Below are 70,150 nucleotides of genomic sequence, written 5' to 3'. Positions count from 1 at the left end.
AGGAAAGGTAATGGAGCAGGTAGTTAAGGAAGTCATCCGCAAGCACTTGGAAGGCAGTAAAGTGATAGGGAACAGCCAGCATGGTTTTGTAAAAACAATCATGTCAAACCAACCTGATAGCTTTTTTGACACGATAACGAGACTCGTAGATAAGGGAGAAGCAGCGGATGTGGTATACCTAGACTTTAGTAAAGCATTTGATACGGTCTCGCATAATGTTCTTATCGACAAACTAGGCAAGTCCAACTTAAATCGCGCTGCAATAAGGTGGGTGCATAACTGGCTGGCTAATCGTACCCAGAGAGTAGTTGTTAATGGTGCTCAATCCTGCTGGAAAAGCATAACAAGTGGGGTTCCGCAGGGGTCTGTTTTGGGACCAGCTCTGTTCAATATCTTCATTAATGATTTGGATATTGGCATAGAAAGTACGCTTATTAAGTTTGCAGATGATACCAAGCTGGGAGGGATTGCAACTACCTTGGAGGATAGGGTCACAATTCAGAATGATCTAGATAAATTGAAGAAATGGTCTGAAGTAAACAGGATGAAGTTTAATAAAGATAAATGTAAGGTGTTGCACTTAGGAAGGAATAATCTGTTTCACACATACAGAATGGGAAAAGACTGTCTAGGAAGGAGTACAGCAGAAAGGGATCTGGGGGTTCTAGTAGATCACAAGTTAAATATGAGTCAACAGTGTGATGCTGTTGCAAAAAAAGCAAACATGATTCTGGGATGCATTAGCAGGTGTGTTGTGAACAAGACACGAGAAATCGTTCTTCCGCTCTACTCTGCGCTGGTTAGGCCTCTGCTGGAATATTGTGTCCAGTTCTGGGCACCCCAATTCAAGAAAGATGTGGAGAAATTAGAGAAGGTTCAGAGAAGAGCAACTAGAATGATAAAAGGTCTGAAGAACATGACTTATGAAGAAAGGCTGAAAGAACTGGGCTTGTTTAGCTTGGAAAAGAGAAGATTGAGGGGGGACATGATAGCGGTTTTCAGATATCTTAAAGGGTGTCATAAGGAGGAGGGAGAAAACTTGTTCTTCTTGGCCTCTGAGGAGAGAACAAGAAGCAATGGACTTAAGCTGCAGCAAGGGAAGTTTAGGTTGGACATTAGGAAAAAGTTCCTAACTGTCAGGGTGGTCAAGCACTGGAATAAGTTGCCAAGGGAGGTTGTGGAATCTCCCTCGCTGGAGATATTTAAGAACAGATTAGATAGATGTATATCAGGGAGGGTGTAGATAGTGGTCGGTCCTGCTGTCAGGGCAGGGGACTGGACTCGATGGCCTCTCGAGGCCCCTTCCGGTCCCAGTGTTCTATGATTCTATGAAACTAACACAAACGTACATGACAGAGGACAGCTGGACAGACTTTCATACAAACCACAGGCTGTTGAGTCTTTTGGTGTATGTCACAGGGGGGGATGTCTATACAGGTTGAATCATTCTTGGCCGGCACCTTCTTGAACTGTCCGGTGCAGAATGAGAGAATTTGCCAGACCACGGCAGGTCAATAATGTCTAGCACGTTACCAACACTTCCTCTGCTTCCGGGGCTCTTAGAAGACACACAGGCGTAAATTACAGCTAAATGACAGCACAGAGCACCGAGAGCCAGGACTGGTGGCTGGAAGGAAATGGATGGGACCACAGGAAACCCGGCTACAACCACGACAAGGGGTCGTCCAGCTCCATAAAATCACACTGAGTGATGGATTTTGATGACTGAGAGAGTTTGGGATTGTAGATGTTCGACCTGCACTTCACCTGGGCCATGAAATTCCCAGCTCCAGTCGACCCAAAGGCAAAATGAGCACCTGGGCTAAAAATAGCAGCGTAGCCTTGGCAGCACAGGTGTTGTGCCCAAGCCCAAGCTGATCAGAGCGCTTCGATAGGGACACAGTGCCTCTCCCACACTGCCGCTTGTGCTGCCCTGTTCTCACCTCTGCTATTGTCAACCCCTCGTTTGATCATCTGCCCAAGCTAGGAACTTAATCTCCCGGCTGCAGGGCTAGTGGGTAATTCAAAATAGCTTCCACTGCCCAGTGGGGGGTTTGTCACATGTCCTCTCCATTTGAAGAGATGACAGGACCACGACAAAGCTATTTCCAATGCCCGTGTTTGAACTCGGAATAGCTCTCGTTTGCAAGCCAACGATTTCTGAGTTTTGTCTTCTCCAAGTCTCACTGAAGCACAGATACCAGAAAGATGTGTCAGAATCCCAGCCCACCGTGAGATTTCAAGTGCAGCAGAGGTTGAGGGAGAGTGAAGGGAGACGGGTGTAATTTACTGGGTTCCTGTGCTCTTGTTCTGACCACATTGGAAGCTCAGCATGCGTCTTCCTTTGACTCTTGACAACTTCGTTGTTGCAATGGAGAGAAGTTGTGAGGTGAGGTTTCTGCCAGTACAGCTGACAGCACAGCCTGACCGTGCGCGCTCCATCAGTACTTCATGGTTTTCTTTTTCCAGATATGCACCATGGCGAAAGCAGAAGGAAGAAATCAAACAGTCATCGTGGAATTCATCCTCTTGGGATTTGGGAATGGCCCTGAGCTGCAGCCCCTTCTCTTCCTGCTGTTTCTCATGATCTACATTTCAACTGTGGCTGGGAACGGCCTCATCATTGCGCTAGTTGTGTCTGATCGGCATCTTCACACCCCCATGTACTACTTACTAGGGAACTTGTCCTTCCTGGAGATTGTTTACACCTCCACCTTATTGCCCAGGCTGCTGGCCAGTCTCCTGACAAGGGGCACACCCATTCCTGTTAAGGCTTGTATTGTGCAATTGTGTTTCTTTGGTTGCTTGTCCACTGTAGAAATTGTGCTGCTGGCGGTCATGTCTTACGACCGGTATTTAGCAATATGCCATCCCCTGCGTTACCCTGCTCTGATGAATGGCCGGGTGTGTGGCCAGCTAGTGGCAGGGTCCTGGATAATCAGCTTTGGGTTCTCCATAATAGGAAACACTTTCTTGTGGGAAATGCCATTCTGTGGTTCCAAAGAAGTTGAGCATTTCTTTTGTGATTATGCACCCATCATAAAGCTGTCCTGTGAGGACACCGGCTCTGTGGAACTGCTGATATCAGTTATTGCTGCCATAGGGTCACTTGTCCCCTTGCTGCTGACTCTGACGTTCTACAGTTGTACCATCGCCGCCATCCTGAGAATCCCGTCCACCACCGGGAGGCAAAAGGCCTTTTCCACCTGCTCCTCTCACCTCATTGTGCTGACCATTTTCTATGTGTGCCTGATCAGTGTCTATGTGGCTCCAACAGCCAACACGCCCAAGGCCCTACAAAAAACGTTCTCTGTCTTCTACATAGTCCTGACTCCCTTGATCAACCCTGTCATCTACTGCCTCAGGAACAAGGAGGTCCAACAGTCCCTGCGGAAAGGGATTCGTAAAGTGGTTGCTTTCAGAAACCAATTGTCATGAGTGAACGTCTGTAATGGGGTAAAACCAGCTAGGGGGGTTCTCTGTAGGGGTTCTATGTTGCTGTTTCAATATTTTGGAATTTGCTTTTTCCATATTTTTTTTTCAGTTTCTGCCTCAGGGGGAAAAGGACCATTTGCATCCTTGATAAGATTTTTACCCCCTTTTCTTTCTTCTTTCTTTCTTTCTTTCTTTCTTTCTTTCTGTTACGATGATACTTTTCTCCATTTGATCTGCAATGCATTATACACACATTTCTTCATAAAAAACTTGTTACAGTAAGAGATATTCCCCATGAAAATTACAATATTTTTCATGCTACACCTACAGCCAAAGCACTCTGCTTCAGTCACATGTGAAATTGTGTCTAAATTGAACAAGGAGCTTTACATCTTTTCTGTTATTCTGGGCTCTTTCACTCCCGCTGTTGGCACTGATATTCATCCTCTGGTCAGGACCTTCTGTCATACATCAACTTCTCAAAAGGAGGTGAAAAATGTGCCATCCTAAGTGGAGAGCTTGGACTGGGTATTATACTTTGCAGAGCTGCAGCTGGGGAAACAGAACTATGGCAGATTGTGTATGACTGGGAATCTCAGTGTCTGCCATGTTTAATTTCCTTCCTGTTGCCACAGCTTTTGCGTGATTAGGGAACATTAAAATAACTCCATCTAAATCAACTCCAATATCAATATCAATATCAATATCCTCACCCATTCTAAATACAGGGGAATAACAGCTTCTCTGGATCTGCTTGAAATGTTCCTCCTATGGACCCCAGGATGCTATCGGCCTTCTTGGCTACAAGGGCCCACTCTTTATTCATATCCAGCCTTACATCCATTATAATCCCTCTGTCCTGTTCTGCTGTACTGCTGCTGAGCCACTTGGTCCCCAGCCTGTAACATGCTTGGGATTCTTCTGTCCCAGGTGCAGGACTCTGCACTTCTCCTTGTTGAACCTCATCAGATTTCTTTTGGCCCAATCCTTCACTTTATCCAGGTCACTCTGGATCCTGTCTCTACTCTCCAACTTATCTACCTCTCCCCTTGCTTGGTGTCATCCGCAGCCTTTCTGAGGGTGCAATCCGGCCCCTCATCCAGGTTATTTATAAAGGGGAAAACACCGGCCCCAGAACTGAACCTTGGGACACTCCACTTGAAACCAACCACCATCCAGATATAAGACCTTGACCACTCTCCATTGGGCCTGACCATCAGACCTGCTTTCTACCTATCTTATAGTTATCTATCTATCTTATCTATCTATCTTATAGTCCATGGATCCAATTCATAGTTGCTCAACTTATGAGCAAGAATGTTGTGGGACACGGTATCAGAAACTTTGCTGAACTCAAGGTATATCACATCCATTGACTTCCTCATGTCCACAGACCCACAGAAGATAGTCAGATTGGTCAGACAGAACTTGCCCTTGGTGAATCCATGGTGACTACTTTTGATCACTTGTCGCTCATTCAGGTGCCCCAGAATGGATTCCTTGAGGATCCCCTCCGTTATTTTCCCTGGTACTGAGGTCAGGCTGACCTGTCTTTGGTTCCCTGGATTGTTCTTCTTTCCTTTTTTGCTTGGGCCCTTACACTGAAAGCCAGGGTGAGTCACTGAAATGGTCTCAAAAAAGACTAGAAGATCTATCCATGCTCTAGATAAGTGGCTTATGGCAGAAAGGGAAGCAGCTACATGAATTTAGCTTATTGAAGTAGAGGGTAGGCTATAACTTATTAGCAGTCGAGACATTAAGACAATTTAAACACACTGATTAATTAATCATGGAAACAGTTTCCGGTGGCTCATGGTAGATTCTCCATCACTGGCAGTTTTAAAACAAGATTGGATTTCCCTCAAGTTCTCATCTAACTCAAAAGGAATGATTCTGGGGGAAGTTCACTGGCCAATGCTCTACAGGTGATCCAGCCAGATGACTGAAATGGGCCTTTTTGGCGTTGGGATCTGTGAATTTTCTCTAATGAGAGAGGTGTTAGTTCTCTGAGAAGTATCCTCATTTTCAGTTCCACTTGCTGGGTTACATTCAGGAATCAGTTGAGACTCTACAGGTGGGATTACTTTATAAGCTCTTATTGTCCTTAGAATGTTTGAATCTAGGAAAAGTTCACTCAGGACAATACAAACCACTGTCCTTGTCATTTCCTTTGGCTTATCTGAAAATCTCAGGGGTAAAGAATTATGGAAAACTTCTCAAAAAAGACGGTAGATGTGGTATAGATAATAATGAATGTGATGGAATGTTTAATTAGTGCTACTTTTTGGTGGTTTTAATTAGCTGATGAGTCACTGCACGTAAATTTCCATAAATACTCAAAATATACTCATACCTTCCCAGGCTAAAATTACTGAGTGTTAAACGAAGGAATGATGAGGAAGAGGTCGGACTCCATTTGGAGTCACCAGTTCTCCATCTATTGACCTCACACAGGTCCTGGGCCTTGAACCATAGAAAGGGCATTTCTTATCGTGTACATTGGGAACTATGCCAAAGCTACCAAATTGCCATTCATGTTTTATCAGCATTTGGACAGTAGCAAAGGGACCCGGATTCATATCAATAAAAGCCCAGCTTGATATTCCCAGCCCCTTTAGCTACCCTGTTTGCAACAACTGGGGAACTGGGGATTTAAACTCACACAATAGTTCAGTGGACTGTGATGTTTCTCATGCACCAGGGAAAGGATGGTTTGCAATTAGGCCCTCTGGGTATTAATTAACAGTAACATTAATTGTGTCATAGCCCCTGAAATACTGCTGGTAAGTTGCAAGGAGTTTCAGAGCCATGGGCCAATCTGTTCCCTGGTGTAACCCCCCTCTTGTCAGTGTGGTGACACCAGGGCTTTGCCTGAGCCAGCGTGTTCAAAAAAATATTATGTCTGAATTTTGCTGTTTTCAGTTCCACGTTGATGTCCTCTGGTGCCTCTGGTCGTCCCAGGCACAGCGATGCGGATTCAATTCTGTGCTGAAGAAGGATCTTCATGAAGCAAACCACTCACTGCACGCTAATGTTCTGCGGCAACAACCTGATAAACAAGAGGAGAATGGGGATGGCCAATGCCACTGAAGTTTATCCCTTTCGTTCATTAAACCAGCTGAGCTTATTTTCCCTTTGCCTTCCATAAAAACCAAACGCTTTGCCTCTTTTTAACCCATCCACCTTTTCTGTTCCCTGTTCCATTGGGTGTTGGAATAGGCCCTCCCTTCAGAACCCCATCAGCCGCAGGGAAGCAAAGGCCTTTTCTCCCTGCTCCGCTCACCTCATGCTAGTCCCAGATATCCATGGGATCCTGATGGATTCATGTCCAACCCAAACATGGTACCCTAATGAACGTACTCTCCATCCTCTGTGCGCTCCAGACTCCCCTGCTCAATCCCTCACCTTCACCCTCACAATCCAGGCTGTGCTTTGCTTCTCTGAGTAGAGGGCTCTGGTAGCAGCTTCCTTTGGAAGAAGAGTTGATTTGTGATTCGTGAATTTAACACAAATCATGAAATATTTTCAACAAAGTTCAATCCCCATTTTGCAAGGCTGATGGGCTTGGCAGAACCCCGCCCCCTTTCTAATGTGTCACCTGCTGGTTCGAACCCTGGTGTGGTTGGGGGAGTGGGGATCACCCAACATCGTTATCCCCTGCCTGGGGAGGAGAAGTCTTCCCTCTCCCGTATGGGAAGAAGATCACTGGCCTGTGGGACGCTCTTCTCTCTCTCACCTGTTACCGTGGTTCTATTTGGTATAAACGGTGACACTGCTATCGGAACAAGGAGTTGTACGTTCCTCCCCCCACAGGCACCTTCTAGACTGACAGATATTTTGGAGCAAAAGCTTCAGATGCATGAGTGGGGGTTGGGGGGGTTGCAGAGGGGGATTTAAAGAATGGGGTCCAGTAAAAGGGAGGGCCGGAGCTGACAAGGTCTATTCAGTCAGGGTGGAAATGGCCCGTTGTCAGAGTCTCCATTTAATCCTTGGTTGATGGAGTCAAATTTATGAATAAATTGCAGCTCAGAGATTTCTCTCTCCATTTGATTTGTGAAATGACTTTGTTTTAGGACGGCTACTTTTAAATCTGTCACTGAGTGTCCAGGGAGATGGAAGTGTCTCCCACCGGCTTCTGTCCATTACCCTTCCTTGTGTCTGAGCTGTGTCCATCTATTCTTTTACAGAGAGACTGTCCTGTCTGGCCAGTGTAAATGGCAGTGGGGCATTGCTGGCACACGATGGCAGATATTCTATTTGTCGCTGTGGAGGTGAGGGAGTCCCTGGTGATGTGGTTGATGTTAGGTGCTGTGATGGTGTCACTGGGGTAGATCTGTGAGCAGAGCTGGCAGTGAGGTTTGTTGCAGGGATCGGTTCCAGGGTTAGAGTTACTGTGTTGTGATCTGTCGTTGCTGGGGACGTACTGTCTGGCCCAGTGCCTGGTCACTCCTTTGATGAATCACAAGGAGTGGTCGTTGGGCTCAGACAAGCAAACGAGATTGACTTCCTAGCCAGTGCATCACAGCTGGGGCCAAGACTGCCGCACCCCCACCAGCTGGGTGTACCTGAGGTTGGAAGCAGCCACGCACAGCCCCGGCTGCACAGCGGCTCGGTCCCTCGTCCCCACAGCTGGGGCTGGTCCCTCCCCTCTGGGTGTTCAGGCTACAGGGGGGCCAGAGCCAGCACCAGTGAGGTGAGGTGGGGGCGGACCCATCTCTGGGGAGGCAGCAGAGCCAAGGCCACCCCAGGTACTCACCACAGCCCCAGCTCTGGGGAGAGAGGTTGAGCTCAGCTGCATCGTGCTCCAGGGGTAGCAAGCCCCATCTTCAGGAGGGGGAGGGACTGCAATGGAGGGTGGGGGGACCTGTCCCAGCCACCGCAGCACCCCTGAGAGCTGAGACTGGCCAGAATGTCACACTCTTCTCACCAAGGAGTTCAGGGGAATTCAATGGTGGGGATCAGCCCTGCCCTCATGGCCCCCTGGCTCCCCTGGAGCTGGAAGCAGAACCCTAGATCAGCTCTGGGCTGGGCGCATGGCCCCCTGACACGGCCTTTGGCCAGGGTCAACCCACGCGTCGTCACCTCACTTCCCACCAGAGCAGGGACTGCAGCTGGCCAACATGCCCCCAACCACCCCCACTTTCTTGGATCACTCTGTGGCCACGTCCAGCACCACGGCTCAGCCCCAGCCCTCACAACCTCCCCGGCCTCCTAGCCCAGAGCTGGGGCAGAGGCCACCCCCACAACCCAGTGCTGCAGCTGGTTCCCCCACCCCCTCAGAGCTCGGGAGCTCCCCCAGCTGACATTGGGATGGGGCCCAGTTCTGCGGCCTGGCCCTGGACCCCATGTTGCCCCCTCTTCTGCACCAGAGCTGGGGCCTGGGCTAGGAAAGCCACCTCAGATCACCTCGGCCCCGAGCAGAGAACCATGGCCCAGTCCTAACCCCCAGGTGCCACCAACCCCAGTCCTGTGGCTGAGGCCTGACATCCCCAAAGGGGGGCTGAGGTTGTCCACCCACACTCCAGTTCAACCTGGGCCTGGGACCAGCATCATGGGCTGCTCCACCCCCACTCCGCCAAGGATCCAGGCTCCCCACGACCTGTGTAAAGGCCCCTCCTCTCCAAGAGCTAAAGTGGGCTGAAGAAGGCAGCCCCACCCGGAATTTCTCCCCAGGAACTGCAGCAGGGGTTCCCCCCACCCTGGGGAGATGCCAGGGCCAAGCAGCACCGCCCTGACTGCCCACGGACCAGCCTGCACCCCTTCCCCATTCTCAGCAACGCCCAGCCCCTCCTCCCTCCCCCTGGTGGGGACCTGTGGACAGGGACTGCCCCCCCTCCACCTTCTCCCCCCCGCCAGCCAGGGACACCGAGGTCCCCACCTCTGAGGTGGTGTGTGCACTTGGCTTTCCCAGTCCGGAGAGCAGAGCCAGCTGGAAGGCTGACACAGGAACATGGCATTGTCTGCTGTGTGTAAAACAGAACTGAGCGTGGTTCTTTTCACCCCTGTTGTTCACGTAGATCTGCTCAGCTCACACATCAGACAGACAGGCTGGGGCTGCGCTACAGTGGCCTTCTGCTGACAGACCCAGGGAGCGTCCGCGCTACAGCTGCATTCTGTGGCTTTCCTGGCCCAGGCCCCAGCTCCGGTGCAGAAGAGGGGGCAACATGGAGTCCAGGGCCAGGCTGCAGCACTGGGCCCCATCCCAAAGTTAGCTGCGGGAGCACCCCAGCTCTGGGGGGTGGAGAACCAGCTGCAGCCCTGGGTTGTGGGGGGAAGCTGGGAGTGGCCGGACCCTGCCAAAAGCAGCTTCACTGCCCTGGGTGTTAATATCTCCCCATTAGACTCTGACAATGGGCCACTTGCCCCTGTCTGATCTGACCTGTTAGTCTGTATCTTCGAGAACAGCACAAAGTCCTGTGGCACCTTTTGACTAACAGAGATTTTGGAGCAAAAGCTTTCATGGGCAAAGACCCGCTTCATGCATCTGATGCTGTAAACCAGGTTAGTCTATGAGGTGCCACAGGACTTCTTGTGCTTCTCGAATGTCAAACAAGGGTCCCCAGAGCAGCCTCGAGAGTGGGCGGATGCAGAGGCACTGACGTCCCTTGTGTGGCAGGACAAGCTGTACAAATGATGTTCCAGGGGACAGACCAGCCCCACACAGGTGTCTCCTGGGCAGGGACCAGCCACCTGGGGCAAGTCTGCGCACGCTGTTGTGTTATCCCCTCTCATTGTGCCACGCCTGGAGTGCCACAACCTGGCAGCAGCTCTTTCGGGAGCCTGGCCTGGTCGTGCCCTAGCAGCTGGGTGGTGGAGCAAATTGCTTAGTGGGGGACAGTTGACATCATGGACCCATTGAAGGTGTCCAGACCAGAGCTCTACAAGGCTGTCTGAGCCTTGGAAGACGTTTGGGAGCTCTAAGAGAAACAAGGACAAGGAGGAAAGGAGAGGGAGAGAGATTTTTTTCACAACATCCTCCAGCAAAGAGTCCCACAGGTTGCCTTTGTGCCGTGTGAAGAAACGCCTCTCTTGGGTTGTTGTAAATCTGCTCCTTACGAATGTCATTTGGCCATCGGCTAGTTCTTGTGCCATGACAAGAAGTAAATAACTCTTCTGAATTATGTTTCTCCATTGAGTAGAGGATTGTGATTTGCTGATGTAAGGAATGTGAGATCCCACAACTCCCACACTGAGTGTCGGCATAAATTGTGATTTTACAGCAATGTGTTTACAACAGACAAAATCTCATGGCTGACTTGCTACCTGTCAGGCTTTGCCTGAAAGGTCTCACACATGCACCCTTTGCATTCTCATGCAAATGATCTCTGGGAGACACATTCCTCCCAGCCTTCAGCAGCGTTGCGTTCCTGCTGCCACATTCCTTACACACACACACACACACAGCGCAGGGGGGGCTCTGCCCTGGGCGGGGCATGCATTACACACACACACACACGAAGTCGCACACACACACACACTTCTACACACACACACAGACCCCCCCCGTGTTCCCAGCACGGCCATGGGGTTGGGGCCAGCAGGGGGCGGGGCTGAGTGGAGCCACACCCATGGCCCTTCTCCTGCCCCACGTGTCCGGCCCCAGCCTGGAGCCTGATGTGGTGCTTCCCCCCTGGCTGCGCCGGCAAGTCGAGGAGTTACAGGGTGGGGGAGGCAGTTTGGGGTGTGAGTTCCTGTGGGGGGGGCGGTTTGGGGCATGAGTTCAGATGGGGGGGGCCGGTTGGGGCGTGAGCGCTGCCCCCGCCCCTAGGAAATCAGCCCTGCGCACACACATGTGAGCAGCTTTTGGAGCAAAACCCCCGTGGGGCTCGTCTCAGCTGGGAAACGGGTTCTGCCCACTGAGTTCCTCGCTGTCAGTCTCTCAGGTGCCACCGGACCACTCGCTGCCCCGTCTGAGTCCTTCCGCCCAGCTCGCGGGATGGAGCCGCAGGAGTCAGGAGAATCTGAGCCCAGATCCCCGCCTGGCTCCGAGAGCGGCAGCAGCTCCGCACACATCTCAGGTGCCAGCTCAGAGCTGCCCAGGGGATTTGAGCACCTGCTTCCATTTCCTGTTAATAACAGGTGCCCAAACCACCTAGGTCACTTGGACAATATCTGCCTCAGTCACTCTCCCCAGACTCAGGGGTGCACAGTGGGGCTTAAAGCCACCAATTCCCTCCCTCTCCAGCATGTGGTGGCAGGGGGGACGTGGGCCTTCATTGCTCTACCCTGTCCAAGGCTAGGGCCCTAGCAGGGGTGGCTCTGGCTGCCCCCTGGGGTCAGTGGGAATCTGGCCCTGCAGTCTGGGCTGTGGGTCTGGGAGTGAGGACTCCTGGGTTCTGCTCTCATCTCTGGCAGAGGAGTGGGGTGTAATGGTTACAGCGGGTGGGAGAGGGAGTCAGAGCTCCTGGGCTCTCATCACGGCTCTGAGACAAGAGTCTGAGCTTCAGGGAACTGCAGCCATGAGCCCTGGGGGTTGTCCCAACCCCCAACTCTGGGGGTTGTCCCAGCCCCAACCCAAATCAGTCCTCCTTGTAGGCAAAACATGGCAAATAATTTACCGGGAGAGCGAATCTCAGAATGATTTTAATTTAGAAAATACAGGTGAAGATGAGGATGACGATGATACAACTTCCTACGAACCGATTCTGTCAGTGACGTTTGTTTGTTGCAGCCTGAGGCAGTGTTGTTTTTCTCTGGGGAATACGGCAAGAAATTTGGCCTGAGGGACTTGGTCCCAGAAGCCAGTGAATGTAATAAACACACCTGTTTCCTTCAGCACGTCCAGCACCAGCAGCAGCTGGGAGATGGAACTGCCCATCCTGAACAAGGTAGGGAAAAGGAGCCTTCGGCCCCCAGCCATCCTCCCACTGCAACCCTCAGTGTTGTGCCCCACTCTGCAGCGGGAGCCAAATCACCTCACTGGTTCCTTCATGTGAATTTTCTACATATGTGTGTGGAGAACCTGAGTGTCTGTTGTCTGTCTGTCTGTCTTGTGTTCAGAATTTAGCTTATGTAGCTGTCTGGGGTGGGGCCAAGAGCTGCATCTCGGGGAATGGGGATCATTGACACAAAGTGAAGTTCTGGTCCCCTCATTCCACAGTGCCCAGCAGAGTGACAGATGAGCCCCACACCTCCTCCTCCCCACCACGCCTGATTCTTTTTGTGGTGGTGATGTTGGTGTTTTTTCTTCTCACATCTCTCGTCTTTTCTCCACTCTGCTCCCCAGCCTTCCTCCTCCTCCTCGTCCTCCTCCCCCGCTCCTCCTCCTCATTATTCACTAACTCTGAGTGTAACTGTTGTTTCGTAAGCTGTGTGCTGGTTATGAATTTGAGCACAGTCGGCTGGGTGGGCTCCATCTGATCTCTTCTCATCAGACTATCCACTCCTGAATACGACCATGACACATGCTCCACAGGTGAAGCCCACTAATTTAGAGGGGGTCTCTCATAGCTAAATTTCTCTGAGCCCTTTTGTTACACAATGGGGCTTGGTTAATTTATTGCATGGTCTCCTGTTTCTAAAGGGACTGTCTGGGTGACCTGAAGAGCACTGAAATTACCACTGACCTTTCAATGACAAGAATCTCCCTGGACTTTATTCTCAGTGGTGAGTAAATCATAGACTGCTGGGGCTGGAAGAGAACCCAGGAAGTCATTGAGTCCAGCCCCCTGCCTAAAGCAGGATCACCCCCAACTAAATCATCCCAGCCAGGACTTTGTGAAGCGGCGACTCTAAAACTTCTTGATATAGAGGTTCCATCAACTCTCTAGGTAACACATTTCTGTGCTTCCCCACCCTGCTGGGGAAATAGTTATTCTTAATATCCAACCTAGACTTCCCCCCACTGTAACTTAAAACCCTCGTTCCTCATTCTACCATCTGTCACAGCCTCTCTCCACCCTCTTTAGAGCCCCTCTTCAGGAAGTTGAAGGCTGCTATCAAATCCCCACCTCACTCTTCTCTTCTGCAAACTAAATAAGGACAAATAATGAAACAATTCCATTTATTTAGAGCCTGTCCAAATGTCAACTCAGAAATGAAAACAGAAACCAAAATCCATTCTGGAAAAAGAATTAATCTATAGGGATGTTTTCCATCAGTAACCACAGAGAAAATATTTTGTGTTGGACGTTTGAGTTCACATAGGCTACGTCTACACGTGCAGCCAACATCGAAATAGCTTATTTCAATGTTGCGACATCGAAATAGTCTATTTCGATGAATAACGTCTACACGTCCTCCAGGGCCGGCAACGTCGATGTTCAACTTCGACGTTGCTCAGCCCAACATCGAAATAGGCGCAGCAAGGGAACGTCTACACATCAAAGTAGCACACATCGAAATAGGGATGCCAGGCACAGCTGCAGACAGGGTCACAGGGCGGACTCAACAGCCAGCTCCTCCCTTAAAGGGCCCCTCCCAGACACAGTTGCACTAAACAACACAAGATACACAGAGCTGACAACTGGTTGCAGACCCTGTGCCTGCAGCATAGATCCCCAGCTGCCGCAGAAGCAGCCAGAAGCCCTGGGCTAAGGGCTGCTGCCCACGGTGACCATAGAGCCCTGCAGGGGCTGGAGAGAGAGCATCTCTCAACCCCCCAGCTGATGGCCGCCATGGAGGACCCAGCAATTTCGACGTTGCGGGACGCGGATCGTCTACACGGTCCCTACTTCGACGTTCAACGTCGAAGTAGGGCGCTATTCCTATCTCCTCATGAGGTTAGCGACTTCGACGTCTCGCCGCCTAACGTCGAAGTTGGTGCCGCTACTTCGAAGTAGCATGCACGTGTAGACGCAGCTATAGACTCTTGTGAACTGTAATTTGGGTTTTTGCTGCTTCATTTTTTCACATTGATTCAGTGTGAAAACACACACTGGCATTTCCCACGGGATGCAAATTCCATTTCTCGGCCAGCTCTGCACTTAGTGCCATGGTCGTGCTGAGGAAAGTCCTTCGTAATGTCAGTGAAGGTTCCTCAAAGGAGCTCTTTAGAGAGACACAAGAATTCTCACCACTTCTGTATGTTTAGAAAATATCACTCACAGCTGTTTGAAAAGGTTCTGTGATGTGCACTGGGCGTAGCTCAGCCCCACCCTTTCCTTTGCTCCTGTGATTTCATGTTCTCTCTTTGTTCTCTTGGAGAGCGTGTGTCATTTAGGGTCAGAAGAACACAGTCTCCAGTTCTGGGTGTTCCCACTCAGTGTGTCTCTTCTGTCACTCTGGTTCCCACTTACGAGCTCACTATTATTTGATGCAGTCCTGTGAGACCCCCATAGTGAGGAAATTAAGTGCAGGCAAAGTCCATTTGTTGTGTCTCATTTTTAATTCAACTGTCACTTCACGGTCACACCTGCGATTATGAAGTTCCTTTTCAACAAATGAGCCTGAAGTAAAACATGTAGGAAATGACTCCTGCATCGTAGGATCTTTCTTGTAAAATTCCTTGTGTTACCATCATAGGAGAAAGCTGCACAAGTGGTGTAACTCAGAGACTCATAGGATTATAGAACATTAGAACTGGGAGAGACCTCGAGAGGTTGTTCCGTCCAGTCCCCTGCACTGTACAGACCATCCCTGATAGATGTCTGTCTAAGCTGCTCTTAAAGATCCCCAGGGATGTAGATTCCCCAGTCCCTCCAGGTAATTTATTCCAGCGTTTAACCACCCTGACAGGAGGGAAATTTTTCCAAATGTCCAACCTAAACCTCCCTTGCTGCAGATTAAGCCCATTGCTCCTTGTCCTCAGTGCAGCTCCTTTCACACCCCTGGCATTGTTACAATTTACACCACGTAAGGAGCTGGCCCTGGGTTTCGTCTCTTACGTTGACACTAACCAATGTATTGCAGAACTGGCTGTGAGGGAGGCAGGAATGATTTGGGTCGTTCACTACCACTGAAGGAAGAATAACGCTGTGCAGAGCAAAAAGGCCAAAGTCCCCCACTGCTTTAGGATTCCAGGGGGCTTCTCCATTGGAAAACGGTTTCCAGTGTGTTTAGGCTCCATAGTGTCCGTTTGCTGGTGTGAGGTGTCACTGCAGGGGAATCCGGGCACTGGTGTGATTATTTGTATCAATAACATACGACTGAGAGAAGAATGTGCCCTCGTCTGAGAAATCTTATTTGGGAAGTCGGCTGCGGTGACACTTTCACCCCCAGACTCTCAACTGACCTCCACACTGCACCCTCCATCTGGCACCCTCCTTCCCCTGCCCTGATCTGCCCCAACCCTCCCAGACCCTGCACATACTCCATCACACCCCAGCAAGGACCCCCCCACCCAAACACCTGCCCTAACGCCCCCCCAATCCTCTGTCCTTAGCCCCCTCACCTCTCTCCATCCCCTTCCACCTTTACCCTGAGACCCCCCACAGCAAACCTTCTTCTGACATCTGCATCTCCAGTACCTGCCCTCACCCCCGACCCTCCCACCCTGCAAACCCTCTGCCGTGACCCATCCCTGCCCTTATAGGCCCTTCCCTTGAGCACAATAACCAAATGCTTAAAGCTGTGAGCAAGGCTAGATCAGTTGCTGTTATTTACAGAGAAATATCAGCAGGTGTTAGTCAGAAGGGTCCCAACAGGAAGGAAATCAGGACAAATGTTTTAATTTGCAGTCACGTTTCTGATATGTCTCAGACCCAGTCTCTTTGTCCCCCTACAGATGACCTCTTCCAAGGGTGACCCTGGAGGGAACCAGACCATCTCCAATGTGTTTGTCCTGGTGGGGTTCTCATACCTTAAGGAGCTGCAAATCCTTCTGTTTGTGGTGCTTCTGGTCATCTACCTGCTCACTGTGATGGGGAACTTGTTCATCATCCTGCTGATAAAGCTGAGCCCCTCCCTCCACACCCCCATGTATTTCTTCCTGGTGAACCTGTCTTTCGTGGATATCTGCTTCACAAGCAGTGTGGTCCCTCAGCTGCTGGCTCACCTCCTGGTGGAGGAAAAGACCATCTCCATTGCAGCTTGTGCAGCGGGGATGTACGTTTTCACCATCATGGGCCCCACACATTCCTGCCTCCTTACAGCCATGGCCTACGACCGCTACGTGGCCATATGTCACCCCCTGCACTACGCAACCATCATGAGCAGCCGGGTGTGTGCGCTGCTCACAGGGGCTTCATGGGGTGTTGGCATCTTGGTGGGAGTTCCTCTGACCATGTCGATCTTCAGCCTGCCCTTGTGTCGCTCCAACCGCATCCATCACTTCTTCTGCGACTTCCCACCAGTGTTGAAAATAGCATGCGCTGACACGTTGCAGATTAAGGCTGTAGGCCTCATGGTGGCAGTTCTGTTCACTCTGGGGCCTTTGCTGTTGATTCTCCTGTCCTACATCTGCATTATTTCAACCATCCTTATGGTGCCATCGGGGAAGGGCAGGTGGAAACTCTTTTCCACCTGCTCCTCCCACCTCATGGTGGTGACTGTGACCTATGGAACGGCCCTCATCACCTACCTGGTGCCCAAGCCTGCCTCCACTTCAGAGAGTGACCTATTTATTTCCCTATTGAACACAATCGTCTCTCCACTGTTGAACCCCATAATTTACACTCTGAGGAACAAAGAGGTGAAAGGAGCCTTGAGAAAAACTTTACAGAAGAGCAGCTTTTCACACCACTGGAGAAATTAGAGGATGAGAAGTCGAGTTAGTCAAAATTGGGTGGTGGGGTCCTGGTGAAGGGAAATTCATAAACATTTTGTTGAATTTCTCCCAAGGGCTCTGAATTCTTTTGTTGTTTTGAAAGGCTTTATCCTGTCAGTTCAATGGGAGGAAAAACTCTTCTTGCCAATTTATCCCAAAATTTTAAATTTCTGTATTTTTTTGAAATACAAAATGTAGAACGGTTTCCGTGGATTTATAATTCGTTGAAAAAAGGAAAGCCCAAAGGTATAGGTTTAGTCAAATTATGGTCCTGATTTTCAAACATCAAAATACGAAATCTCAAAGGAAAATAAAATTAAAGTGAGTACTAGTGAGGAGGGAGTACGTTTCGAAGATAAAATAAAAAGAGAAGAAGTCAAAAATAACGTAGAAATATTCACTGTCTGCAGGTCACAAGGACCTGATGAAATGCCTCCTAGAATACTTGTAGCACTGAAAGGGGAGGTATCTGAGCCTTTCGCTTTCATCTCTGAAAAGTCCTGGAAGTCGGGGGAGATTCCAGAAGACTGGAAAAGGGCAAAAATGTTCTCATTGACAGAAAAGGGAAATAAAAACAACCCAGGAAGTTACAGCCCAGACAGTTTAACTTCTGTGCCAGGAAAGATAATGGAGCAAATAATTCAGGAATTCATCTGAAAACATCTGAAAGAAAGTAAGGGGCTGGGAAACAGCCAGCATGGATTTGTAAAGAAGAAATCATGTCCCACCAATGGGATACCTTTCTCTGACAGGATACCAAGCCTTGGGGGTGAGGGAGAAAGGGTGGTTGTGGGGTACCTAGACTTGTATGTTTACAAAATATCACTCACAGCTGTTTGAAAAGGTTCTGTGATGTGCACTGGGCGTAGCTCAGCCCCACCCTCTCCTTTGCTCCTGTGATTTCATGTTCTCTCTTTGTTCTCTTGGAGAGTGTGTGTCATTGAGAGTCAGAAGAACACAGTCTCCACTTCTCGGCGTTCCAACTCAGTGTGTCTCTTCTGTCACTCTGGTTCCCGCTTTCTAAATCACTATTATTTGCTGCAGTCCTGTGAGAGCCCCATCGTGAGGTAGTTAAGCGCAGGCAAAATCCATTTATTGTGTCTCATTTTTAATTCAACTCTGTCACATCAGTTACACGCATGATGATTAAGTTTCTTGTCAACAAATAAGCCTGAAGGAAAACATCTGTAGGAAATGTTTCCTGCATCACAGGATCTTTCCTGCAAAATTCTGTATCTTAACATCATTGGACAAAGATCCTTGAATGGCGTAAATTGAAGACTCATAGGCTTATAGAACATTAGAACTGGGAGGGACCTCGAGAGGTTGTTCCGTCCAGTCCCCTGCACTGCACAGACCGTCCCTGATAGATGTCTGTCTAACCTGCTCTTAAACATCCCCAGGGGTGGAGATTCCACAGCCCCTCTAGGTAATTTATTCCAGTGTTTCACCACCCTGACAGCTGGGAAATTTTTCCAAATGTCCAACCTAAACCTCCCTTGCTGCAGATTAAGCCCATTGCTCTTTGTCCTCACTGCAGCTCCCTTTACACCCCTGGTGTTATTACGATTTACACCACGTAAGGAGCTGGCCCTGGGTCTCTTCTGTTACGTCGACACAAACCAATGTATTGCAGAACTGGCTGTGAGGGAGGCAGGAATGATTTGGGTCGTTCACTAACACTGAAGGAAGAATAACGCTGTGCAGCACAAAAAGGCCAAAGTCCCCCACTGCTTTCAGATTCCAGGGGGCTTCTCCATTGGAAAATGGTTTCCAGCGTGTTTAGGCTCCGCAGTGTCCGTTTGCTGGTGTGAGGTGTCACTGCAGGGGAATCCGGGCACTGATGTGATTATTCGTATCATTAACATACGAGTGAGAGGAGAATGTGCCCTCGTTTGAGAAATCGTATTTGGGAACTCGGCTGCGGTGACACTTTCACCCCCAGACTCTGCACCGACCTCCACACCGCACCCTCCGTCTGGCTCCCTCCACCCCCTGTCCTGAGCTGCCCCAACCCTCCCGGACCCAGCACATACTCCATCACACCCCGGCAACGACCGCCCCACCCAAACACCTGCCCTAACGCCCCGCCAACCCTCTGTCCTGAGCCCCCTCCCCTCACTCCATCCCCCTCCACCTTTGCCCTGAGACCCCCCACACAAACCCTGCTGTGACATCTGCACCTCCAGCTCTTGCCCTCAACCCTGACCCACCCACCCCCCAAACCCTCTGCCCTGACCCATCCCTGTCCTCACACGCCCTCCCCTGTCGATAATCATCTTCCTGGTGTACAACCACTCCAGCACTTCCCACCCCCTGCCCTGAGTGCCCCCAACTCCTCTGACCTCTGTACCCCCATCCCCTGCCCTTAACCACCCCACAAAACAAGACCTCCCCCACGGCCCCCTGCCCTCACTGCAGCACCCTCTGCCTCCTGCCCTGGTCCCAAACCCTCCCAGCTTCACCTCCCCCTCCTCCACCACCCACCTCTTCCCCTCTCACCTCCTGTGCCCCAACGTTACCTCCCTGCCAGCCTTCAGACACCCGCCTCCACCCCCACTGACATATCTTACACAGCCCATGGGGAGCCCCCCAAGGACTGGTGGTGGCCATACAAGAGTACCTCAAAGACAAACCTTCACCCCTGGGCTTCACCAGGCTGATCCACAGCAACGGGCTCAACCTACCGCACCGTTCCTTCTCACCACGCCTTTCAGACCAGTGAGACAGCAGAGACGCAGAGCAGGAAATGCACTTTCCCACTGGAAGTGACACCACTTGCACAGCGCCACATTCACTGAGGGAATTAGACCCCCGTCAGGTCCAGCTCCATCCCATTCACACAGAACGGCCCCATCGAGAGATGTTGGAAATGCAACAAACAGACAACATGGACTGGAAACACAGAGACAGAGACAAGCGGCTCTTCCATCAGACAGAAATGAATAGTGAACAGCTTGTTCCAACGACAATGAGGAGCCCAGAGAAACCTGACTTCAAAAAGCCAGAACCAGACAGTCAACCCCTCGAGCACATGAACCAAATGTCCCTGACTCTGCTTAAAGCCCTGAGTAAGGCCGGGTCTGTCAGTGTTATTTACAGAGAAATTTCAGCAGGTGTTAGTCAGAAGGGTCCCAACATTAAGGAAACCAGGACCAGTGTTTTATTTGCAGTCACATTTCTGATGTGCCTCAGACCCGGTCTCTTTGTCCCCTACAGATGACCTCTTCCTAGGGCGACCCTTGAGGGAACCAGACAATCTTCGATGTGTTTGTTCTGGTGGGGTTCTCGTACCTTAACGAGCTGCAACTTCTTCTGTTTGTGGTTGTTCTGGTCATCTACTTGCTCACCCTGATGGGGAACCTGCTCGTTATCCTGCTGATAAAGCTGAGCTCCTCCCTCCACACCCCCATGTATTTCTTCCTGGTGAACCTGTCTGCCTCGGAAATCTGCTTCACCAGCAGTGTGGTCCCTCAGCTGCTGGCTCACCTCCTGGTGGAGGAAAAGACCATCTCCATTGCAGCTTGTGCAGCGGGGGTGTACGTCAGTGCCATCATGGGCTTCACACAATGCTGCCTCCTCACAGCCATGGCCTACGACCGCTACGTGGCCATATGTCACCCCCTGCACTACACAACTATCATGCGTGGCCGGGTGTGTGCTCTGCTCGCTGGGGCTTCATGGGCTGTTGGCATCTCTGTGGAAGTTCCTCTGGCCATGTGGATCTTCAGCCTGACCTTCTGTGGCTCCAACCGCATCCCCCACTTCTTCTGTGACTTCCCACCAGTAGTGAATATAGCATGTGCCGACACGTCGCAGATTAAGTCTGTAGGTTCCATGGTGACAGTTGTGTTCACCCTGTGCCATTTCCTGTTGATACTCCTGTCCTACGCCCGCATTATCTCCACCATCCTCAAGCTGCCATCGGCGGAGGGAAGGCGTAAAGCCTTCTCCACCTGCTCCTCCCACCTCACCGTGGTGACTGTGTTCTATGGAACGTCCCTCATCACCTACCTGGTGCCCAAGGCGGGCTCCACTACAGAGAGTGACCTGTTGATTTCCCTGTTGAACACAATTGTCTCTCCAGTGTTGAACCCCATAATTTACACTCTGAAGAACAAAGAGGTGAAAGGAGCCTTGAGAAAAACTGTACAGAAGAGCAGCTTTTCTCACCACTGGAGAAACTAGAGACTGAGCAGTCAAATTAGTCAAAATTGGGGCGGGAGGGAGGCACTAGTGAAGGGAAATTCATAAACATTTCATTGAATTTCTCACAACGACTCTGAGGTTTGTTGTTCCTTTGAAAGATTTTGTCCTCTCTGGAAAATGGGAAGTGAAACTCTTGTTGCCAAATTACCCCAAAATTTTAAATTGTTCTGTTTTTTTGAAGTTCGAAAGGCGGAACAGTTTCCCCTGATTTATAATTCATTGAAAAAAACCAAACAAACAAAGGACTTGGTTTAGTTTGGCGAAAGTCTGGTCCTGATTTTCAAACTTGAATGTCAAAGGAAAACAGAGCGTCCAAGGAGAGATGTTTCATTCAAGGTTCACCTCTGCCAAATGTGTCCTTCCCAGGTCAGACTATGAGAAGCAGTTTTCCTTCCTACTCCTTGCTCCTGACGCTACCATGTGGGATGCTGACAGGGAGAGGTGTGAGGGTGTCCTGATACTGAGGTCGTGTGCGGCAGAAGGAGACGAAAAGGGGGTGGTTGCACTGCCAGGCCGACCAGCAATAGATGAGAAGCAAGAGAAAGGCCAAGCACAGGGTAGGCCTGTTGTGCAGTGAGGAGCGAGGAACAACATCAAGAAAACTGGAAATGGCAGAGCTGCTTAATGACCTCTTTGTTCTGGTCTTCACCAACAAGTCTGTGGAGAAATTCCTGACATGGTGAAAGCTTGTTGGGAGGGGGCAGGTTTAGAAGAGAAAATAAAAAAAAAAAAAGGTAAAAATGACCGAGAAATGTTCACTGTTTGGAAGTCACCAGGACCTGATGAAATGCCTCCAAGAATACTGGTGGAGCTTAAAGGACAGATATCGGAGCCTTTAGCTATCGTCTTTGAAAAGTCCTGGAAGTCGAGAGAGATTCCAGAAGACTGGAAGAGGCAAAAAAAGTGCCTGTCTCAAAAAAGGGAAATAAGGAAAACCCAGGAAGTGAGAAACCAGTTAGTTTAACTTCTGTGCCAGGAAAGATAACGGAGCAAGTCATTAAGGAATTCATCTGGAAACACCTGGAAGAAAATAAGGGTCTGGGTAACAGCCAGCATGGATTTAGAGAGAAGAAATCATGGCCAACCAATCGGATCACTTTCTGTGATAGGATAATAAGACTTGTGGACAAGGGAGAAGGGGAGGATGTGGTGCACCTGTGGTTCAGGAAGGCATTTGATATGGTCTGGAATGTCTTCTTATCAATATACTCGGCAAATACGACTTAGATGGGGCTGCTGTAAGGTGGGTGCATAACTGGCTGTACAGCCGTTCTCAGAGAGTCGTTATGAATGGTTCCTGTCCACAGAGAGGCTCTGTGCCTGAGCAGTCTGCGCCCGCCGTGGGGAGAAGGGCCACGCCAGCCCAGCCGGGCAGGGGCACCTCTGTGCCGGGACTGGAGCTGTGCCCTGGCTGTGGAAGCCATTTCTGTCACCGGTGTGTAGAGCGGCACCGACCCTGGGGCTGGGGGGCCAAGTGAGGGGTCTGATGAAAGCTGGAGATGCCCTGAAGCCGTGTGTGACTTGTGTGTCGGTGCCGTGGTCGTGTGAGAAGTTACACACATTGGCTCTGTAGCTGTGTTAGAAATGTCTGAGTGCTGCGAGTCACACTAGGAGGTGTGACACAGAGAGAGAGAGAGAGAGAGAGAGAGGGAGAGAGAGAGAGAGAACCAGGTTGCTGGGCTGGACACCAGGCTCAGATGTCAAATACACGTCTCAGGGATGTGGGACTTGTCAGGGTCCGGGGTCTGGCTGACGGGAAGGGAAGGGCCTGGCCAGGCCACGAGCGCTCAGGACAGGGCTGCGATGCGCCGTATTTCTGTGGCTTCTCCGCCCAGCGCCGTGGCTGACGGGCGCCGCAGCCCGAGCTCGGGGCCTGGGGGACGAGGTGCGACGGGGAGGCCCCTTGGTGTGTTGAACTCTTCAGCAGGTCCCTGTGGTGCAGCCCCCGTCTGCTTCTCTGCCCTGGCCGGCAGGTTTCTCCTCCGCTGCCCTTGTCCCGTGTGTGACCTCGCAGGGCCCAGGCCACTGGGCCGGCTGTTCAGCCTCCCATCTGCGCAGCGACCAGCCCCATCCCTGGGCTGGAATTCTCACAGCCGGGGCTCTGGGTCCAGCCCGCGCCTGGCTCTGAGGGGACGGCAGCTTCTCCCGCCACAAAGCCTGTGGGATCCGAGCTCCCCTCTGGCAGAACTGCCTTGGGGCAGGGCAGCCTAGTGAGCAGAGTCCATAACCCGCCTCTTTTCTCAGGGCAGTGCGGCCCAATGGCCAGAGCCGGTCCCGTGCCCCTTTTCTCAGGGCAGTGCGGCCCAATGGCCAGAGTCGGTCCCTTGCCCCTTTTCTCAGGGCAGTGCGGCCCAATGGCCAGAGTCGGTCCCGTGCCCCTTTTCTCAGGGCAGTGCGGCCCAATGGCCAGAGTCAGTCCCTTGCCCCTTTTCTCAGGGCAGTGCGGCCCAATGGCCAGAGTCGGTCCTTTGCCCCTTTTCTCAGGGCAGTGCGGCCCAATGGCTACAGTCCATAACCTGGCCCTGGCTCACAGGGCTGGGCAGGTCCCTGTGCGGGACAGTAGACGGGGGCGGTTCCATCCCCCGCGGGGGGCAGCCCCTCCCTCTCCACGGGAGCCCGGTCCAGGCTGCAGGTGGTGCTGTGGCTCCCGGCCCGGCGTGAGCGGGAAAAGCTGCGACCGAGGCGCTGACTCCCGCCGGCGGCTCCCTCCCTCCCCAGCAGCCGGCGTCTGCCCTGGCCCAGCCCCTGCCGAGCCGCGGGCACCTGGCGCCAGGCTGAGCCGGGGGAGCTGGCGCGTCCCCGTGGCCGGGCTCCTCCTGTCCCAAGAGAGCAAGGGCCTGTCGGACGCGGGGCCCCGGGAACCAGGGCTCAGGGGGAGCCGGGCCCTGGGATGGACTCAGCACCTCTCTAGTGCCCCCAGGGCCAGACCCCTCCCACCTATGGGCGCAGGAGCTGCTGCCCCCGCCCCCGTCCCGCCCCCCAGCTGTTGTGTTCCCTGCAGCGTGCGGCTGCCCCAGGGCCTGGCTGGGGCTGGGTTCCCAGGGGGCTGCAGCCCTGGCCCCACAGAAGAGCCGGCGCCTTGGTGCTGGGGAGGGGCTGGTCCCACATGGAGCGGGGGTGGGGTGGGGGGCAGACAGACGCCCCCTCCCGCGGGCCGGTCCCAGGGGCTCTGGCGCGTTGCGACCGGGCTCCCATTTCCCGGGGGGGAGACAGGCTGGGGGGCATTTCCGCAGGGCCCCGGCCTGGCGCCTGGCGGTGTCACTGCTCCAGGGGCCGGTGCCCAGCGTGTCCCTTACCTCTGGCGCAGCAGCAGTGGGGAGAGGGGTCCCTCACCTCCCTGGCCGGCCACCCGGTGTCCTCGGCTGGGCCCTGAGGGACGGTCCCGGCTGGGCCCCCAGCTCCCTACTTGGGGACTGTGCTGAGCTGTGCTGGAAGGGAGGAGACGGGGCCCATCAGCGTCCTGCTGCCAGCCCCCAGCCCCCCCCCAGGAGCCCCCTCCCCACGTCCCTCTGCTGGAGCCACTGGGGAGAGGGGCCGGACGAGACCCCCAGCTCCTGGGGCAAAGGGCGCTGGGCAGGGCCCTCCATGGGGACTCCCCCCAGCTACTCCAGGGGGCGAGGAGGGACCCAGGGCCGGGCAGGAGCCTGGCTGGAGCCAGGGCTGGAACATGGGCCCTTAAAGTGCCAGGGGCTCCCTGAGCCAGGAGCAGATGAGCTGGGCCCACGTCTGGCTCAGGCCCGGCTCTGACTCTGCCCCAGGGTCACTCCCAGGTGCAGCCCTGCAGCTGCCGCCCTGCGGCCTGTGGGAGCCGCCTGCCCACGCCGGGGTCCGGGAGCCGGCTCAGAGGTCACGCGCGGGCAGTGCGGGTGGGGGGTGAGTTACAGCCGGGCTCCGCTGCTCCCCCAGGGAAACTGCCCCCCCACCCCCACGCTCACCTTCCCAGCACAGCCTGCAGGGGAAGGGCTGGGGGGGATCACAGGATCGCTGGGTTCTTGCACAAAAGAGGTTGCCCAAAATAGCCATGTCAACAGTGTGGTTTTTTGCACTAAAATCTCTTTTGCAAATGAGAGTGTGACATATGCTAATGAGCACTTCATTTGCATTTCCTCTTCCCCAGGAGGGCAGCAGTGCAGACACAGCCCCAGAGAGACTCGGGGACTGCGCCAAGGCAGGAACTGCAGAGAAGCAGCTCGACCCCCCAGCCCCTGCTGGCCTGGGACTGGTCGGTCTGGGCTGTGAATCCCACAACAGGAGACCTGGAAGGGACCTCGAGAGAACGTCGAGTCCAGTCCCCTGCGCTCGCGCCAGGACCCAGCACCGGCTGGAGCCTCCCTGACAGGTGTGTGTCCAACCTGCCCTGAGACGTCTCCAGGGATGGAGATTCCACAGCCCCTGGGCGATTTATTCCAGTGCTCGACCACCCGGCCAGGTGGGGAGTTTTCCTCACGTCCGACCTCAACCTCCCTGGGGGCCGGTTCAGCCCATTGCTCCTTGTCCTGCCCTCAGAGGCCCAGGAGAGCAACGTTTTTCCCTCCTCCTCAAGACACTCCTGAAAACATGCAAAAGGCCGGCCCAGGTCACCTCCGGCTCCCAGCGCTCTGCCAGCCCCAGCTCCGTGGGAGGCCTCCCGCCCCACCCCAGCCCCCACCCACCCTGCTTGGCGGGGGGCCGGGAAAGGGGGCGGAGGCAGGAGGGGGCAGCCAGAGGGAGGGAAAGGGGCGAAGGGGAACCAGACCGAGCAGGCTCCAAACCTCTCGGAGGCTCCCACCTTCTCCCCGGGCCCAGCCCCACCGGCCGCGGGGAAGGAGAAAACGCCCACGAGGCTCCTCCTGCCCCGCCCGTCGGTCCCAGTTCTCCCTCCGGCCCCCGCAGAGACCCTGGGGAGGCGCCAGCTGCTGCCAAGCCGCGGGAATCTCTGAGCTTGTCCCCCTCGCGCCTCTGTCCTGATTGGCTGTTGTCAGGGTCTCTCTGTGAGGTCATCCCTGTCCTCCAATAGGCTGAGGTCCTGCCACAGGCCTTTATGATGTCACTGCCACCCCCACCCCTCCATCCCCAAGGCTGGTGTCCTGGCCCTGGCCAGCCCCTCTGGATGTTGGAGGGGTTCCCCTGGCAGCTGGGTCTGGGGCAGAGCGGGATGGGCAATAACCCCCCCAGGGGCTGCTCCCTCGGCCCCACCCAGCTTGTCAGTCCTTCACGGACAGGCCAGTGTAACCGGGGAGGTGTTAACCAGACACTGGCCTGAGCCCTGGCGTGGACACAAGGGCACTGCTCTTAAGGCCCCTTCTCTTGCTAGAGTGTATTGTACGTCCTCAGCTGGAACCACGGCCTGCTCGAGGCTCTGTCACATGGTTAGGACTGACTCTGAGGTCATCTCTTCAGCAGCACACAACCTACTTTCCAGAGGAGAGAAGGTCCATTATCCCCATTCTACAGATGGAGAAACTGAGGCACAGACAGGGGTGGGGCCTTGCCTAAAGTCACCAAGCTGGAAACTGGTGGGCCCAGACTCCTGATTCTCAGTCCAGGGCTGGACGTCCTCCCCTTGATCAGGAACGGCCATATTACTGCCCCTCTCAGTGGGATTCCCACAATACACCCGCTGCTGGCGCTGTGCAGTGGGGTCGCTCTGCCTGCCGGCCTGGGGACTCGTCTGGTTCCTGTTCCCATGGCAGGACCAGCTGTCAGGGCAGTTCAGTCCCCAGAGTGAAGGGAGCAGCCACAGTCCTGCTCTGTACAGCCAGAATGAAACTCAGATCAATGGTTTTGTTCCTTCTAAACACTTCCTGTCCCACACTGGGTTTGTTCTGGTTGCAAAGCAAGTTTTCCCTGGGGAAATTGAACGTTTTCTGCTCCAGCCAATTGCTCAGAATAAACACTTCCAAGGCTGGAACAGTTTAACTTTCTCCACGTGGAAGACTAAAGGAGAAATTGCTGTCAGCGAAGCAAATCACAATCTTCAACTCAATGGAGCAACAGAATACAGAAGAGTTATTTACTTCTTCCTGTGGCACAAGAACTAGCCGGTGACCAAATGACATCAGCACGGAGCAGAGTTACAACAACCTAAGGGAAATGTTTCTTCACATGGCACAAAGTCAGCCTGTGGAAAGTTCCGAAAGTTACTAACGACGCCTCTTGTGGGCAAATCCCCAGAGCTCCAGAACAACAACTTTCATGATCGTTCCTAATAAAGCTCCAGGGGATTTCAGCATCTCTTCACGCCCAGCCACCAGGCTTAGTGAACACTTAACGGGGAGATTTATGAGGCTCTCACCTCTTTGGAACTTGGTTGTCTTCATCTGCTGGCCAGGACGGCAATGATCAGCTCGGATGCCCCAGGACGCCCTAGATGGTTGGGAGGCAGCCGGCTCTGAGGTCACAGCCATGGCCAGTTGCAGCAGGTACGGACTTTTCCTTCACACAGTGTGCGGTGCGACGGTGGGGACTGGTTATTAGCATTACGATGAGAGCTGCTCAGGGCTGCACTGCTCAGGAAAGAACAGCCTTAGCCGGGGAGGTAGCATCTGGCACTCACGGAGCGAGTGCTCCTCCAAAGGGATCTCCAGATGTTACCTGGAGTTCCCAGAGCACTCTCAGCAGATTAGGGGAAAGACAAACCACGGATTCTTTGCTCCCAGGATGGTCCGAGGTCTTTGTGCCTCTGGCTGTCCCACACCAGGTCTGCAGGACTCAGCTAAGAGATGCCGGGGCAAGGTGGTGGTGAGAATGAAACCGAGAAAGAGCCAAGGGAGGTATCTGGGGCTGCAGATAAAACCAGAGTGAGATTGCCTGGGTGGCTGCTTGCTTGTAGAGAAGTTTACCCGTCTGTAGCTGTCATGCAGCTTTACTCTGGAATTGCAAAGCCCCAGAATTTCAGTGGGAGCCGGACACCGAACACCCTTCGTCTCCTGAGACCTGCCAGCCCCCAGTGTCCAAAAGCCACCTGTCCAACAAGGGCTGAGGAGCATCCCGTACTATCCCTGTGAGTGTCTCTCTGCTGCTCATAGGCTGGCACCTGGATGGAGCTTTAGGGGTCTCCTCCAGCAGCTGACCCAACAGCTGTGGGTGCTCAGCTCAGCCCAGAGGTGCTCAGGCTTTTACATCAAGCTGTCTGGAGCTGAGTCCTTGGGCGTGTCTTCAGCCTCCACTCCTGAGCAGCTGCAGTTAGTTCGGCAGCCTCTGAGGTTGACAGGAAAGTGGTGAGCAATGTCCCGTCCGCTTTCACTGCCTTTGTCCCCAGGAGATCCACCTCCTGGCCTTGTACCTGAGTGCTCCACGGTCGTCAGGGGACTGGCCCTCAGAGCCTTCCTAGCAAGGCAGGGAGCTGCAGCATCGCCCTGTTTCACAAAGGGAAAGTGAGTCGCAGTCCCTGGTTTTTAAAGGGCCCTGGAGAGGTCAGGAGTGAGAGGATCGAGGGGAATTGGTCACCTACCTCCATTATTCTCCTTGGAAGAGCGCACACCAGGAGGGGGGGTGAATTGTTTATGGGCACAAAAGGGCTCCATCTACCCTACAGTTGTGTAGACAAACCTGGGGTTTTGATGGGTGTCGTTGACAAAAGCTGTGAAGCGTCTACGTGCAAAATGTGTTAAAAAGCCTTGTAGATGCTCTGGGGGCGGGGGGGCTGTTTGTTGACAGATCGGATTGAAAGATCGACCTGCTTTTATGTGCAGACACAATCTGTGGGTAGAAGTTTTGGAAGGACACCTCTTCCAGCAGTAACTGCTGTCAACAGAGGATTCTAGTGTCGACATAGCCAAGTTGTCTCTGGTGGGACAAAAACTGTATCTTGGTCTCTGCAGCCCAAGGTCAGTGGCTTTCCCACAAAACCATTCTCCTGAGTTTCTCACAGCAACTTCACCCTCTTGTCTGGAGTTGACATTTTTCTACAGAAACAATTGACTGTGAAAGTACATAATTCTGTCAACAAATTGTGGATGACAAGATCTGTCTTTAGTCATTTTTTTAAAAGAGATCTGAAATGTTAAGAGCAAAATATTTCTTTCATGGAATCCTGGGTCAAAATTTTCAATCTTTACATTTTCAAGTAGTCAAAAAGTGAGATAAAATTAATCTTAAAAATTAAAATTATTTTCTGAACTTCTCATTCATTTTTCTCCCCTTTCTTTCCTCACCCCTCTTATTTTTCGAATGAGCAAACTTAAAACCAGGAGAAAATGCCTGGGAGTGTCTGGAGAGTATCCAAAAAAATAAAAATAAAAAGCCCCTTGAATTCAGGTCTTTTTTCCAAAGACTGAATCAAAAGCAATACGTCGTTAATAATGGGAAGATTTTGCTAAAAGATTTTTCTCAAGAGTTTCAAAATTTTCATGGACATTAAGTGTCTACATCCTCTGGGTGTTTTAAATATCTTCTCTGTCTTAAAAAGGTTTCCAGCGTGTTTAGGCTCCACAGTGTCTGTTTGCTGGTGTGAGGTGTCACTGCAGGGGAATCCGGGCACTGGTGTGATTATTCGTATCATTAACATACGAGTGAGAGGAGAATGTGCCCTCGTTTGAGAAATCGTATTTGGGAAATTGGCTGCGGTGACACTTTCACCCCCAGACTCTGCAATGACCCCCACACCGCACCCTCCGTCTGGCACCCTCCACCCCCTGCCCTGAGCTGCCCCGACCCTCCCGGACCCTGCACATACTACATCACACCCCGGGAAAGACCCCTCCAACCCAAACACCTGCCCTAACGCCCCCCAAACCCTCTGTCCTGAGCCCCCTCACCTCACTCCGTCATCCTCCCCCTTTGCCCTGAGATCCCCCACACCAAACTCTGCTGTGACATCTGCACGTCCAGCTCCTGCCCTCACCCCCGACCCTCCCACCCCCCAAACCCTCTGCCCTGACCCATTCCTGCCCTCATAGGCCCTTCCCTGTCGGTAATCATCTCCCTGGTGTACAACCACCCAGCACTTCCCACCCCCTGCCCTGTGTCCCCCCAACCCCCTGACGTCTGCACCCCCATCCCCTGCCCTTAACCACCACATGCAATAAGGCCTCCCCCACAGCCCCCTGTCCTCACTGCAGCACCCTCTGCCCCCTGCCCTGGTCCCCCAATCCTTCCATCTTCTGCTCCACCTACTCCACCACCCACTCCTACCCCTCCACCGCCCCAAACCCCAAGACTCCCTCGTCCCCAGCCTTCAGGAACCCGCCTCCACCCCACTGACATATCTTACACGGCCCATGGGGAGCCCCCCAAGAGCTGGGGGTGCCCATACAAGTGAACGTAGAAGACATAGCTGTTACTATCACCCTTGGGCTGCACCAGGCTGATCCACAACAACGGGCTCAACCTACCACACCATTCCTTCTCACCACGCCTTTCAGACCAGCGAGACAGCAGAGACGCAGAACAGGAAATGCACTTTCCCACTGCCAACTTTGTCCACATATCTTCTTTGGAAATACCATCACTGGACCTAACCAGGTTGCTCACAGAATCACGGGCACTTTCTCATGCTCCTCTACGAACATCATATATGCCATCATGTGCCAACAATGCCCAGATGCCCAGATGCTTTGCATATTGGACAGACTTCTAACTCCCTTAGACAAAGGGTCAATGGGCACAAAACAGACATCAAAACACTCCAGATCCACAAACCAGTTAGTCAACATTTTAATGGAATGGGGCATTCTGGCAATGACCTAAAGGTATGTGTGTTACTGAAAAGGAATTATCGCACCGTTTTGGAAAGAGAAGCAGCCGAGCTGGCTTTTATATTCAAATTCGGCACATTAACACATGGTTTAAATCGTGAAGGGAACTTTTTGAGTCACTATAGGGGCTTGTCTGCATACTTGGCTCAGTCTAATTTGTGACCTTCCCCCCCCACCCGTCCACTCTCTGATTTGCTCACCTTGATTATCTTTTTCTGAGTTGTCCTCCTTGCTTACTGTTTTTGGTTCTCTGTGCCTTAAATATTGAGTCTGGTCTGGTCTGGTCTGACTATGGTCTGAAGAAGTGGGTCTGTCCCACGAAAGCTTACCTAATAAACCATTTTGCTAGTCTTTAAAGTGCTACTTGGCTGCTTTTTGTTTTGATAGTGTATAGACTAGCACAGCTTCCTCTTTGTTGTTTTATAAGGTGTGTGCTGTTTACAAATTTGAGCAGAGTCAGGTGGGTGGGCTGCATCTGATCTCTTCTCATCAGACTATCCACTCCTGAATACGACCACGGTACATGCTCCACAGGTGAAGCCCACTAATTTAGAGGGGGTCTCTCATAGCTGAATTTATCTGAGCCCTTTTGGTACAAAATGTGTACTTCGTTAATTTATTGCATGGTCTCCTGTTTCCAAAGGGACTGTCTGGGTGACCTGAAGAGCACTGAAATTACCACTGAGCTTTCAATGACAAGAATCTCCCCGGACCTTATTTTCAGGGGTGAGTAAATCGTAGAATGCCAGGGCTGGAAGAGAACCCAGCAAGTCATTGACCTCAGCCCCCTGCCTAAAGCAGGATCACCCCCAACTAAATCATCCCAGCCAGGACTTTGTGAAGCGGTGACTTAAAAACTTCTTGATATAGAGGTTCCATCAACTCTCTAGGTAACACATTTCTGTGCTTCCCACCCTGCTGGGGAAATAGTTTTTCCTAATATCCAACCTCGACTTCCCCCACTGCAACTTAAAACCCTCGTTCCTCATTCTACCATCTGTCACAGCCTCTCTCCACCCTCTTTAGAGCCCCTCTTCAGGAAGTTGAAGGCTGCTATCAAATCCCCACCTCACTCTTCTCTTCTGCAAACTAAATAAGGCCAAATAATGAAACAATTCCATTTATTTAGAGCCTGTCCAAATGTCAGCTCAGAAATAAAAACAGAAACCAAAATCCATTCTGGAAAAAGAATTAATCTATATGGATGTTTTCCATCAGTAAACACAGAGAAAACATTTTGTGTTGGATGTTTGAGTTCATACAGGCTCTTGTGAACTTTAATTTGGGTTTTTGCTGCTTCTACTTTTCACATTGATTCAGTGTGAAAACACACACTGGCATTTCCCACGGGATGCAAATTCCATTTCTCAGCCAGCTCTGCATTTAGTGCCATGGTCGTGCTGAGGAAAGTCCTTCGTAATGTCAGTGAAGGTTTTTCAAAGGAGCTCTTATGAGATACACAAGAATTCTCACTGCTTCTGTATGTTTAGAAAATATCACTCACAGCCGTTTGAAAAGGTTTTGTGATGTGCACTGGGCGTAGCTCAGCCCCACCCTTTCCTTTGGTCCTGTGATTTCATGTTCTCTCCTTGTTCTCTTGGAGAGCGTGTGTCATTGAGAGTCAGAAGAACACAGTCTCCAGTTCTGGGCGTTCCCACTCAGTGTGTCTCTTCTGTCACTCTGGTTCCCGCTTACGAGCTCACTGTTATTTGCTGCAGTCCTGTGAGAGCCCCATAGCAAGGAAGTTAAGCACAGGCGAAATCCATTTGTTGTGTCTCATTTTTAATTGAACTCTGTCACTTCACGGTCACACACGTGATTATGAAGTTCCTTTTCAACAAATAAACCTGAAATAAAACATGTAGGAAATGTCTCCTACATCATGGGATTTTTCTTGTAAAATTCCTTGTGTTGCCGTCATAGGAGAAAGCTTCACAAGTGGTGTAACTCGGAGACTCATAGGATTATAGAACATTAGAACTGGGAGGGACCTCGAGAGGTTGTTCCATCCAGTCCCCTGCACTGCAGAGACCGTCCCTCATAGATGTCTGTCTAACCTGCTCTTAAACATCCCCAGGGATGGAGATTCCACAGCCCCTCCAGGTAATTTATTCCAGCGTTTAACCACCCTGACAGCTGGGAAATTTTTCCTAATGTCCAACCTAAACCTCCCTTGCTGCAGTTTAAGCTCTTTGCTCCTTGTCCTCAGTACAGCTCCTTTTACACCCATGTAAGGAGCTGGCCCTGGGTCTCGTCTCTTATGTGGACACAAACCAATGTATTGCAGAACTGGCTGTGAGGGAGGCAGGAATGATTTGGGTCGTTCACTAACACTGAAGGAAGAATAACGCTGTGCAGAGCAGAAAAGCCACAGTCCCCCACTGCTTTCAGATTCCAGGGGGCTTCTCCATCGGAAAACGGTTTCCAGCGTGTTTCGGCTCCGCAGTGTCCGTTTGCTGGTGTGAGGTGTCACTGCAGGGGAATCCGGGCACTGGTGTGATTATTCGTATCATTAACATACGAGTGAGAGGAGAATGTGCCCTCGTCTGAGAAATCGTATTCGGGAACTCGGCTGCGGTGACACTTTCACCCCCAGACTCTGCACTGACCCCCACACCTCACCCTCCATCTGGCTCCCTCCAACCCCTGCCTTGAGCTGCCCCGACCCTCCTGGACCCTGCACATACTCCATCACACCCCGGCAAGGACCCCCCAACCCAAACACCTGCCCTAACGACCCCCCAACCCTCTGTCCTGAGCCCCCTCCCCTCACTCCATCCCCCTCCACCTTTGTCCTTAGACCCCCACACCAAACCCTGCTGTGACATCTGCACCTCCAGCTCCTGCCCTCACCCCCGACCCTCCCACCTCCCAAAACCTCGGCCCTGACCTCTCCCTGCCCTCATAGGCCCTTCCCTGTCGATAATCATCTCCCTGGTGTGCACCCACCCAGCACTTCCCACCCCCTGCCCTGGTCCCCCCAGGTCCCTGTCTTCTGCACACCCAACCCCTGCCCTTAGCCACCATATGCAATGAGGCCTCCCCCACAGCCCCCTGTCCTCACTGCAGCACCCTCTGCACCCTGCCCTGGTCCCCCAACCCTTCCATCTTCTGCTCCACCTCCTCCACAACCCACCTCTTCCCCTCCACCATCCCAAGCCCAAACACTCCCTCACCCCCAGCCTTCAGCCACCCTCCTCCACCCCACTGACATATCTTACACAGCTGCGCCAGGCTGATACACAACAATGGGCTAAACCTACCGCACCATTCCTTCTCACCACGCCTTTCAGACCAGCGAGACTGCAGAGACACAGAGCAGGAAATGCACTTTCTCACTGGAAGTGACGCACCTTACACAGCGCCACATTCACTGAGGGACTTTTTCACAAAATGCCAATAGAAAAAAGACCCCCGTCAGCTCCAGCTCCATCCCATTCACACAGAACGGCCCAATCCAGAGCTGCTGAAAATTCAAGACACAGACAACATGGACTGGAAAAACAGAGACAAGAGACAAGCGGCTCTTCCATCAGATGAAAATGAAGAACTCCGGGAAACTCACCTTCTTATGGACAGAAGTCAACATCTCAACCCAATGACAGTGAGGAGCCAAGAGAAACCTGACTTGCAAGAGACAGAAGAAGACAATCAACCCCTTGAGCACACGAACCAAATGTCCCTGACTCTGCTTAAAGCCTGGAGCAAGCCCAGATCAGTGGGCTGTAATTTACAGAGAAATTTCAGCAGGTGTTAATCAGAAGGGTCCCGACAGGAAGGAAACCAGGACAAATGTTTTAATTTGCAGTCACATTTCTGATGTGTCTCAGACCTGGTCTCTTTGTCCCCCTACAGATGACCTCTTCCAAGAGCGACCCTGGAGGGAACCAGACCATCTTCGATGTGTTTGTCCTGGTGGGGTTCTCACATCTTAACGAGCTGCAAATCCTTCTGTTTGTGGTGCTTCTAGTCATCTACCTGCTCACCCTTATGGGGAACCTACTCGTTATCCTGCTGATAAAGCTGAGCTCCTCCCTCCACACCCCCATGTATTTCTTCCTGGTGAACCTGTCTGCCTCGGAAATCTGTTTCACCAGCAGTGTGGTCCCTCAGCTGCTGGCTCACATCCTGGTGGAGGAAAAGACCATCTCCATTGAAGCTTGTGCAGCGGGGATGTACGTTTTCGCCATCATGGGCCTCACGGAAGGCTGCCTCCTCGCAGCCATGGCCTACGACCGCTACGTGGCCATATGTCACCCCCTGCACTACACAACCATCATGAGCGGCCGGGTGTGTGCTCTGCTCGCGGGGGCTTCATGGGCTGTTGGCATCTCGGTGGGAGTTTCTCTGACCATGTGGATCTTCAGCCTGCCCTTGTGTGGCTCCAACCGCATCCACCACTTCTTCTGTGATGCTCCACCATTTTTGGAAATGGCATGCGCTGACACATCAATAATTAAGGCTGTATGCCGTATGGTGGCAGTTCTGTTCACCCTGGGCCCTTTCCTGTTGATACTCCTGTCCTACATCCGCATTATCTCCACCATCCTCAAGCTGGCATCGGTGGAGGGAAGGTGTAAAGCTTTCTCCACCTGCTCCTCCCACTTCACGGTGGTGACTGTGTTCTATGGAACGGCCCTCATCACCTACCTGGTACCCAACACTGGCTCCACTACAGAGAGTGACCTATTGATTTCCCTATTATACACAATCGTCTCACCAGCATTGAACCCCATAATTTACACTCTGAGGAACAAAGAGCTGAAAGGAGCCTTGAGAAAAACTGTACAGAAGAGCAGCTTTTCTCAACACTGGAGAAATTAGAGCCTGAAAAGTCGAATTAATCAAATAGGGTGGTGGGGGTCCTGGTGAACAGAAATTCAAAAAGATTTTATTGAATTTCTCACAACGCTCAACTTCTTTGTTCTTTTGAAAGACTATATCCAGTCTGGAAAATGGAAGAGAAACTTTTGTTGCCAATTTACCTCAAAATTTAAAATGTCTCTATTTTTTGAAATTCGAAAGGCAGAATGGTTTCCTCGGATTTATAATTCATTGGGAACATCCCGCCCCCCCCCCCCCCGCCAAAAGGAAAAGGTTTAGTCAAAGTATGGTCCTGACTTTCAGCTTTCAAAACTGGAAATGTCAAAGGAAAACAGAGCTTCCAAGGAGAGACGTTTCATTCCAGTTCCACCTCCGCCGGCCATGTCCTTCCCAGGTCCGACCATGTGAAGCACTTTTCCTTACTACCCCTTGCTCCTGACGATACCGTGTGGGATGCTGACAGGGAGAGGGTTGGGGGCCGTCCTGATACTGCAGAAGGAAGTGAGAAGGGGTTGGTTGTACATCCAGATCCACCAGCAGTGTATTAGAAGCAAGAGCAAGGCCAAGGACAGGGTAGGCTCCTTGTGCAGTGAGGAGGGAGGAACAATATCAACAAAAGTTGGATATGGCAGAGCTGCTTAATGACCTCTTTGTTTTGGTATTCACCAAGGAGTCTGCTGGAGAAATGGCAAACATGGGGAGTCCCAGTGGGGAGGGGAGAGATATGGAAGATAAAATAAAGAAAGAACAAGTTAAAAATGACCTAGAAATGTTCGATGTCTGCAAGACACAAGGGCCTGGTGAAATGCCTCCTAGAATACTGGAGGAGCTGAAAGAGGAAATATCTGAGCCTCTTGCTATCGTCTTTGAAAAGTCCTGGAATTCGTGTTAGTCTGGGTCTGCAAAAGCAACGAGGGGTCCTGAGGCACCTTATAGACTAACAGAAATGGATGCGCATGAGCTTTTGTGGGCAAAGACCCACTTCATGGAGCACCAGCAGCTGAGGAAGTGGCTCTGTACCCATGAAAGCTCATGCTCACACATTTCTGGTAGTCTGTGAGGTGCCCCAGGACCCCTCATTGCTTTAACTCTAAAAAGGAAAATAAGAACAACCCAGGAAATTTCAGACCAGTCAGTTTAACTTCTGTGCCAGGAAAGGACAGAGCAAGTAATTAAGGAATTTACCTGCAAACATGTGCAAGACAATCAGGGGCTGGGGAACAGCCAGCGTAGATCTGTACACTACAAGTCATGTCCAACCAATCGGATGGCTTTCTGTGACAGTGTAACAACGCTTGTGGGCAAGGGAGAAGGGGAGGATGTGGTGTACCTGTGTTTTAGGAAGGCATTTGATATGGTCTCGCATGATCTTCTTATCAATATACTCGGCAAATACAACTGAGATGGGGCTGCTGTAAGGTGGGTGCATAACCGGCTGTACAGCCGTTCTCAGAGAGTCGTTATTAATGGGTCACAGCCCTGCTGGAAGGGCAGAACAAGGGGGGCTCTGCAGGGGTCTGTTTTGGGACAGGCTCTGCTCAGTATGTTTGGCGATGTGGATCTGGGCGTGGAGAGTGCGCTGCTTACGTCTGTCGGTGATACCAAGCTGGGAGGGAGAACAGGGTCGTAATTCAGAATGATCTGGGCACTCTGGAGAAACGGCCTGAGGTCAATGGGGTGAAGCTGAATAAGGCCAAGTGCAAAGTGCTCCCCTGAGGAAGGCCCAATCCGGGTCACACCCAGCCGGGGAAGTGGCTGTCCAGGGAGGAGTCCTGCAGAAAGGGATCTGGGCTCAGAGCGGAGCACAAGCTCCAGAGGAGTCAACAGGGTGAGACTGTTGCCAGAAGCGCCAACCTGCTTGTGGGCGGCACTGCCGGGTGTTGGGAGCCAACCGGGAGCAGCAATTCCTTCCCCCAGCTCTGCGCTGAGCAGCCTCCGTGGGGCTTGTGCCCCGGGCTGGCCCCACAGTTGCAGAAGGCTGTGGAGAAGGGGGAGCAGGTGCGGAGAAGAGCCCAAGGCTGGTGGAAGGTGCAGAGAACATGAGCTGAGAACCAATCACTGAAGTGGAGCAGAACTTTTTCAAGTTCTTCACAGTCGGCCTTTGCCTTGACTATGATCAAGATCTAGAAAATGAGGTAAGCAGTGAGGTGGCAAAGTTTGCAGATGACACCGAGTTGTTCAGGACAGTCAAAACCAAAAGGGATTGTGAAGAACTACAAAAAGATCTCAGCAAACTGAGTGATTGGGCAGCAAAATGGCAAATGAAATTTAATGTGGGTAAGTGTAAGGTAATGCATGTTGGAAAAAATAACCCAAATTACACGTACTACATGATGGGGTCAAATTTAGCTACGACAGATCAGGAAAGGGACCTTGGAGTTATAGTGGAGAGTTCTCTGAAGACATCCACGCAGTGTGCAGCGGCAGTAAGTAAAGCAAATAGGATGTTAGGAATTATTAAAAAAGGGATCGATAATAAGACAAAAGATATCATACTTCCCCTATGTAAAACTATGGTACGCCCACATCTCGAGTACTGCGTGCAGATGTGGTCTCCTCACCTCAAAAAAGATGTATTGGCATTAGAAAAGGTTCAGAAAAGGGCGACTAAGATGATTAGGGGCTTGGAACGGGTCCCATATGGGGAGATGCTAGAGAGACTGGGACTTTTCAGTTTGGAAAAGAGGCGATTGAGGGGCGATATGATAGAGGTATATAAAATCATGAATGGTGTGGAGAAAGTGAATATAAAGAAATTATTTACCTTTTCCCATAATACAAGAACTAGGGGACACCAAATGAAATTGATGGGTAGTAGGTTCAAAACTAATAAAAGGAATTTTTTCTTCACACAGCGCACAGTCAACCTGTGGAACTCCTTGCCCGAGGAGGCTGTGAAGGCCAGGACTCTATTAGGGTTTAAAAAAGAGCTTGATAAATTTTTGCAGGTTAGGTCCATAAATGGCTATTAGCCAGGGATAAAGTATGGTGCCCTAGCCTTCAGTACAAGGACAGGAGATGGATGGCAGGAGATAAATCACTTGATCATTGTCTTCTGTTCTCCTTCTCTGGGGCACCTGGCATTGGCCACCGTCGGCAGATGGGATGCTGGGCTGGATGGACCTTTGATCTGACCCAGTATGGCCATTCTTATGTTCTTATGTTCTTATGACTACCTTGAACGGTTTCGTGTCCTCTGCACACTGAGCCACCTCACTGCCCACCCCCTTCTCCAGACCATTTATGAGTAAATTGAACAGGATTGGTCCTAGGACTGACCCTTGGGGTCACCCCTAGTTACCCCTCTCCATTCGCAAAATTTACCATTTATACCTACCCTTTGTTTCCTGGATTTTAACCAGTTCTCAGTCCATGAAAGGACCTTCCCTCTTATCCCATGACGACTTCATTTACACAAGAGCCTTTGATGAGGTACCTTGTCAAAGGCCTTCTGGAAATCTAAGTGTACTAAATCCACTGGGTCTCCCCTGTCTGCATGTTTGTTAACCCCTTCAAAGAACTCTAACACATGAGTAAGACGTGATTTCCTTCTGCAGAAACCAGGTTGACTTTTGCCCATCAAATTCTGTTCTTCTCCATGCCTGACAATTTTATTCTTTTTATTTTTTCACTTAAGTTGCCCGGAACTGACGTTAGACTCACCGGTCTGGAATTGCCAGGGTCACCTCTTGAGCCCTTTTCAAACATTGGTGTCGCATTAGCAATCTTCCCGTCGTTAGATAGGGCAGCTGATCCAAAGGACAGGTTCCAATGCCCTTGGATGAACACCATCCGGTCCCGGGGATTTGTTAACATTAAGTAGATGTTAACATTCCAGTAGATTCAACGGTTACTCACGTCAGTTCCCAGTTCAGTGGGATGTTTCCAGCCATGCAGATGAGCTTTGTTCCCAGCTCTTTGCTGGCCCCTTGCTCTGAATTCGGAGGGAGTTGGGCTCTGTGGTTTGAGAAGGTCGCCCACCCCCGCCGTAGGGCCGAGCAGGTTCCTTTGGGCACAGGCTGGTGTGGGTAAAACCCACCGGAGGCAGGCGGGTGAGATGTTGTGGCTGGAGTCGCAGTGTGGGCAGAGCTGCCAACATTGGGGTGTCGGGCAGGGACCGGTTCTTGGGTTGGGGTTTCTGTGGTGTGGGGTGCAGCTGCTGGCGAGTGTAGGAGTCGGGTTGGGGCTGTGTGTGGGCAAGGCCTGGCCTGTCTCCCAGCACCTGTGAGAGGGAGGGACCGTTCCTAGGAGGGGGGGTGGGTCCGTGAGGCGCTGGTGGGACGTGAGCCGGGGCTGCACATGACGATGGGCTGTTCTATTAGTTCTGTTCCTGGGCCTGTCCTGGAGCAGGCGACTTCTGGGCACAGCTCTGGTTGTGTCCGTCTGTGGCCTCTGTGTGCCAGGCGGGTGTTGCGGTGTCAGCAAAGCCCAACACAGCCCTGGGGGTGTTTGTCTCTGGCAGATCGGAGCCAATGTGGGTGTGTCTCAGGACTGGGCATTGGACACCGACCGTGTGACCTGGGCTGGGTGGAAGCTGGAGGCCGGTAGGAAAGTAACAGCCACGCGGGTTTTGCCCACAAAAGCTGATGCCCAGATAAATCCATTAGTCGAAGGCGCTGCTGGACTCCTCATTGTTTCTGTAGATACAGACTAACGCGGCTCCTGCTCCCCCAACACCTGTTTGTTAATCTGGGTCTCCCAGACGCACCAGTCCTGGTGCTCGGCCCAGTGCTCAGAGCAATGAGGTGGAAATGGCTTTGTGTTTCCTCTGAGCCCAAGCTGTGGTGGGTCCCACCGAGACATGAGACCAGGCAGCGGGTGCTGGAACCCACCTTCTCCCTGGGGCTGGGGAGTCACACAAAGGGTCCCTGCCCTTGGGGAATTCTGTCCCAGGAAGGGGAAGCCATGTGTGGCCATCCTCAGCCATGTGGGATTTCTTTGTACAGGGTGTGACGGGGTGTATCAATCCGGCACTGGGAACCAGGGCGTTGGCTGGTCCAGCTGGCTGAAAGGGCCCCACCCCCAGTCCTGCTGGGCCTGCTCCCGGAGGAAGCGGAGCATTAAAGCCTCTGGAACTGCTCCAGTGGGGCCGGCTGCAGAAGGAGCCGAGCTGGCGGGAGACCTGGCCCTGATGGGTGAAAGGGCTCCCCGCCCCCGTCCCCAGCTCCGACCCACGGCTCTGACGGCCACCGCTCTGACTGCTCGGCATGACTGCTCCAGCCAGGAGCCCCAGAGGGCTTTGCCTGGGGAGGGGCTGTTGTCTTGGCAATAGAAACGCTCCTGGGCGTGTGGGCTGCATCTCAGGGAGGGCTCTGCTGGCACCGTAGCTGTCGTAGGCCATGGCTGTGAGGAGGCAGCCGTGGGCGCCCTGCCAGTCCCTGCTTCTCTCCGGCCCCTCGGGGTGGGGGGGAGCCAGGCTGCCCCGGCAGTGGCACAGAGGAGGGGTTGCACTCACAGACCTTCTGTGCCTCTGCTGGGGGCAGACGCCTTGTGCACATGGCGACCGCTCTCTCTTGCCGCCCAGCTGAGCAGTGAGAGGCTCCGCCAGCAGCGGCACAGAAGGGAGAGTGGCAATTCCCGCCCAGGCCTCCCTCCCTCCCTCCCGCGCTGCTGCTGGCGGTGGGGTTGCCATCCAGGTTGGGCACCGGACCCAATCCCACTGCCCCAGCCCCCGTCAGGCAGTGCCCCCGGCAGGGTGCACAAGGAAGGGAGGCAATGGCTCGCCAGGCCACCCTGCCCTCTGCGCTGCTGCTGGGGCGGCGCTGCCTTTCCCGCCGCCCACATGGGCAGACAGAGCTGCCCCCAGCAGGGGCGCAGCAGGCAGGGCGGCAACGCCATCGAATGGCGCCCTGCGTTCTGCGCTGCTGCTGGTGGCCCTGCTGCCCTCCCAGCCAGGTCAGAGGCAGCCGCTCTGCGGCCTCCCAGCGTGGAATTCAGCACGGCCAGCAGTGAGGATGTGAAGGACCAGGTGACTGTGGGCCGGCGGCGATGGCAGAGAAGGAAGAAGGGCGGCACCATGCAGGGCCGCCCTCCCTTCTGCGCTAGGGACGTCAGACAGGAAGTCATTGAATAACGGTGTCACCGCCCCAAACCGCAGCAACTCCACAATTATTCCACAGCTCCTGGGGGCGGGAGAGCTGGGTGGGAACCCACTTTCCATGTGCACCGGCTCCCGCCTGCTCCCCGACCCTCCCCATCGCTGCATCTCTGCCCCAGGCAGCAGTGCGGGGGCAGGAGACCAGGCAGCTCTGTGGGATCTGGGGCTCATGGGGCGGCTGTTTGAAAACTGGCTCCCCACAGGCAGCAGCTCCCACCTCCCCTCCCCTTCCTGCCCCTGATACTGCGGCCGCTGGGGGAGGGGTGTGCAGCCGACAGGATTAACCAAGCGGCCCAGGCGTATTGTTTAATCTTGTCCTCGACGACACACGTTGACACCCCCAGTTTGTGCTGCTGCTGGCGCCGGCACTGCCCTCTGTAGTAGCCCCTGGCCAGAGGCACCCGCTCTCTGGTCCCCCCGTTTGGGAGTCGGGCTGCCCCCAGCCGTGGTGCAGAAGGAAGTGCTGCAATCTCACCCCAACCCCCACTTCACATCCTGCTGCACCGCTGTTAGCAGCAGCACTGACTGCCCAGCGGGGCGGCCAGATAGTCGTGGCTGCTGGTAAGTTGCCCAGCTCGGAAGGCAGGGCCACCGCCAGCAGTGGAACAGACGTAGGAGTGACAATACCACACGATGCCACCCCTCCTTCTGTGCTGCTGCTGGCAGGGACGCTGTTGTCTGAGCTGGGCCCCTGGCCAGTAGCCACTGCTCTGCCACCACCCAGCTCAGAACGCAGCTCGCACTCAGCAGCAGTGCAGAAGGGAAGGTGGCAGTAACATATCCTGCCCCCTTCCCTCTGTGCTGCGGCTGGGGGAGGTGCTGACTTCTGAGCTGGGTGACCTGCCAGCAGCTACTGCTCTGATGCGGCGCAGATCGAAAGGCAGCCGCACGCCAGCAGCGGTGCAGGAGGAGGGGTGGTGATACCGCACCAGGCCTCCCTTCCCCCTGTGCTGCTGCTGGCAGTGGCGCTGCCGTCCGAACCAGGTGCTCAGACAGCGGCGGCTGCTCTCCAGCCACTCAGCTGGGAAAGCCGGGAGAAATCCGACATTTTTAATATTTCCAAACATCCGCCCAGGGGAAGATTTGAGGCCCATGGAGGAGGTCATGGCTGGGAACATGCGGACGGCCAGTGACCCTGCTCGTGAGCCCCCTACCCTGCCCTCTGACCCCCTTGTGGGTTGGGAGCCCCAGCTGGAGAAAGGCTGCACAAGGGGATTCCCCAGTGACCCTGAGATCCAACAGGGCCAAGAGTTTCTGGCAGACCTTTTCCCACCACTTCCATGGAACACGCCGTAACTAGGGCCCCATCGCGTTCCCCTGCCCCCTCGCCCATTTCACAGCCAGGCAGTTCCCACGCTGCTCCGGTTCCCCCTCTCGGGTGTTCTCGTGGGGAATCTCATGGCGCTCTGACTGTGCAGGTCCTGGACCGAAATAGGGTGTGTGTGGTGGGGGTGGGGGATGTACCAAGAATGACACTTTCACTCCCGAGCAGCCTGCGGGGCAGGGCCAGAGCAGTTCCACCCTCATTTCTCCTGCCTCTCAGGGTGGCGCTGGTCTCCACGCCAGGCGTGGCCGTGTCGGGGAAGGACAACTCCTGCCCCATCCCAGCCTGGCCAGGCTAGCAGCTGGGCTCCCCAGGCTCCGCGCCGTGTGGGGAGATCAGATTCCACCCCCGTCACACATCTCCTGGCTGTGAAATGGGTGGGGCCCTAGTCAGGTTCTCAGGGAACTTCCTCCCCCAACAAGCAGGGGTGGGGAACCTGTGTTGGGTCAGGGCCACTGACCACAGAGACAAATCATTCGGGGGCTGCACACAAGTGAGAGACAGCCCCCACCCCTCCCAGCGAGGGCTCCCCAGTGCAGGGGGGAGCACTGAGCTTCAGGGGCCGGATCCCCACAAGCCAGGGGCTGCATCCGGCCCCCGCCCCTGAGGTTCCCCACTGCTGCCACAGCGCTGTGCACTGGATGGGAGTCTCCCTGGGAGGGGTCTGGCCAGGCCATGAGCGCCCAGGGCAGGGCTGTGATGCGCCGTATTTCTGTGGCTTCTCCGCCCAGCGCCGTGGCTGACGGGCGCCGCAGCCCGAGCTCGGGGTCTGGGGGACGCGGTGCGACGGGGAGGCCCCTTGGTGTGTTGAACTCTTCAGCAGGTCCCCGTGGTGCAGCCCCCGTCTGCTTCTCTGCCCTGGCTGGCAGGTTTCTCCTCCGCTGCCCTTGTCCCGTGTGTGACCTCGCAGGGCCCTGGCCGCTGGGCCGGCTGTTCAGCCTCCAATCTGCGCAGCGACCAGCCCCGTCCCTGGGCTGGAATTCTCACAGTCGGGCCCCTGGGTCCAGCCCGCGCCTGGCTCTGAGGGGACGGCAGCTTCTCCCGCCACAAAGCCTGTGGGATCCGAGCTCCCCTCTGGCAGAACTGCCTTGGGGCAGCGCAGCCTAGTGAGCGGAGTCCATAACCCGTCTCTTTTCTCAGGGCAATGCGGCCCAATGGCCAGAGTCGGTCCCTTGCCCCTTTTCTCAGGGCAGTGCGGCCCAATGGCCAGAGTCGCTCCCTTGCCTCTTTTCTCAGGGCAGTGTGGCCCAATGGCCAGAGTCGGTCCCTTGCCCCTTTTCTCAGGGCAGTGCGGCCCAATGGCCAGAGTCGGTCCCGTGCCCCTTTTCTCAGGGCAGTGCGGCCCAATGGCCAGAGCCGGTCCCTTGCCCCTTTTCTCAGGGCAGTGCGGCCCAATGGCCAGAGTCGGTCCCTTGCCCCTTTTCTCAGGGCGGTGCGGCCCAATGGCCAGAGTCGCTCCCTTGCCCCTTTTCTCAGGGCAGTGCGGCCCAATGGCTACAGACCATAACCTGGCCGTGGCGCACAACGCTGGGCAGGTCCCTGTGCGGGACAGGAGACGGGGGCGGTTCCATCCCCCGCGGGGGGCAGCCCCTCCCTCTCCACGGGAGCCCGGTCCAGGCTGCAGGTGGTGCTGTGGCTCCCGGCCCGGCGTGAGCGGGAAAAGCTGCGACCGAGGCGCTGACTCCCGCCGGCGGCTCCCTCCCTCCCCAGCAGCCGGCGCCTGCCCTGGCCCAGCCCCTGCCGAGCCGCGGGCACCTGGCGCCAGGCTGAGCCGGGGGAGCTGGCGCGTCCCCGTGGCCGGGCTGCTCCTGTCCCAAGAGAGCAAGGGCCTGTCGGACGCGGGGCCCCGGGAACCAGGGCTCAGGGGGAGCCGGGCCCTGGGATGGACACAGCACCTCTCTAGTGCCCCCAGGGCCAGACCCCTCCCACCTATGGGCACAGGAGCTGCTGCCCCCGCCCCCGTCCCGCCCCCCAGCTGTTCTGTTCCCTGCAGTGTGCGGCTGCCCCAGGGCCTGGCTGGGGCTGGGTTCCCAGGGGGCTGCAGCCCTGGCCCCACAGAAGAGCCGGCGCCTTGGTGCTGGGGAGGGGCTGGGCCCACGTGGAGCGGGGGTGGGGGTGGGGGGCAGACAGACGCCCCCTCCCGCGGGCCGGTCCCAGGGGCTCTGGCGCGTTGCGACCGGGCTCCCATTTCCCGGTGGGGGGACAGGCTGGGGGGCATTTCCGCAGGGCCCCGGCCTGGCGCCTGGCGGTGTCACTGCTCCAGGGGCCGGTGCCCAGCGGGTCCCTTACCTCTGGCGCAGCAGCAGTGGGGAGAGGGGTCCGGCACCTCCCTGGCCGGCCGCCCGGTGTCCTCAGCTGGGCCCTGAGGGACGGTCCCGGCTGGGCCCCCAGCTCCCTACGTGGGGGACTGTGCTGAGCTGTGCTGGAAGGGAGGAGACGGGGCCCATCAGCGTCCTGCCCCCAGCCCCCAGCCCCCCCGCAGGAGCTCCCTCCCCACGTCCCTCTGCTGAGCCACTGGGGAGAGGGGCCGGACGAGACCCCCAGCTCCTGGGCAAAGGGCGCTGGGCAGGGCCCTCCGTGCGGACTCCCCCCAGCGGCTTCAGGGGGCGAGGAGGGACCCAGGGCCGGGCAGGAACCTGGCCGGAGCCGGGGCTGGAACATGGGCCCTTAAAGTGCCAGGGGCTCCCTGAGCCAGGAGCAGATGAGCTGGGCCCACGTCTGGCTCAGGCCCGGCTCTGACTCTGCCCCAGGGTCACTCCCAGGTGCAGCCCTGCAGCTGCCGCCCTGCGGCCTGTGGGAGCCGCCTGCCCACGCCGGGGTCCGGGAGCCGGCTCAGAGGTCACTCGCGGGCAGTGCGGGTGGGGGGTGAGTTACAGCCGGGCTCTGCCGCTCCCCCAGGGAAACTGCCCCCCCACCCCCATGCTCCCCTCCCAGCTGTCCTGCTGCCCTCTGGGGCTCTGCCGCAGGTCCCCCGCAGGGCCGGCCCGAGGCCAGACCAGGCCCTGCAGAGCCTGCAGGGGAAGGGGGGGGATGGGGGGTCCCAGGTTTACATGATTTTTGCACAAAATGGCAGCATGTCCAGTGCGGTTTTTTTGGCAAAAAAGCCTCTTTTGCAAAAAGTGTTTGAAGGGGACATGCAAATGAGCGTGTGACATATGCTAATGAGCACTTCATTTGCATTTCCTCTTCCCCAGGAGGGCAGCAGTGCAGACACAGCCCCAGAGAGACTCGGGGACTGCGCCAAGGCAGGAACTGCAGAGAAGCAGCTCGACCCCCCGGCCCCTGCTGGCCTGGGACTGGTCGGTCTGGGCTGTGAATCCCACAACAGGAGACCTGGAAGGGACCTCGAGAGAACGTCGAGTCCAGTCCCCTGCGCTCGCGCCAGGACCCAGCACCGGCTGGAGCCTCCCTGACAGGTGTGTGTCCAACCTGCCCTGAGACGTCTCCAGGGGTGGAGATTCCACAGCCCCTGGGCGATTTATTCCAGTGTTCGACCACCCGGCCAGGTGGGGAGTTTTCCTCACGTCCGACCTCAACCTCCCTGGGGGCAGGTTCAGCCCATTGCTCCTTGTCCTGCCCTCAGAGGCCCAGGAGAGCAACGTTTTTCCCTCCTCCTCAAGACACTCCTGAAAACACGCAAAAGGCCGGCCCAGGTCACCTCCGGCTCCCAGCGCTCCGCCAGCCCCAGCTCCGTGGGAGGCCTCCCGCCCCACCCCAGCCCCCACCCACCCTGCTTGGCGGGGGGCCGGGAAAGGGGGCGGAGGCAGGAGGGGGCAGCCAGAGGGAGGGAAAGGGGCGAAGGGGAACCAGACCGAGCAGGCTCCAAACCTCTCGGAGGCTCCCACCTTCTCCCCGGGCCCAGCCCCACCGGCCGCAGGGAAGGAGAAAACGCCCACGAGGCTCCTCCTGCCCTGCCCGTCGGTCCCAGTTCTCCCTCCGGCCCCCGCAGAGACCCTGGGGAGGCGCCGGCTGCTGCCAAGCCGCGGGAATCTCTGAGCTTGTCCCCGCCTCGCGCCTCTGTCCTGATTGGCTCTTGTCAGGGTCTCTCTGTGAGGTCATCCCTGTCCTCCAATAGGCTGAGGTCCTACCACAGGCCTTTGTGATGTCACTGCCACCCCCACCCTTCCCGCCCAAGGCTGGTGTCCTGGCCCTGGCCAGCCCCTCTGGAGGTTGGAGGGGTTCCCCTGGAGCCCCACTGAATGGCAGCTGGGTCTGGGGCAGAGCGGGCTGGGCAGTAACGTCCCAGGGGCTGCTCTCTTGGCCCCACCCAACTCATCAGTCCTGAGCAGACAGGCCAGTGTAACCAAGGAGGTGTTAACCAGACACTGGTCTATGCCCTGGCGTGGACACATGGGCGCTGCTATTAAGGCTCCTTCTCTTGCTAGAGTGTATTGTACGTCCTCAGCTGGAACCACGGCCTGCTCGAGGCTCTGTCACATGGTTAGGACTGACTCTGAGGTCATCTCTGCAGCAGCACACAACCTACTTTCCAGAGGAGAGAAGGTCCATTATCCCCATTCTACAGATGGAGAAACTGAGGCACAGACAGGGGCGGGGCCTTGCCTAAAGTCACCAAGCTGGAAACTGGTGGGCCCAGACCTGCTGAGTCTCAGTCCAGGGCTGGACGTCCTCCCCTTGATCAGGAACAGCCATATTACTGCCCCTCTCAGTGGGATTCCCACAATACACCCGCTGCTGGTGCTGTGCAGTGGGGTCGCTCTGCCTGTGGGCCTGGGGACTCGCCTGGTTCCCATTCCAATGGCAGGACCTGCTGTCAGAGCAGTTCAATCCCCAGAGTGAAGGAAGCAGCCACAATCCTGCTCTGTACAACCAGAATGAAATTCAAATCAATGGTTTTGTTCCTTCTAAACACTTCCTGTCCCACACTGGGTTTGTTCTGGTTGCAAAGCAAGTTTTCCCTGGGGAAATTGAATGTTTTCTGCTCCAGCCAATTTCTCAGAATAAACACTTCCAAGGCTGGAACATTTTAACTTTCTCCACATGGAAGACAAAAGGAAAAATTGCTGTCAGCGAAGCAAATCACAATCCTCTACTCAATGAAGAAACAGAATAGAGAAGAGGATCAGAGGGGTAGCTGTGTTAGTCTGTATCTGTTGCAGCAATGAAGGGTCCTGTGGCACCTTATAGACTAACAGAAAAGTTTAGAGCATGAGCTTTCGTGAGTTAACTCACTTCTTCAGAAAAAGAATCTGAAGAAGTGAGTTAACTCACGAAAGCTCATGCTCCAAACTTTTCTGTTAGTCTATAAGGTGCCACAGGACCCTTCGTTGCAGAATAGAGAAGAGTTATTTACTTCTTCCCGTGGCACAAGAACTAGCCGGTGACCAAATGACATCAGCACGAAGCAGATTTACAACAACCCAAAGAAGTGTTTTTTCACGTGGCACAAAGTCAGCCTGCAGAAAGTTCCTAAAGTTACTAACGACGCCTCTTGTGGGCAAATCCCCAGAGCTCCAGAGCAACAACTTTCGTGATCGTTCCTAGTAAAGCTCCAGGGGATTTCAGCATCTCGTCACGCCCAGCACCAGGCTTAGTGAACACTTAACGGGGAGATTTAAGAGGCTTTCACCTCTTTGGAACTGGGTTGTCTTCCTCTGCTGGCCAGGACGGCAATGATCAGCCTGGATGCCCCAGGACACCCTCGATGTTTGGGAGGCAGCCGGCTCTGAGGTCACAGCCACGGCCAGTCGCAGCAGGTACGGACTTTTCCTTCACACAGTGTGCGGTGCGACGGTGGGGACTGGTTATTAGCATTAAGATGAGAGCTGCTCAGGGCTGCACTGCTCAGGAAAGAACAGCCTTAGCCGGGGAGATAGCATCTGGCACTCACAGAGCGAGTGCTCCTCCAAAGGGATCTCCAGATGTTACCTGGAGTTCCCAGAGCAGTCTCAGCAGATAGGGGAAGGACAAACCACAGCTGCTTTGCTCCCAGGATGGTCCGAGATCTTTGTGCCTCTGGCTGTCCCACACCAGGTCTGCAGGACTCAGCTAAGAGATGTCAGGGCAAGGTGGTGGTGTGAATGAAACCGAGAAAGAGCCAAGGGAGGTATCTGGGGCTGCAGATAAAACCAGAGTGAGATTGCCAGGGCGGCTGCTTGCTTGTAGAGAAGTTTACCCGTCTGTAGCTGTCTCGTAGCTTTACTGTGGAATTGCAAAGCCCCAGAATTTCAGTGGGAGCCGGACACCCAACGCCCTTTGTCTGCTGGGACCTGCCAGCCTCCAGTGTCCAAAAGCCACCTGTCCGACAAGGACAGAGGAGCATCCCGTACTATCCCTGTGAGTGTCTCTCTCCTGCTCATAGGCTGGCACCTGGATGGAGCTTTAGGGGTCTCCTCCAGCAGCTGACCCAACAGCTGTGGGTGCTCAGCTCAGCCCAGAGGTGCTCAGGCTTTTACATCCAGCTGTCTGGAGCTGATTCCTTGGGCGTGTCTTCAGCCTCCACTCCTGAGCAGCTGCAGTGAGTTTGGCAGCCTCTGAGGTTGACAGGAAAGTGGTGAGCAATGTCCTGTCCGCTTTCACTGCCTTTGTGCCAAGGAGATCCACCTCCTCGCCCTTGTACCTGAGTGCTCCACGGTCGTCAGGGGACTGGCCCTCAGAGCCTTCCTAGCAAGGCAGGGAGCTGCAGCATCGCCCTGTTTCACAAAGGGAAAGTGAGTCGCAGTCCGTGGTTCTTAAAGGGCCCTGGAGAGGTCAGGAGTGAGAGAATCAAAGGGAATTGGTCATCTACCTCATTATTCTCCTTGGAAGAGCGCACACCAGGAGGGGGCGTGAATTGTTTATGGGCACAAAAGGGCTCCAGATACACTACAGTTGCGTAGACAAAACTGGGGTTTTGTTGGGTGTCGTTGACAAACCCTGTGAAGCGTCTATGTACAAAATGTGTTAAAAAGCCTTGTAGATGCTCTGGGGGCGGGGGAGGGGGGCGGTTTGTTGACAGATCGGATTGAAAGATCGAGCTGCTTTTATGTGCAGACACAATCTGTGGGTAGAAGTTTTGTCAGGACACCTCTTCCAGCAGTAACTGCTGTCAACAGGTGATTCTAGTGTCGACGTAGCCAAGTTGTCTCTGGTGGGACAAAAACTGTATCTTGGTCTCTGCAGCCCAAGGTCAGTGGCTTTCCCACAAAACCATTCTCCTGAGTTTCTCACAGAAACTTCACCCTCTTGTCTGGAGTTGACATTTTTCTACAGAAACAATTGACTGTGCAAGTACATAATTCTGTCAACAAATTGTGGATGACAAGATCTGTCTTTAGTCATTTTTTTAAAAAAGTGATCTGAAATGTTAAGAGCAAAATATTTCTTTCATGGAATCCTGGGTCAAAATTTTCAATCTTTACATTTTCAAGTAGCCAAAAAATGAAATAAAATTAATCTTAAAAATTAAAATTATTTTCTCAACTTCTCATTCATTTTTCTCCCCTTTCTTTCCTCACCCCTCTTATTTTTCGAATGAGCAAACTTAAAACCAGGAGAAAATGCCTGGGAGTGTCTGGAGAGTATCCAAAAAAATAAAAATAAAAAACCCCTTGAATTCAGGTCTTTTTTCCAAAGACTGAATCAAAAGCAATACGTCGTTAATAATGGGAAGATTTTGCTAAAAGATTTTGCTCAAGAGTTTCAAAATTTTCACGGACATTAAGTGTCTACATCCTCTGGGTGTTTTAAATATTTTCTCCATCTTAAAAAGGTTTCCAGCGTGTTTCGGCTCCCCAATGTCCGTTTGCTGGTGTGAGGTGTCACTGCAGGGGAATCCGGGCACTGGTGTGATTATTCGTATCATTAACAAACGAGTGAGGGGAGAATGTGCCCTCGTTTGAGAAATTGTATTTGGGAACTTGGCTGCGGTGACACTTTCACCCCCAGACTCTGCACCGACCCCCACACCGCACCCTCCGTCTGGCACCCTCCACCCCCTGCCCTGAGCTGCCCCGACCCTCTTGGACCCTGCACATACTCCATCACACCCCAGCAAGGACCCCTCCAACCCAAACACCTGCCCTAACGCCCCCACAAACCCTCTGTCCTGAGCCCCCTCCCCTTACTCCATCCTCCTCCCCCTTTGCCCTGAGATCCCCCACAGCAAACCCTGCTGTGACATCTGCACCTCCAGCTCCTGCCCTCACCCCCGACCCTCCCACCCCCGAAACCCTCTGCCCTGACCCCTCCCTGCCCTCACAGGCTCTTCCCTGTCGATAATCATCCCCCTGGTGTACAACCACCCAGCACTTCCCACCCCCTGCCGCGTGTCCCCCCAACCCCCTGACTTCTGCACCCCCATCCCCTGCCCTTAACCACCACATGCAATAAGGCCTCCCCCACAGCCCCCTGCCCTCACTGCAGCACCCTCTGCCCCCTGCCCTGGTCGCCCAATCCTTCCATCTTCTGCTCCTCCTCCTCCACCACCCATCTCTACCGCTCCACTGTCCCAAGCCCCAAGAGTCCCTCGTCCCCAGCCTTCAGCAACCCGCCTCCACCCCCCTGACATATCTTACACAGCCCATGGGGAGCCCCCCAAGAGCTGGGGGTGCCCATACAAGTGTACGTAGAAGACATAGCTGTTACTATCACCCCTGGGCTGCGCCAGGCTCATCTACAACAATGGACTCAACCTACCGCACCGTTCCTTCTCACCACGCCTTTCAGAGCAGCGAGACAGCAGAGACGCAGAGCAGGAAATGCACTTTCCCACTGGAAGTGACACAACTTACACAGCGCCACATTCACTGAGGGAATTAGACCCCCGTCACGTCCAGCTCCATCCCATTCACACAGAACGGCCCAATAAAGAGCTGTTGGAAATGCAACAAACACAACATGGACTGGAAACACAGAGACAGAGACAAGCGGCTCTTCCATCAGATGAAAATGAAGAACTCTGGGAAACTCACCTTCATATGGACAGGAGAAGACAGTGAAAATCTTAACCTAGTGACAGGGAGGAGCCCAGAGAAACCTGACTTCAAGGAGACAGAACCAGACAGTCAACCCCTTGAGTGCACAAACCAAATGTCCCTGACTCTACTGATAGCCCTGAGCAAGGCCGGGTCAGTTGCTGTTATTTACAGAGAAATTTCCGCAGGTGTTAGTCAGAAGGGTCCCAACAGGAAGGAAAACAGGACAAATGTTTTAATTTGCAGTCACATTTCTGATCTGCCTCAGCCCCGGTCTCTTTATCCCCCTGCAGATGACGTCTTCTGAGGGTGACCTTGGAGGGAACCAGACCATCGTCGATGTGTTCATCCTGGTGGGGTTCTCGTACCTTAACGAGCTGCAAATCCTTCTCTTTGTGGTGCTTCTGGTCATCTACCTGCTCACCCTGATGGGGAACCTACTCATTATCCTGCTGATAAAGCTGAGCCCCTCCCTCCACACCCCCATGTATTTCTTCCTGGTGAACCTGTCTGCATCGGAAATCTGCTTCACCAGCAGTGTGGTCCCTCAGCTGCTGGCTCACCTCCTGGTGGAGGAAAAGACCATCTCCATTGCAGCTTGTGCAGCGGGGACGTACGTCAATGCCCTCATGGGCCTCACAGAATGCTGGCTCCTCGCAGCCATGGCCTACGACCGCTACGTGGCCATATGTCACCCCCTGCACTACACAACCATCATGAGCGGCCGGGCATGTGCTCTGCTCGCGGGGGCTTCATGGGCTGCTGGCATCTCGGTGGGAGTTCCTCTGAACATGTGGCTTTTCAGCCTGCCCTTCTGTGGCTCCAACTGCATCCTCCACTTCTTCTGTGATGCTCCACCATTGTTGAAAATGGCATGTGCCGACACATCAATGATTAAGGCTGTAGGCCGTATGGTGGCAGTTCTGTTCAACCTGGGCCCTTTCCTGTTGATACTCCTGTCCTACATCCGCATTATCTCCACCATCCTCAAGCTGCCATCGGCGGAGGGAAGGCGTAAAGCCTTCTCCACCTGCTTCTCCCACCTCACCGTGGTGACTGTGTTCTATGGAACGGCCCTCATCACCTACCTGGTACCCAACACTGGCTCCACTACAGAGAGTGACCTATTGATTTCCCTATTGAACATAATTGTCTCACCAGTGTTGAACCCCATAATTTACACTTTGAGGAACAAAGAGGTGAAAGGAGCCTTGAGAAAAACTTTACAGAAGAGCAGCTTTTCTCACCACTGGAGAAACTAGAGACTGAGAATTCGAGTGAATCAAAATTGGGTGGTGTGGGTCCTGGTGAAGGGAAATTTATAAATATTTTACTGAATTTCTCACAACGGCTCTCAATATTTTTTTCGTTTCCTCTCAGGAAAATGGAAGAGAAACTTTTGTTGACAAATTACCCCAAAATTTTAAATTTCTATTCTCTTTTTGCATCTGAGAGGTATCCGTCTTAGTCTGTACCTTCAAAACCAAGACGTCCTGTGGCACCTTATCGACTATCTTCTCTTTTTATATGTTTTTTACATTTGAAAGGCAGAATGATTTCCCCGCATTTATAATTCATTGGGGAAAAAAACCCAAAGGAACAGATTTAATCAAAGTATCTTCCTGATTTTTGACCTTCAGAATTGGAGATGTGAAAGGAAAACAAAGCTTCCAAGGAGAGGCGTTTCATTCCAGGTCCACCTCCGCCGGCCGTGTCCTTCCCAGGTCAGACTGTGCAAAGCTCTTTTCCTTACTACCCCTTTCTTCTGACAATGCCCTGTGGGATGCTGACAGGGAGAGGTGTGAGGGAGTCCTGAAACTGAGGTTGTGTGAGGCAGAAGGAGGCGAAGAGATGTTGGTTGTACCGTCAGGCCAGCCAGCAATACATGAGAAGCAAGAGAAAGGCCAAGCGCAGGGTAGGCCTGTTGCTCAGTGAGGAGCGAGGAACAACATCAGGAACACTGGAAATGACAAAGCTGGTTCAGGACCTCTTTGTTCTGGTCTTCACCAAGACGTCTGATGGAGAAATGCCGGACGTGGTGAGTCCTAGTGGGGAGGGGGTGAGATCAGAAGATAAAATGAAAAAGGAACACGTGAAAAATTACTTAGGGAAGTTAGATGTCTGTGAGTCACGAGGACCTGTTGAAATCCCTCTTAGAATAGTCGCGGAGCTGATAGAGGAAGTATCTGAGCCTTTAGCTGTCATCTTTGGAAAGTCAGGAGAGATTCCAGGAGACTGGAAAAGAGGAAATAAAGTGCCCATCTCTACAAAGGGAAATAAGAACAACCCAGGAAGTTACAGACCAGTCAGTTTAACTTCTGTGCCAGGAAAGATAATGGAGCAAGTAATTAAGGAATCGATCTGCAAATATCTTAAAGAAGAAAAGGAGCTGGGTAACAGCCAGCATGGATGTGTAAAGTACAAATCATGTCCAGCCAATCGGATAGCTTTCTGCCATGAGATAACAAGGCTTGTGGAGAAGGGGAGGATGTGGTGTACCTGTGTTTTAGTAAGGCATTTAGTAAGGCAAATAAAACTGAGATGTGGCTGCTGTAAGGTGGGTGCATAACTGGCTGTACAGCCGTTCTCAGAGAGTCGCTATTAATGGGTCACAGCCCTGCTGGAAGGGCAGAACAAGGGGGGATCTGCAGGGGTCTGTTTTGGGACAGGCTCTGCTCAGTATCTTCGGCGATGTGGATCTGGGCGTGGAGAGTGCGCTGCTTACGTCTGTAGGTGATACCAAGCTGGGAGGGAGAACAGGGTCGTAACTCAGAATGATCTGGGCACACTGGAGAAATGGCCTGAGGTTAATGGGGTGAAGCTGAATAAGGCCAAGTGCAAAGTGCTCCGCGGAGGAAGGCCCAATCCGTGTCACACCCAGCCGGGGAAGTGGCTGTCGAGGGAGGAGTCCTGCAGAAAGGGATCTGGGCTCAGAGCGGAGCACAAGCTCCAAAGGAGTCAACAGGGTGAGACTGTTGCCAGAAGCGCCAACCTGCTTGTGGGCGGCACTGCCGGGTGTTGGGAGCCAGCCAGGAGCAGCAATTCCTTCCCCCCGCTCTGCAGGAGATGGGGGAGGGCAGAGAGGGGCTGGGGGAGGGGCAGAGCCAGAGGTGGTGCTCGGCAGCACTCGGGATGGGCACTGCCCCTTGGGCTCCTGCCAAGGTTTCAATTGCTAAATGGGAGGTCCCCATGTGCCCCTCTGGGGGCCACCTGCACCCCTCCCCCGCCCCCTCAGGCATCAGGGCTGGGACATGGGGCAGGATGGGGATGGGTGCTGGGGAGGCAGAGCTGAGAGAGGAACTCGGGTCAGGGGCAGAGAGGAGCTCGATTTAGGGGGCAGATGGCGCCGTGGGGCTGAGGGTGATGTGGGGCAGGAGGTGCCATGGGGCAGAAGGCACCGTGGGGCAGGGCTGGGGGAACTCGGCCGGCTCTGGAGCAGGTTCCCATCCCCACAGAGTCTCTGCACCCCAGGGCCGACATCGCAGCCAGGGCGTTCTGCCGCCGGGGCCCTGAGGTCGGTGGCGCCGGAGAAGTTCCCACCCGCCGTGGGGAGAAGGGCCACGCCAGCCCAGCCGGGCAGGGGCACCTCTGTGCCGGGACTGGAGCTGTGCCCTGGCTGTGGAAGCCATTTCTGTCACCGGTGTGGAGAGCGGCACCGACCCTGGGGCTGGGGGGCCAAGTGAGGGGTCTGATGAAAACTGGAGATGCCCTGAAGCTGTGTGTGACTTGTGTGTCGGTGCCGTGGTCATGTGAGAAGTTACACAGATTGGCTCTGTAGCTGTGTTAGAAATGTCTGAGTGTTGAGAGTCACACTAGGAGGTGTGACACACACGCGCGCGCACACACACACACACACACACACAGAGGACCAGGCTGCTGGGCTAGACACCAGGCTCAGGCGTCGAATACACATCTCAGGGAAGTGGGACTTGTCGTCCACAGCAGCCCAAGGGGTCAGGTGGCCTGGGCTGAGCAATGGGGTTGAAATCGGATGCCCAGATGTCCATCCCAGCTGCCATGTGACTGGACTGGGCCGTGCTGGGGAAACCAGCCACCGAGGGCAGTTTCCCACAGCGGCTCACCGGGGTCGGGTGACTCTGTGCCTCCAGTGCCTGTGGGAAGGAGAAAGGACGTTTCCCTCCCCGTGGAAAGCTGTCAGATGCCCTGGCGGTGACCACCTCGCTCCCAGTTTGGGTTCCGGTTCCAGTATTCCAGCGCCCAGTTCTCCAGCCTGCAGGAACTAAGCCAGTGTCCCCAGGGCTCCCGCCCCGTGGGGGGTGTTCAGAGACTTTCAGGACATCAGCACAGGACGTGGCTGGCTGCATCAGTGGCCGTGGGGGACGTCTGGAATGCGCCACCTGCACTCACTCTCTGCCCGGGTCTGTCTGTCGGTGTTAACACACCTGTACACGTGGATGCTGAAGGCCAGGCCCAGCGTGCTGGTTGGTGAGAGCCAGGCCTGGATTGACCTGGGGCTGCGGCTGGACCCTTTGGGGCCGGAAGAAGCTGGGTGCAGCTGGTGACCCAGGTTTCAATGACCTCTCCCCCGAGCAGGGGCTGTCGGTCGGGTGGGTGGAGCAGCTGGAGAATCTGGGGGTTTGCCTGTGGGGCTTGTGGCTGCCGGAGGGGCTGGCAGAGGTACTTTTGTGGAACAAGCCGGCTGCTCCGCTGTCCCTCCACACCTCCCTCCTGTGTAACTAATTCACTTCCCGCAGGTCTCGGCCTCCACCAAGACCTGTCCGACCCGACACCCGCTGAGTGGGTCTGTCCAGCTGAGAGCCCAGGCAGCTGACAAGGGATCTGAGGGGCGTTTAGCAAAGGGCAAAAGGTGCAGAAACACGTGGCTGGAGGAGTGGGATTCCCCCATTCCCACTTTCCACCCGCTGCTGGCGCTGTGCAGTGGGGTCGCTCCGCCTGCGGGTCTGGGGACTCGCCTGGTTCCCGTTCCCATGGCAGGACCTGCTGTCAGGGCAGTTCAGTCCCTAGAGCGAAGGGAGCAGCCACAGTTCTGCTCTGTAAAACCAGATCAATGGTTTCGTTCCTTCTAAACACTTCCTGTCCCACACTGGGTTTGTTCTAACAGTACCAGAGAGAAAGCCGTGCTCGTCTATTTAATGGCAATATTTAATGGTAACTTTAATGGTAGGCTTTGGGTATACAAACTTCTCAAATGCCTCTGCAAAATATCCTGATACTGCCTGAGTCCATCACTTCTGCCTGTCTTCCTGCTCTTTCCAAATGGGCGATAAGCTCATTCTCACAGGCTGTGTCTATGAGACAACCTCACCTGAAAACAGGCTGTATCAGCATGTGGCTCTGTCTCACTGGTGCCACATGCTAAAATAAAGCCCTATGTCAAGGCATCCCTGTACTCCTCCTGCAATAACGTGTTCAGGGATGTCGGAATAGCACGTCCGCTCCCTCCAAAAGCGTTTCAAGCCAATGAATGCGCTTCTTAGACCTGGGCAGCTTTTTTGGTATATGTGTCAGGCCTGCCCCCCACTCTGACACTCTGATGGCAGAAATTGGGGTCCCACAAAACCTTACAAAATAACTTTCCTGCAATGCTCTTCTTAAAAAAAAAACAAAAAAAACCCACTCCCCAATGTCACAGATGTCCTGTCCCTGGGCTGTAGCTGCCACCACCTAAGTGGAAAGAAAAATCCCTTAACCCAGGAAGACGCACTTGGGATGGCTTCACGTGGGGGTTCCTCTCATTCTCAACCTTCCTTTCAGAGAGAGTTTACAAAGAAACAAGAAGGCTAATGACATACTGGGCTCTTTATTAGGGACAATGCCAGCAGATCTACGGAAGAGATTATTCCCCTTTATTTGACACTGGTGACGCCACATCTAATATATTGTGTCTAATTCTGGGTCCCCTCCCATTACAAAAAGTATGTGGGCACACTCCAGACAGTCTGGCAGAGGGCAACCAAAATGATCAGGGGGCTGGAGCACATGATTTACGGGGCAATGCTGTGGGATTTGGATTTATTTAGTCTTCAGAAGAGACGACTGAGGGGACAATTGATAGCACCCTTCAAATACTTGAAGTTGGAGTATAAAGAGGATGGCAAGAGGGTGTTTTCAGCGGAGACAGATGACAGAACATGAAGCAATGGTCTCAAATTGTAATGTTGGAGGTGTAGGTTGGCTATTAGGAAAAAAAAAACGCTATTTCCCTCGGAGGCTGGTGAAGCACTGGAATGTGTTACCTAGAGAGGTGGTGGAATCTCCTTCCCTAGAGGTCTTTAAGTTCTGGCTGAAAAAGCCCTGGGTGGGATGATTTAGTCACAGAATCATAGACTCCTAGGGCTGTAGGGGACATCAGGAGGTCATCTAGTCCAGTCCTGTTCTGACCAACGCAGATTAAATTATCCCAGCCAGGACTTTGTCAAGCTGGGACTTAAAAACCTCTAGGGATGGAGATTTCACCACCTTTCTAGGCAATACATCACAGTGGTTCCCCACCCTCCTGGTGAAACAGTTTTCCTAATGTCTAACATGCACCTCCCACTCTTGTCCCTTGTTCTGCCATCTCACTACTGAGAACAGCCTCTCTCCATCTTCTTTCGAGCCCCCTTCAGGAAGCTGAAGGCTGCTGCCAAATCCCCCCTCACTCTTCTCTTCTGCAACTTAAATAAACCCAGATCCCTCAGCCTCTTCTCATACGTCACGTGTTCCAGTCCCCTCATCATTTCGGTTGCTCTCTGTGGGACCTGCTCCAATGTATCCACATCCTTTCTATACTGTGGGGCCAGAACTGGATGCAATACTCCAGATGTGGACTCACCCTACCCTCTTCCCTGAGCTTAGTCTCACCTGCAAATGTGCTGAGGGTGCAATCCGTTCCCTCTTACAGACCATTAGTAAGGATGGTGAAAACTATCAGCCCCAGAACTGACCCGTGGCACAATCCACTAGAAACCGACCACCAAACAGACATTGAGCCATTTATCGCTACCTTTTGGGCCTGACCACCCAGCCAGCTTTCTCTCTACCTTACAGTCCCTGTATCCAATCCATACGTCCTTAACTTATGCACAAGAATTTTGTTCGTCAGGGTTGGTCCTGCTTGGAGCAGGGGCCTGGTCTTCATGAATTCCTGATTTCTCATCCAGCTCTAGTAGTCTATGACTCTATTGTTCTTCTGAATATTCTACAACAACTGAAAAAGCAGGTCTTTGCCCACAAAAACTTATGCTCCAAAATATCTGTTCATGTACAAGGTGCCACACGACTTCTTATTGTTCTCGAAGCTACAGACCAACACGGCTCCCTCTCTGATATTTTTCTCCTGTTCTTTTAAACCCAACTCACGGCCCTTTCAGAGTGGAAGAGTTGGTCCATGGCAGTCAAAGTCATAGCCTGGGCTTTCTGTCTCTTTACATGAGAAAATGTCCCTTCTGTGCTTCTGAATGGTCTACACCAGGGCTGAACAGAGCAGAGCACAGCTTTTGAGAAATGTTAGGCTGAGGCAAGAGGCAGGCATCACTCGTGCAATGGATAAGTGAGTGACAGGGACCAGGGTGAACGTGGGCAGTAGGTAACATAGGCCAGGGAAGGCACTGCCTGCCCAAAAAGACCATGGGAAGCCCACCCACTGAGTGACCAGAGGCAAGGCTGGGACAACACAGAAAACTCAGCACACACATACTCAGGACGCTGCCTGTGGTGTGTTAATATTTTATTTTATTTTATTTTTTGCAGAGCATTCAGGACACCAGTGTTGAAGGACAGGCAGGGGCACAACCCCTTTTGGGGCTGGGTTCTCTCTCAAATGTGACAGCAGTGCGCACAGTGACAGAGAGACGGCCGTGCTAGTCTATATACGATCTGCACAAAAAAGCCGTCCAGGAGCACTTTAAGGACGAACAAAATAATGTCTGAGGTGATGAGCTTCGTGGGACAGACCCACTTCTTCAGATCTGAAGCTCATCACCTCAGACATGATTTTGTTAGTCCTTAAAGTGCTACTGAACTGCTCTTTCTTTGTCAGTGTGCATTGATTTGTCTCCTGGCTCTGGCTGAGGAGTGGGGAGGTGTCTCCAAGCAGCTTTTTCACCTCCATGTCTGACCGACGTGCCTCCAGCTTCCATCCAGGGTACAGCCCACGATCCATTGTACACAGCCAAGCACTAAGGTACAGCCGCATTTGCTCCAATCCTTCAGACTGAGGCAAACTCCCACAAGCCCTTTCCCAAGCTTTCCAAAACTACAACCCCCAGCTAAGGAAGTGCACAAACAGATCGACAGAGCCAGACGGGTATCCAGAAGCCACAAGATACATGACAGGCCCAACAAGGAACATAACAGAGTATCACTGGCCATCACACACAACCCCCAGCTAAAACCTCTCCAGTGCATCACCGGTGATCTACCACTCATCCTGGACAATGGTCCTTCTCTCTCACAGAGCTTGGGAGGCAGGCCAGTCCTCGCCTACTGACAGCCTGCCAACCTGGAACAAATCCTCACCGGCAACTATAGACCACACCACAGAAACTCTAAATCTGGAACCAGTCCCTGCAACAAACCTCGCTGCCACCTCTGCCGACATATCTCCACCCCCGACACCATCACAGGACCCAATCACATCAACCACACCATCAGGTGCTCATTCATCTGCACATCTACTCATGTAATATAGGCCATTATGTGCCAGCAATGCCCCTCTGCCATATCCATTAGCCAAACTGACCAGGCTCGACATAAAAGAATAAATGGACACAGATCAGACATCAGGACGAGTAATGCACACAAGCCTGCCGGAGCACAATTCAGTCTCCCTGAACACTCGGTAACAGATTTAAAAGTCGCAGTCCTACAACAAAAAAATCTTCAAAACAGACTCGAAAGAGCAACTGCCGAGCTCCAATTCATCTGCAAATTTGACACCGTGAACAAAGAATTGAAGAGAGGTGGGGAGTGGCTGGTCAACCACAGAAACAGCTTCTCCTCTCTTGATGTTCACACCTCCACATTAGCTTCTGGACGGGGTCCCTATGACTGAATTCACCTCATCAACTCTGGACTCCCCCTTTTCCGGGAACCTGTATAATTAGACCTCTGGAATCTCCACGACACACATCTGACAAAGTGGGTCTTTGCCCCCTGTCTAAATGCTGGCAAAGAGTGAAGAGTCATTTGGTAGCTTTGACACATGTGCCTGGGCCAGGCAGAGGGATCCTGTCCCCCTCCCACACCCACAGGCCAGGCTGCAGCTGGAGCCCCAGAGCTCCCCACAGCAGGGGCTCAGGCCATTGTACCATGGCCCCATCACTGGTAGTGGACCAGCCTCAGTGTGCCCACCTGTCCCCAGAGCCCAGTCCCACCGTCCCTGAGTGCATCGCTCCTGGGGCAAAGCCCCCCTCAGTATCTAGGGCTGTGGTGGGGAGCTGGCCCGGAACCAGCCTCTACCCCTAACAGCCGGTTCTGGGATTGGGACTGGGACCAGATGGGGACTTGATCCGGCCCCTGAGGTCTTCAGGACACAGTGATGTTTGGCCCAGTGTTACAGATCAGCCCTGGACCCCACAGACCCACACTCAGACGCTGGGGCAGCTCCCACAGCTTTAGGGAACACGATGGGCCTTAGAGAAGCTCCTACCCCCCGGGTGAGCCTTCCCGGCAACTCCCCACAGAGCCTGTAAATAACAGCAGCTGTGAGTCTACGGGGGCAAGTGATGAAATCCCAGAACTCTGGGCGCCATGTTAGGAAATCGGTGTTTTTCCACCCGCTGGTCTGAGACCCAAGACTGGAAACAAAGCGTTCCTGCCCTGCGCTGAAGCTATAAATGGGAGGGACTCAGCTCCTCACTTCCTCTTTGCACTCCACACAAGAGCACTCCTGGAAAGAGCTGAGAAAAAAGGCTACACGGGGGGGAAGGGCTGGACCCGACTAAAGTGATCTCAGGCTGTCTATGGGCACCTGAAAAACCCAAACCGCAAATCAGCTGCAGCTCGTGCCTGGCCATTCTGCCAGTTTCCTGGTATCAGGAGTCAGGGTGAGAACCTGCTAATCCATAACCCGTCTAACTGGGGCCTTATGCTCACTGTGCCTCTTGGTGGGTTTGCCCGTTAACCTGCTTCGATCTGTTTGCTAGCCCAGAAAATCAACAGTTAGTAGCAAGTGAATGTGGGTGTAGTTTAACCTAAGCCGTGTGTCTCTACATGGAATATCGAGGGCAGAATCCCAGCCTGGTCGCACACCTGTGGCTAATCCTCTGCACGCAGAGGGAGAGGCAAAGCCGGTTACAAGCTCCTCTGGGTCGGTGCTTTGAGCAGGGCCGGGCAGGGCAGTCGCAGTTCCTAGGCAGGGAGCTGGAGCTTTTCCTTCCTTGGTTACCACCAGAGCTGCTCAGAGACTCTGTGTGTAACTGCAGCTGGGCGTGTCCCTGCCTGAGCGAACACAAAAGAGGACTGGAATGTTGGTCCTGTGGCAGCTCAGGGGTCTTCTTAGCCTCCGTTTGGCACCAGAGAATTCAGACTGAACTGGGAGATTTATCTCCCAATTGGTTTCTCCTTGTGAGTATTTCAATTTTCCTCTTTTTGTAAAATAGACCTGCCAGTGGTCCTTGTTTTCTGTTATTCTAGGAGCTCTGCTCAGCTCACAAATCCCATCGACAGCAAGGTGTCTTGTGGCACCTGATAGACTAACAGATGTTTTGGAGCATGAGCTTTCCTGGGCAAAGACCTGTTCTGTGGCTCATCCTTATCCTCCAAAATATCTGTTAGTCTATAAGGTGCCCCAAGAGTTCTTGTTGTTCTCAAACCTACAGACTAACACGACTCCCTCTGAAATACTTATCCCACGAACAGAGATTTCATTTGGGATCAAAAGGACTCTCTGAATTAATTTCCATTCAGATGAGACTTTCCCTTTCTTCTATTGCTTTTTCTTAGGGATCAGGAATTCTTTGGACTCTGTTATTTCCAGTTTGGAAGCAGTTCTTTTCCATGCAAGGGAATGACAACAAAATAGCCCAAGATGAGTAATAAAGCCCAGCCAGGCAGTAGGAACGCAGAGCTCCATTTCCTGTGGGCAGTGAGGACTACCAATGGGAGGAATAACTGGAAAATATATGACACAGATTTTTATCTTCGCTCAGAATATCTGAAGGAAGGGTGAGGACGAGGGTGCAGCTGGCACTAGATGATCGATGGGAAAGGTAACACAGCACAGTGACAATGAAGTAATCAGATTTAGAAAAGATGAAGACCTGCTCCAGCATGTGCCAAGTCTGAAAGAACATCACTGCTTGTCCAGCCCCAGGGGAAAGAGAAAAAGTTCAGTAGTTCATGGCAAAACATGCAGAATAAGGAGGAACACACGGATATCCAGTTTAGAACATGGAGGATCATATCCAAGGTCCATATACTGCAGTGTCCTTTCTTCTGACAGTGGACAGTGCTCGGTGCCCCAGAAGGAATGATAGAACAGGTGATCATCAAGGGTTCAGCTACACTACGAACTAACTTCAAAGCTAACTTTGAAGTTGTGCACTTCTCTAAATTGTCCACAGAGAGTCTACACACATTTTCCACGACTTCACAGTTAACTTCGATGTAGGGAGCCCAACTTTGAAGTCTGAAGTAGGGTGTGTGTAGATGCTCTACTTCAAAGTAGCTTACAAAGTTACAAAGTAAGCAAATTTGATGTTATTTTTGTCGAGTAGACACAACCCAAGTGATCCATTTCCTCTCACCCATTCCCAGCTCTGGGAAAGACTGATTTCCATCCGAGCTATTCTCCATGAATCAATCCAGTTTATTTGTTATCGGTGTGTGCACTCCATTATTCACCACATGTGTTTCTTTGCTTGTAGAATTGTTCCAACAAATACAATGGTCTTTCTTCTGTGTGTGTGTGTGTGTGTGTGTGTGTGTGTTTTCTAGATTTCTATTTGCACTTCTCTCAGTGATCCTTTTCCGCTCGTGGGGAAGCCAGAGCTGGATCACGTGCATTATAAGTCAGTGGTTATAGCACCAGGCGATAAGGACTTATCAACAAGTGATACAGGGAAAAACAAGCAGGTGATTGCAGATTTACGGACTCTGATACCTTTGTATTAACATCACGGCTCAGCTACTTCTCTTTAAACATGTATCCATTTTCTTGTTCATAGCATTTGGAGACATAACAGCCTCTCTCTCACACAAACGCACACGCTCACTCTCTGTCTCTCTATGTTATCTCCTTTTGTTGCTCCCTCCTGTTTTCTCTGGGTCTATTTTCATTTTATTTCTCTCTTGAGGAATTTTCGATTTTACGGGGCTCTTAGAAGACACAGGGGTAAATTACAGTTAAATAACAACACTGAGCACTGAGACCCAGGACTGGTGGCTGGAAGGAAATGGATGGGACCACAGGAAACCTGGCTACAACCACGACAAGGGGTCATCCAGCTTCATAAAATCACACCGGGTTATGGATTTTGCCGACTGAAAGAGTTTGGGATTCTAGAGGTTTGACCTGCACTTCACCTGGGCCATGAAATTCCCAGCTGCAGTCGACCCAAAGGCAAAATGAGCACCTGGGCTAAAAATAGCAGTGTAGCCTTCGCAGACCAGGCGACGTGCCCAAGCCCAAGCCAATCTGAGAGCTCAGATAGGGACACAGTGCCTGTCCCACACTGCTGCTTGTGCTGCCCTGTTCTCACCACTGCTATTTTCAACCCCTCGTTTGCTGATCTGCCCAAGCTGGGAACTTAACCTCCTGGCTGCAGGGCTAGTGGGTAACTCAAAATAGCTTCCACTGCCCAGTGGGGGATTTTTCATATGTCTTCTCCATTTGGAGAGATGACAGGACCACGACGAAGCTATTTCCAATGCCCGTGTTTGAACTCGGAATAGCTCTCGTTTGCAAGCCAACGATTTCTGAGTTTTGTCTTCTCCAAGTCTCACTGCGGCACAGATACCAGAAAGATGTGTGGGAATCCCAGCCCCACCGTGGGATTTCAAGTGCAGCAGGGGTTGAGGGAAAGAGAAGGGACATGAGTGTAATTCACTGGGTTCCTGTGCTCTTGTTCTGACCATATTGGAAGCTCAGCCTGTGTCTTCCTTTGACTCTTGACAACTTCATTGTTGCAGTGGAGAGAAGTTGTGAGGTGAGGTTTCTGCCAGTACAGCTGACAGCACAGCCTGACCTTGCGCGCTCCATCAGTACTTCATGGTTTTCTTTTTGCAGATACGCACCATGGAGAAAGCAGAAGGAAGAAATCAAACAGTCATCGTGGAATTCATCCTCTTGGGATTTGGGAATGGCCCTGAGCTGCAGCCCCTTCTCTTTCTGCTGTTTCTGGTGACCTACATTGCAACTGTGGCTGGGAATGGCCTCATCATTGCACTGGTCGTGTGTGATCAGCAGCTTCACACCCCCATGTACTACTTACTAGGGAACTTGTCCTTCCTGGAGATCATTTACACCTCCACCTTCTTGCCCAGGCTGCTGGCCAGTCTCCTGACTAGGGACGCACCCATTCCTGTTAAGGCTTGTATTGTGCAATTGTGTTCCTTTGGTTGCTTGTCCACTGTAGAACCTGTGCTACTGGCGGTCATGTCTTACGACCGGTATTTAGCGATATGCCATCCCCTGCGTTACCCTGCTCTGATGAACGGCCGGGTGTGTGGCCAGCTAGTGGCAGGGTCCTGGATCATCAGCTTTGGGTTCACCATTATAGCAAACACTTTCTTGTGGGAAATGCCATTCTGTGGTTCCAAAGAAATTGACCATTTCTTTTGTGATTATGCACCCATCATAAAGCTGTCCTGTGAGGACACCCGCACTGTGGAACTGCTGACAACTGTTGTTGCTGCCATTGGGTCACTTGCACACTTGCTGCTGACTCTGACGTTCTACAGTTGTACCATCGCCGCCATCCTGAGAATCCCGTCCACCACCGGGAGGCAAAAGGCCTTTTCCACCTGTTCCTGTCACCTCTTTGTGCTGACCGTTTTCTATGTGTGCGTGATCAGTGTCTATGTGGTTCCAACAGCCAACGTGCCCAAGGCCCTACACAAAACATTCTCTGTCTTCTACATCGTCCTGACTCCCCTGATCAACCCTATCATCTACTGCCTCAGGAACAAGGAGGTCCAACAGTCCCTGCGGAAAGGGATTCGTAAAGTGGTTACTTTCAGAAACCAATTGTCATGAGTGAATGTCTGTAATGGGGTAAAACCAGGGAGGGGGGTTCTCTGTAGGGGTTCTCTGTTGCTGTTTCAATATTTTGGAATTTTCTTTTTCCAGATTTTTTTCAGTGTCTGCCTCTGGGGGAAAAGGACCATTTGCATCCTTAATAACAGCTTTACCCCCTTTTCTTTCTTTCTCTCTTTCTTGGGATTCTTCTGTCCCAGGCACAGGATTCTGCACTTCTCCTTGTTGAACCTCATCAGATTTCTATTGGCCCAATCCTTCCATTTATCCAGCTCACTCTGGATCCTATGTCTGCTCTCAAACTTATTTACCTCTCTCCTTGCTTGGTGTCATCCACAGACTTTCTGAGGGTGCAATCCCATCCCTCATCCAAGTCATTAATAAAGGTGTTGAACAACAGTGGCCCCAGAACCGAACCTTGGGACACTCTGCTTGAAACCAACCACCATCCAGATATTATGCCATTGAGCACTGTCTGTTGGGCCTGACCATCAGGCCAGCTTTCTATCTCTCTTATAGTCCATGGATCCAATTCATACCTGATCAACTTATGAGCAAGAATGTTGTGGGAGATTGTAACAGAAGCTTTGCTGAACTCAAGGTACATCACATCCACTGACTTCCTCATGTCCACAGAGCCATAGAAGATCGTCAGATTGGTCAGACAGAACTTGTCACTGGTGAATCCATGTTGACTACTTTCAATCACTTGTCCCTCATTCACGTGCTCCAAAATGGATTCCTTGAGGATCCCCTCTGCTATTTTCCCAGGTACTGAGGTAAGGCTGACCTGTCTAAAGGTCCCTGGATTTTCCTTCTTTCCATTTTTGCTTGAGACCTTACACTGAAAGCCTTGGTGAATAACTGAAATGGTCTCAGAAAACGCTAAAGGATCTATCCATGCTCTAGATAAGTGGCTTTTGGCAGAAATGGAAGGAGCCACTTATATTTAGCTTATAGAAGTAAACTGTAGGCAATAACTTATGAGCAGTCTAGACATTAAGACAATTGAAATACACAGATTAATTAATCATGGAAACAATTTCCAGTGGTTCATGGTGGATTCTCCATCATTGGCAAGTTTCAAAACAAGATTGGATTTGCTTCAAATTCTGCTCTAACTCAAAAGGAATTGTTTTGGGGGACATTCACTGGCCAATGCTCTACAGGTGATCCAGCTAGATGATTGAACTGGGCCTTTTTGGCATTGGGATCTGTGAATTTTCTCTAACGAAAGATGTGTTAGTTCTCTGAACAGTATCCTCATTTTCAGTTCCACTTGCTGGGTTACATTCAGGAATCAATTGAGACTCTGCAGGTGGGATTACTTTATAATCCCTTAATGTCCTTAGAATGTTTGAATCTTGGACAAGTTCACTCGGGACAATACAAACCATTGTCCTTGTCATTTCCTTTGGTTTATCTGAAAATCTCAGGGGTAAAGAATTATGGAAAACTTCTCAAAGAAGATGGTAGATGTGATATAGATATTAATGAATGTGCTGGAATGTTTAATTAGTGCTACTTTTTGGTGTTTTTAATTCGCTGATGAGTCATTCTGCACCTAAATTTCCATAAATGCTCAAAATACATTCATACCTTCCCAGGCTAAAATTACTGAGTGTTAAATGAAGGAATGGTGAGGAACAGGTCAGACTACATTGGGAGTCACTAGTTCTCCACCTATTGACCTCACACATGTCCTGGGCCTTGAACCATAGACAGGGCATTTCTTATCATGTACATTGGGAAATATGCCAAAGCTACCAAATTGCCATGACACGTTTTATCAATATGTGGACAGCCGCAAAGGGACCCGGATTCATACGTGTAAAAGTCCAGCTTAATATTCCCAGCCCCTTTAGCTAACCTGTTTGCAACAACTGGGGAACAGGGGATTTAAACTCACACAAGAATAGTTCAGTGGACTCCAAAGTTTCTTATTCCCCAGGGGAAGGATGGTTTGCAATTAGGCCCTCTGGGTATTAATTAACAGCAACATTAATTGTGTCATGGCCCCTGAAATACTGCTAGAAAATTGCAAGAAATTTTCAGAGCCATGGGCCAAGCTGTTCCCTGGTGTAACCTCCTCTTGTCAGTGTGGTGACACCAGGGCTTTGCCTGAGCCAGCGTGTGCAAAAAAATATGACGTCTGACTTTTGCTGTTTTCAGTTGCATGTTGATGTCCTCTGGCGCCTCTGGTCGTCCCAGGCACAGTGATGCAGATTCAATTCTGCGCTGAAGAAGGATTTCCATGAAGCAAACCACTCACTGCACGCTAATGTTCTGTGGCAACAGCCTGATAAACAAGAGGAGAACAGGGCTGGCCAATGCCACTGAAGTTTATCCCTTTCGTTCGTTAAACCAGCCGAGCTTATTTGCCCTTTGCCTTCTATAAAAACCAAACACAGAGGGGTATTTAAAGAGTGGGGTCCCAGTAAAAGGGAGGGCCAGAGCTGACAAGGTCTATTCAGTCAGAGTGGAAATGGCCCATTGTCAGTCGTGTGTATCAAAAGAGGAAAAACCAGGTCAGATCAGATAGGGGTAAGTGGCCCATTGTCAGAGTCTAAATGGGAGATATTAACACCCAGGGCAGAGACGCTGCTTTTGAAAGGGGCCGGCCACTCCCAGTCTCTGTTTCATCCTTGGTTGATGGAGTCAAATTTACGAATAAATTACAGCTCAGAAATTTCTCTCTCCATTTGATTTGTGAAATGACTTTGTTTTCGGACTGCTACTTTTAAATCTGCCACTGAGTGTCCAGGGAGATGGAAGTGTCTCCCACCGGCTTCTGTCCATTACCCTTCCTGATGTCTGAGCTGTGTCCATCTATTCTTTTACGGAGAGACTGTCCAGTCTGGCCAGTGTAAATGGCAGTGGGGCATTGCTGGCACACGATGGCAGATATTCTATTCGTCGCTGTGCAGGTGAGGGAGTCCCTGGTGGTGTGGTTGATGTTAGGTGCTGTGATGGTGTCACTGGGGTAGATCTGTGAGCAGAGCTGGCAGTGAGGTTTGTTGCAGGGATCGGTTCCAGGGTTAGAGTTACTGTGTTGTGATCTGTCGTTGCTGGGGACGTACTGTCTGGCCCAGTGCCTGGTCACTCCCTTGATGAATCACAAGGAGTGGGCATGACGCTCAGAAAAGCAAACGAGATTGGCTTCCTCGCCAGTGCATCACAGCTGGGGCCAAGACTGCCGCACCCCCACCGGCCGGGTGGACCTGAGGTTGGAAGCAGCCACAGCACAGCCCCAGCTGCACAGCTGCTCGGTCCCCTCTCCCCACAGCTGGGGCTGGTCCCTCCCCTCTGGGCGTTCAGGCTACAGGGGGGCCAGAGCCAGCGCCAGTGAGGTGAGGTGGGGGCGGACCCATCTCTGGGGAGGCAGCCGAGCCAAGGCCACCCCAGGTCCTCACCACAGCCCCTGCTCTGGGGAGAGAGGTTGAGCTCAGCTGCATGGTGCTCCGGGGGTAGCAAGCCCCATCTTCAGGAGGGGGAGGGACTGCAATGGAGGGTGGGGGGACCTGTCACAGCCACCGCAGCACCCCTGAGAGCTGAGACTGGCCAGAATGGCACATTCTCCTCACCAAGGAGTTCAGGCGAATTCACTGGTGGGGATCAGCCCTGCCCTCATGGCTCCCTGACTCCCCTGGAGCTGGAGGCAGGACCCCAGATCAGCTCTGGGCTGGGCGCACGGCCCCCTGACACAGCCTTTGGCCAAGGTCAACCCACACGTCATCACCTCACTTGCCACCAGAGCAGGGACTGCAGCTGGCCAACACGACCCCAACCACCCCCACTTTCTTGGATCACTCTGTGGCCGTGTCCAGCACCACGGATCAGCCCCAGCCCTCACGACCTCCCCG

At 53.0% G+C, this 70,150-nt stretch overlaps 3 protein-coding genes across 7 annotated transcripts; all 3 read left to right on the top strand.

The window, feature by feature from the left end:
- Positions 1–16,099: 16,099 nt before the first annotated feature.
- On the top strand, positions 16,100–17,101 carry LOC142004464 (olfactory receptor 10A4-like). The gene has a single exon (XM_074982108.1). The coding sequence runs from the start codon at positions 16,100–16,102 to the stop codon at positions 17,066–17,068; it is 969 nt and encodes a 322-aa protein (XP_074838209.1). The 3' UTR covers positions 17,069–17,101.
- On the top strand, positions 17,072–21,268 carry LOC142004463 (olfactory receptor 2D3-like). The gene is made up of 3 exons (XM_074982107.1): positions 17,072–17,083; positions 20,336–20,734; positions 20,900–21,268. Exons 1-3 carry the CDS (start codon positions 17,072–17,074, stop codon positions 21,266–21,268), a joined length of 780 nt encoding a protein of 259 aa, XP_074838208.1.
- A 5,857-nt stretch (positions 21,269–27,125) lies between these two features.
- On the top strand, positions 27,126–69,168 carry LOC142005049 (olfactory receptor 10A4-like). Of its 5 annotated transcripts, XM_074982730.1 has the most exons (5): positions 27,126–27,690; positions 31,610–31,692; positions 46,406–46,627; positions 52,420–54,164; positions 68,460–69,168. In XM_074982730.1, the coding sequence occupies exon 4, from the start codon at positions 52,420–52,422 to the stop codon at positions 53,386–53,388; it is 969 nt and encodes a 322-aa protein (XP_074838831.1). In that variant the 5' UTR covers positions 27,126–27,690; positions 31,610–31,692; positions 46,406–46,627; the 3' UTR covers positions 53,389–54,164; positions 68,460–69,168. The 5 variants fall into 5 exon arrangements, 4 of the variants coding, with proteins under 4 accessions (XP_074838831.1, XP_074838830.1, XP_074838833.1 ...); XM_074982729.1 differs by lacking the exon at positions 31,610–31,692; XM_074982732.1 differs by lacking the exons at positions 27,126–27,690; positions 31,610–31,692 and adding an exon at positions 36,059–36,184.
- The last annotated feature ends 982 nt before the right edge of the window (positions 69,169–70,150 follow it).

The sequence above is a fragment of the Carettochelys insculpta genome, chromosome 32, assembly GCF_033958435.1.
Source record: "Carettochelys insculpta isolate YL-2023 chromosome 32, ASM3395843v1, whole genome shotgun sequence".
Lineage (NCBI taxonomy): Eukaryota > Metazoa > Chordata > Testudines > Carettochelyidae > Carettochelys > Carettochelys insculpta.
Note: the sequence above shows the minus strand (reverse complement) of the source record. Positions and strands in the feature narration are given on the sequence as shown.

Excerpts from the sequence above, each read along its gene's own strand:
- LOC142004464 (XM_074982108.1), top strand. The coding sequence starts at position 16,100 with ATGACCTCTTCCAAGGGTGACCCTGGAGGGAACCAGACCATCTCCAAT.
- LOC142004463 (XM_074982107.1), top strand. Across the intron at positions 20,735-20,899 it reads CAACTATCATGCGTGGCCGG|ATTAAGTCTGTAGGTTCCAT; the intron begins GTGTGTGCTCTG and ends GACACGTCGCAG.
- LOC142005049 (XM_074982729.1), top strand. The coding sequence starts at position 52,420 with ATGACGTCTTCTGAGGGTGACCTTGGAGGGAACCAGACCATCGTCGAT.